Here is a 72089-nt window from a genome sequence, read left to right on the forward strand (position 1 = left end):
TCGGCCTCGACCGTGGAGGGAATTGGAGCAGAGTAGGACATCAAGATTGGGAAGGAAATCCCAACAGGGATCAAGTGTACATGGATAATTGGAGGGGAATCCCTACTGCTAATAGATACAGTTGTCTAGAGATGGTAGACTGACTGGCAACGACTACAGGGACCCTGAATGAGTATAGGGAGGGTCAAGACAAGTTTAGTCCGATTGACAATCTGATTGTCCATCATAACAAAAATATACTATCTGAGAAAAGGGGTAATGATGGTGCAGACAATTCTATCACGGACTGCCCATTAAATAAGGGGATAGACGAAAATAACACTACCAAGATCATAACAGCCCACGTAGGTGCAGACAGTAAGGCCTATCAGCCTATGGCCATAAGCGATGTGATGCAGGATTCTGGAGAGTGTCTAGAGCCCGTATTACAGGATAATGGTACACCTGATTATATTTCAATAGATCCATTGTGCGTAAGGGCTGAACAAAGGGGAAATCTTGCCCTTTTATACTGGAACGTAGCGGGTCTGTCAAACAAAATTAAGGACCCTACATTCCTGGCATTCATAGATAATTTTAATGTGATTTGTTTACAGGAGTGTTGGGATCAGTGTGAGACACATATAAATGGTTATCGCACCTTTTTTTCCCACAGCCAAGCAGGCTAGTAGGGGCAGGAGTTCAGGCGGACTTTGTACCTTCATATCAAATATGGTAAATATAACGGTTAAAAAGTTAAACACAGGGGGGAACTATTATCAGCTACTTTTACTCAAGATAGGAGGAAATCAGCAAGTTCTCCTGATCAATTTTTATAGCAATATTCCAAAGGCTGAATTAATTAAGGCGGTGGAGGATTTAAATAATATCCTTCACAACCAACCAGAATCTGGGCAAACAGAGAGGTGTGTTATATTGACGGGTGACTACAATTGTCACCTATGCCCCCACTGTGACTCTGGCACGTGTGGGCTGGTTAACCTTAAGGGAGATCCCTCTACTCACTTTGAGCATACCATGATTGGGAACTTACTTAATAATTTACTACACGTGGGATTTAGGATTGGCAACCGAGTTTTGTAACCCACAGGTTGCCTTTCACCCTACCTTTAATGGTCGAGGCTTCAGATCAGTGATCGATTTTACACTAGTTACCACAAGTTATCATCGCAGTGTTCTGCGTTTTAATACTGAGGACATTGCAATGAGCGATCATTTTCCGAATAGCTCAACTTTCAATTTTGGCCAGAGTTGTACCCGGAACATCGATGTGGCTGAAAACTTATATCGCCATGGGATCACCCTGGCCAGAGTTAATGGTTATTCAATAAAATGGAACAGGGTGGATCCGGCTAATTTCCTGCATACCTTAATAACAGATCACTTAAATGATTTTATGACCTGTCTTTCTGAGAATTCTAACCCATCCTTGGTCATAACAGCTTCCCAAAAGATTACAGGACAAATCTGTAGTAAACTAACAGGCACGTAAGGGAAGGTGATAGAAATAAAGCCGAAGGCTGGTTTGACGCCGAATGCAGTAAAGCGCACTCCTCTTTAAAGTCAATTCTCAAAAAAACACCCAAAAATCTCCAAGAAATAAGGTCTGCTAGAGTACTTTATACAGCTGCAGTAAAAAAGAAGAAAATGGAATTGAAAGAGGCTGTGTGGGAAGCCCTCCAAAAGGCGTGTTCTCTGAGAGACAACACTGCCTTTTGGAGGGCCGTGAATGCCCCTTTTTTTTGTAGAAAGGAAATCGGACTCGATAGAGATTGCCATAGAGGAAACTGCATGGGTAAATTACTTTACTGACCTGTATAAGAAGGATGACTCAGTCAGTCGTCTAGGTCATTTGATAAACGCGGAGTTTAACACTCTGGGACTGTTTCCCTTGGACATTGTTTTTTCCTTACCCGAAGTGGAACTAGCAATCTCAGAAAGTTCTACTAGCAAAGCTCCAGGATCGGACGGAGTTCTGATAGATGTTTATAAGGCTAACACCTCCTTATGGGCTTCCCTCCTGACCAATGTGCTAAATAGTTGCAATAACAACGGATTTCCAGCAACCTGGCAGGAAGCGATTGTAGTGCCAATATTTAAAAAGGGAGATCGAAACGACCCCAAATGTTATAGGCCTATATCGCTACTAGACTCCCTGATGAAAGTTGCGGGTAGAATTATATTAAATAGACTACAGACATGGGCTAAGGAAGCAGGTATTCTCTCTAAATTCCAGTATGGCTTCAAGGCAGGTCTAGGTACTGTCGAACAAGGACTGAATTTGGCCATAACGGGAAAGTATGTGGTTGCCAAAAAGGGCCACCTATTCATGACCTTTGTTGACCTGAGCTCAGCATTTGACTGCTTGAGCCACGAAGTTATGTGGGATACCCTAGCAGACCTTGGCATTGACCTTAATATTCTTAATTTTGTTAAAAAATTGTACAGAGGGGCATGGGGCAAAGGTTTGATTTGGGAAAAAGGGGGAATGTACAACTAAATTTCCAATAATGAAAGGTGTTCATCAGGGTTGCATCCTGGCACCCTTTCTATTTAATTTATATATCAACAGTGTTGCAGCTTTTTTAACTGAACAAGACCTGGATTATCCCCAAATAGAAGGTGTTGCAGTGCCCATACTGTTGTACGCAGATTATGCGGTTATAATGTAGTGTAGTTCCTATTATCCCAATAGGCTCTGCGCATTGGAATAATACCTTCAATAGTATAGGCCTAGACCAGACGTTAACTAGGTCTTCTATTGTCGATATTAGACTTAAAGTTTTGGGTTTGCCAGCTAGCTCAGAGTTCACTAGAAACTTTCTCGAATAGGCAAGGAGGAGTTGAACCTCCCTGGATAGACAAGAAGGGATTTAGTTTCTGACAACCATAGAACATGACAACTTTGCTCTCCCCTAATCAAGAGTGTATCTCTAGAGTCGTGTGAAACAAAAGACAACTTATTTTACTCAGTCAGTACGTGCATTCTTAGTCTCACCAGATTGTAGAGAAAAGGAAGAGACGGGTGTGTTCAATAAAAGATGGTATTTATTGATCAGTCTCTTTTCTCATACAAGAGAAATGGATCGATATTATCGCAATACTTATGGTTAAGTAAAGTGCATACAATAAAAGCAGAAGTATAAAATAATACTGTAAAAACATTTATATGGTTTCTAAGCCATAAGGTGGTTTAAAATTGATAAAATAGATACATACATATATACATTTGACTAATCGTACTCAACTGGTGTTTCTAACTACGCCTACCCCGGTGTACCTGACCTAAGCCTAATACGTGGGCGGGAATAGAAAGTAGCAGTTTAAGTTAAGTTTGTTTTGCCAAGTGACTGACTCAAGAATTCTCTGCGAGGGGTTATTCAGTTCTGTACCTGGAATTTAGGATGAATGAGGGATGGTATCTCTCGTCTCTGGTCTCGATATTCCAGGCTGCCTGCGAGGGCTACCCGGAAGCGCCGGAGCTGGATTTCTCGGCAGGAGAAAGCAGCGTCTCGTTCTCAGCGCGTCAGGAAGGCGGGGCTGCGCCAGCGGGGTCTGCTCTGCTCTGGGCTTCGGCAAGTCTGGCTGCTCCGATCTTGTCACCACCGCGTGTGTTTGCTTAAGGCAATACCGGTAATATTTATACCTGTAAGGTGCCGAGATTGACGTAAGGATGGACATAGATACGTCAATAAGGATGTCATACGACTTGGTCGTTAGCACATTCTTTTGCTGAAGTTCTCGATGAAATCAAAACAATGGCCGCAGGGTTTTTCCCAGGGTGTCATAGGTTTGATTTGTTTTGAGAACTCCGTATGCCTTATCAGGGGCTGGAGGAATATCGCTTGTCTAATTAGATGGCAAGCGTTATGACATAATCAGATAACACGTTCCTGTGCCGTGGTGTGGCTTAATCAGATAACGGTTTCTGCATCATGGGATGGCTGCTAGTTAACTTGTTTAACCAGAACAGGGTCAGGAATAGGGGGATCGATACAGAACCTATAGGAATACATCACACCCACTCCACGCTAACTATGGCCATATTTACGAATCTAGGCATAGTAAAACATACTGTAGAGTATTGTGTATACCATACCACCCCAAAATACATATTATGCATTTCGAATTTATCTAATATACGAAAAAATAGTCACATGTATTATATGCACTCAAGCTGTAGAATAATGCCAAAGTAATCAAGCATATGTATACATTATTACTAATCGAATATGAGAATTACACATGAAATGGCTCTTAAGACAGAAGAAAAAGTTCGAGACCATTCCATCACAGAATAAAATAATTATGAACATACCAGCGGGCAGCTAATGTCTATAAAGTATCTAAAAAATAGAAATGTTAGTTCTCTAAGAATAGTTCTTACTTTAAGCAGAAGATAAGTGTCCCGAAAAATCGTAAAAATATATTGGGGCTGCTGAAAAAATTGCTGTCCGTGAACTGGAGGGAAAATTGTTCATTGTATTTTATCATTAAAGTTGAAGGCCAAATTCAGGGTGTTGGGAACGCCGTGTGCTAGCTTGCTCAAAAGTCTCTATTTCTGCTCTGGTGAGAACATCATATCATTTAGACTGTCGAAAAAGCTGTCAACAGCTTCCTGGGAGAGTTCCACTAACTCGGAAAAAGTTGTAACCATGCATTCATGTGCATGATTGTCTCCATTGACGTTTTGATTAGTATTGCTGACAGAAGGTCGTACCTGATCGATGCTGCTTTCCTCTTGAACTTCACTACCCCTTAATCGTAGCGGTGAAGTCTCCACGAATGCCGTCATCAGAATTGGCAGCCGTTGAGGGCAGCACTAAGTATGAGCCGTTATCGGACCCAACAATGTTTCTGCATCCATAGGCGCATCCGATTGTAGCGTCAGACAGGTGTCCAACACGCATTCTTCTCCGCACAGCATGCACCTTAATACAGGTAAAACACATCGATGCCACATTGGTCGAAATGAAAGAAACCAAGTCATGTTCAGGTCTCTAAGCCGGGTTAGTCCCAGGATTTTTGATATCCGGTCCCGGTATCCAATGGCTCGGATTGTTTCTTCCCTTGTCGCAGGTGTTTTGTCTGTGACACGGTTTGCCATAACGAAATATAAGGACTAAGAATAGAATTCCTGCAATTAGTCCCAAAATGAGGGGAAGTCCGCCAAAAATCAAATGGACGAAGTCTGGAAAAATACCCAGTATGGCTTTGAATGGTGTTAATGCCATCGAAAATACTGTCTTAAATACTTTTGAGACTCCACTGGTATCAGAAATATTTAAGATTTCATTCAGGATTTCTGCGAAATGTATGGGGGAATTAGTTAATAACAATGAGTGAATCTCTGCAGTCGTCCTTGCGACTAGGAGATCATACGTTTCTTTTGATGATGTGAGCCTGGTTGGCGTCTGAAGAAGCACTGTTTTCATTCTGCTTAAAGTGTCTATTCTAATAGAAGTAATTTTCAAGTTGGGCCATGCCCTTGCCTCCCTGTCTGGAAAGGAGCTGGGGAACAATAAGCGTCCACAGCACTTGACCTTCGCAGTCGTAGTTATGAGATAAGGAGTCCCGGGCATAAGACTACAGCATCTGCGGTCCACAATTAGAATGTAACTCCCATTATAGAGTCTTTGAAAAAATGGTTCTATCTCTGTTGCAGGTGTGCCTAGCTGGTGACATGAAAGGTTATTCGAGTTCCCTTCACAGGCTCCATGTAAACTAATTCCATTACACAGAAGTGTACCGCTTAGTGACATTGCACAATTATTGCCACTAAGAAACACTTTCTGTCCTTTATTACTGACACATGCATGTGAATAGGGCAAGTTCCATGTTGTCTTAATGTACCCTTTTCCCAATTTTTCGTACATGCCAGCCTGTATATATTTTTGGCAGTATTGAAACCTGAAGGTTGATATTGGAATATTAATTATCCCATGTATTATCCATTCACTGACAGGTCGTTCTGACATTGTCACTGGTAATCTCTCGAGTTTCTCAATGCTCAGGATTGTATAATCAGCACCCTTTTGTGCCATACTGATTTGTTTATCAGTAAGGTTAAAGATATTGAATAGTGACGTTGTGTTGATTAAACGCCAAGGCACATAGCCTGAACGCAGATTTTGTAACGTCCAGCCAAGCTGTACAATAGAACGCAATTGAGACTGACCGTGTTGTAACAACAGTAAGTCTTGCGATAAAATGTCGATTGCTGAAGACACAATGCTGTCCAAAGAAAAAATTCTGGAGGACAGAGTCATTAACCCATTGTCCACTACAGAAAGTGATTTTTCCAAATTAATACGGTCAATTTCCCGTATTCTTTCTGCTGTCTCAATTTGAGTCACCTTCCAGGCCTCGTTGTAAGCTGCATATACAGAGGCTGCAATGAAACGTTTCTGACGCTGTTTGCGCGGTCCCATAATGAAATCACGCAAGTCAGCACCATCAGTAAGTAAAGTTAGGTGTTGCTTAATTTCTGTCAGTGTGGAAGTTTGTAGCCATTGAAGGCATAATTTGCCCACACTGTAGGTGGTTATTATCCCTGGGTGTTGTCTTTGGGAATATCTAGGGTCTGGCCTGGTCAACGTGAACCCCTGTGTTTTGTTCAGGAATCTATCTTGACAGTTATTAGTATCTGTGGGCCAGATCAACCATTGTTTCCAATCAGGATGTGTTCTGTTTTGGTTTAATACATAGTTTACGTCTATCTCTTCATCTGTAGAGCTATTGCTGTCCATTGTTGGCTTTGGAATAGATGGTTTTTTTAAGTCTTTGATTTTGGCTAAGCCAAGACAGGTGGTTTGTTGAACAGTGTCATTCAAAAATATAATTTGTTCTGGGATCATGCAGGCTCTAAACAATGATTCTATACCTTGTACTTGCCATTCTTTTGTACCCCAAACACTTTTTACTTCAACATTTTTGTCCCAATAATCAAAACCAAAAGTATTCATTTGTTCAAAAAATGAGTCTGAATATATCAATTTCGTGTTTGTTAGCATGATCTTTGTCCCTGTCTTATTTGACAATTTGAAATAAAATGTTTCAGCATTACTTGTGTTGAACCCTGAAAAGTATGAATATTTGTCGTAAAAGGTTCTTGAGCTTCCTTTTGGAGGGGTTGCACAATGTTCCCATTGATTATAATTTAAAACATTTCTAGGTTGTGCTGATTTATGTAGAAAATGGTTACCATAGTGGTTGTAACAGTACATACTATCATAATTAGTCGAACCCTGCAAATAATCATGTTTGGTAAATTTAGCAGACATCACTAAGTCAGACATCATATCATTTATGTTTTCAAAGTCCCAATCATCAGCAAATGAGCTTGGTTTTACAAAGTCACTTAACGAGATCTTGATTTGGTGTGGATATTTCAGGATTTCAACCGGACCATACATTTCGTAGTCAGTATTGTCCCATGCTACCCCACCTGGTATAGGATTGGCTGTGAAGTTGACTGAAGAAAGTTCTCTTTTCTCGACGTGTGAAGATGTGTGTGGCTTGAGGATCAAGTTGATTTTCTGACTTGCTGTGTCCATTTTAGCATATTTTCCCTCAATGAAGCGTCCCAAAGTTAGTACCATGATGAGCCAAAGTATGAGGATAGATGCACCAAAGCCCACCCAAAATTCAATCCATGGAGAAATTAGATATGTTTCTTTCAGTTGTTTCAAAAGTTCTTTAGCTTTGTCTTTAAAGGTTTTTGTTGATGGCTGTGTTTTTGATTCACTGAGGTCTTCAGAGGAATCATCGAAGTTTATGAAGTAGCCGGATGCAGTTCTGTCAATTGTTCCAATTGTTTCAGGATTACTATTTCTTGCATATTCGTTTGTTACTTCATTGTAGGTCGGTGTGTCTCTACTAAATGTTTTTATTTGGGTTTTTAGAGGTCTGAGTTCCAATGCATTGTTGCATAGTCCTTGTTGTTGTTCTGTAGGCGTTTCGAATGTGATTAGCCTCTTAGTTTGGACCTCTGTATTTGTAGCAAACCTTGGTGTTCTGCTACTTATCGGGAGTCCACTTGGCCTACTGTTTGTTATCGGCCACATGATTGTGGTTTTACCAGGTCGATGGATACAACTCGGTTCTCCTTTTTACCAGCAAGCGGCGGTAGTACAACTGATCTTGTCCCGTTGATAGACAAGACAGGAACTGCTTTTCTGTAAGAAGGCCCAAATTCCTTCTTTACCGCGATCTTTTCTCTGACTAGATCCCCGACTTTTGGAATCCAGACAGGTCTTGCTGGGACAGGTGGTGGTTCTTCAGTGGTTGTTGGCTGCTGTTTCAACTTTATGTTGCTCAGGTCTTTTCTTGTTTTGTTTAAGTCCTGTAAAATAGCCAAACGATCTTTGATATCAAAGCTTTTTTCCTTCACCACTGAAGTCTGACTGTCAAGATCTAAGACTAACATCCTAGTTCCAAACAATAATTCGTACGGACTGAATCCCTTCAGAGAATTTCTTGGCAAGTTATTTAGACTACGTTGGACACTTATTAGATGTTTGACCCACCCAGCTCCCGAACCTAATACCTTTGCTGTTATAGATTGCTTTATGTCACGGTTTTTTCTTTCTACAATTCCGTTCCCCTCAGGGTGAAATGGACAAGAGTACCGCAATGTAACGCCCATGCTGACCATGGCCTCCTTATAAGCTCTAGAGCTAAAAGCAGGACCCTGGTCCGAATGCAGCATGCCAATTGCGTATGTGCCGATAAAGACTCGCAAATCTTTTATAACAGTTCTGGCGTCAGCCGTTCGCTGGGGCCACATCCATATGAATCTCGTGCATGAATCCACTGCGACCAAGATATATTTATAGTTACCATCCCTTTGTAAGGGACCACAGTGGTCCAGGTAAACACAGGCTAATGGTTTATCTGAGATTAGAAGGGGCGTCTGTGCTGGTCGTCTCACCGTTGATACTTTCATTTTTTGACATATGTCACATTCTAGAACATAGTTCCTTGTTTGTCTTCTCATTTGTGGCCACCAGTATCTCTGTTTTAATAACGATACTGTGGCTGAGACGCCAGCATGTACAGAAGCAAGTCCTTCGTGTGCCGCTATGATGAGTCCTGACCTATGTTCCATGTTTGGAATTGCCCTATCCCCCACTCCAGGGATTCGAGCAAAAGGAACATTGTTTGCATCAGTTATGTATGAGTATTTTACTGGAAAGCCTTTCGGGAGTGTTTCTATCGAATCCTTTTCTGTAGCGCTGACAGCCTGTAATATTTCGCTGTCTATTTTTGTTTTTGACCGTGTGATGGCAGCTACGGAAGCCGTTTGCACAGCTGCCTTCGCGGCCTCGTCAGCCAATGAATTCCCTGCAACGTGAACGCCATCACGTTGATGACTCAGTGTATGTATCACGTGAGTCTTTGGTAGTTCTTTTTGTAAAAGAACTACTTGTTCCCAGAGCATTTTATGCTTGATCGTGCCTCCTTTTGCATCCTTAAAACCATTCTGAAGCCAGATCTGCAAGTTTTCATTGTAAGACTGAACGCAATAATACGAATCGCACACTGTGAGTGTGGGGAATTCTCGATCGGTATTTTCAAGCGCCATCTTGAATGCCAGTAGTTCAGCTCGCTGAGCTGTACAATCTCCCAGAGATTGTGTTTTGGTGATGGCTGGTTTAAATTTCCCTTCGTGCCAGCGACCTTTAACAATCGCGCACGCAGCACTGTAAGCTTGTTTACCCCCCACTGCGGGTTGTGCTGATCCGTCTGTATATATGTGGAAAAGTAAATTTTGCCATGTTCTGTGTCCCTACGTGTCATCCATCATATGTTATCTGTGCATGATTAATATGCATATGTATTCCCTATGTTCGATTAATGACGCAATTACAGTTGTGTCCATCTCTAGTATGTCAGTTTCCAGTTCTCGTGAATACTACGAATATCAGGCCTATGTAAAGCTACGTTGCCACGTTTCTCAGTGTGCACGTTATTCCATTGTAAAGTCCCCGTTTCTAGGCCTCAAAAGGGCCTGGACACCAGATTCAGCTCCTGTCTCCTGAAGCCTCGCTGAGGAGCGATACAGCCCCCACCTGTATCCTCGACCCTTCACTTACTTCCTGCCTCACAGTGCCCGGCTCAGCCTAGCTCTGCCTCTGAGTCTGCCAAGAGTATGTTATGATTCCAGTTATCAGTTCAGTCCTCCTTCTCTGCATTCCTAAGCTACTGAACTGCATCAATAGTTTCCGTCATTGTTTAGCCTCTACGTCTCCATGTTAGAGAAATACTGTATTTAATGCTCATTTAATATTCTTCATCACGCACTACATGTAGAATAATGCATGCTCCAGTCTTAGAGTCTGTTCGCCTTTACCCCGATAACTTTTGGATTCTATCAACATGTTCTCTAAACATCAGATACTAGATAGTGCTTAGGTACATGTCGCCCTGACTCTCCAGACTTCAGTCTCTGCTCCTAGCACAGAGTTCGTAGCCCCCAGCTTCTCCTAGTAACACGTCATTGCCAGTTTGCGCGCACCATTAGGTCAGAGGTCCCGGCTCCTTAGGTAGCCCCCTCCATGTTTCCGCCCCATTCATGACATATTCTGTTACGTTTGCATCACATGTCTATGTATACGCCTCTGTTACACCTACTTTCACCCTTATCTTTCGCGACTGCTATTGACCACACCCACTGCTCCGCCTATCGTATGTATTGTAATGCAACTATTTTAGTATATATATTCGTGTATTGTTATTAAATCTTACGCCGATTCCGATCCTGCCCCCGGCAGCGCTGCCATCCTATTCCTGTGCAGGTTGTCCTGTTCCTGTCCTTTATGCTGTAATAAACCTGCAAACTCCTACTACCTCGAATCTTGACTCTTATTTATTGAGCTATCTGTTATTCATTTATTCATCCAAAAATAGAGGTATTATTTATTTATTTACCACATAATGGCGCCCGAAAAGGGACTTGCCCTTTCCCCACGCGTCGGTGAAGCCACGCCGACCCCCTGACCCTCTGCAGTCGTGACGGAACTCTTCTGCGCACCGGCAGATATTTCTGCTTCAAGTATCCCTCAGGCCCACGGAGGAGACGGAGGAGGCGGTCCAGCATCCAGACGAGACGGTGGAGGAACGCGGCGAGTCCCGACCAGAGCCCAAGCCGAGAGTCCAAGGTCCGAGGTATCCGGAGGCCCACCCGTAACAGAAGTCCGAAGTTCGTCCGTCCGGCGTCGAAGCAGTCCAGTCCAGTCCGAGGCCTTCCGTTCTTGCTGCCCGGTGAGTACCATTACTGGGGTAGTATCTAGACAGGGTCAATCTGATTGACTCTGGTCCGTGGGTTGGTGGTACACAGACCCACAAACGAAGTGTCCACTTCGGTGGATGCGGGTCCTGACGTGTCTCTGTATGAGACCGGTAAGTTTCGTACTGTTTCAGCAGTGCATCTAGTTTCTGTTCTAGTCAGTTCTGTTCTCGAGAAAATTCATGTATTCTGTTTTCCGTATTCCAGGTAGTATTCTGTTCGAACTGTTATTCTGAATGTTATTCATGTATTTTAATGTCGTGGTATGAATGCGAAGTGATTATCGTGTTTTATTGTGTATTGTGTTGTGTCTAGATTCTAGTTCAGTCATGCCGCTCTTTTCAAAACTGCGTCAGTTAAAAACCAGAAAAGGTCTGCTAGAAGCAGCAGTTCCTGTCCCGCCTAGGGACAGTCCAGGTCATTTTATGTATCAGAAGCATGGCATAAGCGCCATATTGTATCTAGATTTATGGGTAGAGTATACCAAACAGTTAGAGGAAAAGTATAGATGGCCCGTATCGGGTACATGGGATGCCGAGTGCATCATGCGAGTAGAAGAAGCATTATGGAAAAAGAAAGCCAGACAGTCACAGAAAGATGCCATTGAGTTATGGCGCAAAGAATCTCATAAAAGAACCGAAAAAGAAATCAGAAAGTCAGAATTAAGTAGAGAATCCTTAGAACGAGCCCAAGAAAGGGAATTAATCGAGATTGGTGAACGAGTCAAAACCGAACAGTCAGACAGACAGAGGCATGCTCTTATTAAGGGTATGTATCCTCTTCTTGCCGAGGGCTTGCCAAAAGCGACCCCGGAGGCATTCAGTAATTTCCCGCCACCACTAGTTCCGACCAAGCTACGTCACAAACCGACCGCAGCTGATATTTTCATTTCGTCCTATTTGGACGACACAGTCCCAGAATATGCAAATCCTGTTCCTGCTCCGCCAGTCCCTGTAAATCAGGCACTTCCCGCTCCTCCAGACACCGGAGTACCTGTTACGGTACCCCCGGTCCAGCCCGCCATACAAGTCCAGCCTGCATTTCCATTTCCCACTCTGCCAGGACGAAGAGCATCAGTAGACGACTCTAGTTTAGGGGCCGCAGGGGGAGGTCCTCCTCAAACCCCGCCGCCACACAAGCGTTTAACGTTAGCCGAATTACATGCACAAGCGTCACAGCGTACGCCCAGATATCAGTCTGTTGCAGAAATAAGAAAAGCCCTTACCGAATGTGGCTATGATCCAGTCCCAGGCGAGGATAATATGGTTTTATATTCATTACGCGTAAGAAAGGTGACCGAGTATCTAGTCACCCTACCAGATATGAAAGAAGATCTAGACAGAATATATCGTTTCATCCGTACAGGGAATGATCCAGAAAGTATTAGTGATGTCATGTGCCAAAGAAAAGTTGAAGTCCAGCTCATGATATTAAAGTTTCTGATTAATTGTCTAATAAGGGAACAAGATTATCCGACCAAAGATCGAGCCGAAATGAAAATCCTGACAAGGTGGAGTGATAATATAGCCGAGGGTAAGCACAAGACTATCAGTAGTATAGAGAGTATGTACAAGAAAATCCGTAAAGAAATAATAAGGGTACACGAACAACGTAAAGAAGCACAAGTAAGCGAGAAAGAAAATGACTCTTCTACAGAAGAGGTAGAGGACGAGAATCCCGACAGAATAGCGTATGTAGGAAAATCTAGATTTCCAGATCGCCATTTACGCCTAGAACACAAGTCAACTTTCCATCATCCAGCACCAGAACAAGGTTCTCTGGAACAAGTATTTCAAGCTACCGATCACATTCTGAAATCACGAATCGGTTATAGTGAGTTAAGTTCTATGCATGAACAAGAACTAGTCCGATCAGCAGTCCGATGGATTACTGATTCTACCACTTTTCCAGACGAAATAGTGGCACAAATGTTTCTGAAAATGCCCCCAGCCGAGCAACGACTGGCGGGTATGTATATGATCCAGCACCTCATTACATTGTATGAGGGTCAACATTCTGATCCAGGTCCGTTACACGATGTCCTGAACGAGTTACTCCAGTATAAATGGAAAGGTTTAGGTACCGATTTAATTAGTATCATTCTAGAACAGCGCCACAAATATAGAACGTTTCTGAACCCACATTTTGTTCATGTCTCACCTCCAGAAAGTAAACCCTTTTACATAGACAGACAGAATCCGTTACGAGAAGTACATCCAATTAAGACAGACGGTGGTGAAATGCAACAAGTGTTTGTTTACACCCCTATCACAAAGATGGAACTCTTAGAGATGAAAAAGTTAATTCCCTGTCATGATAAAGATCCAGCAGGGTTCCACCGAGAATTAAAAGACATGCTCCGTATGGGAGAATACACGTATCCAGATATTATTAAAATGTTAAAGGTCCTGTTGCCCGCAGGGGTATATGAGAAACTCAAGGAAAAAGAATGGGAGGTGGGAGAGAAAAAGATCGATTGGGCAGTTCTAGAAGCTGAAGACAAGGCACGAGTACCAGGTACCGGTCTTGGAGATAAATGTAAAGAATTACCAGAACTGTTAATACAAGTTTTGCCTAGGTTATTGACAACTAGAAAAGAAGACTGGGATGCAATCTCAGCCTGTAAACAGAAACAAGACGCAGATATTAGTGATTATTATTCCAGATTTGAGAAATGTTTTACCATAAACAGTGGCCTCAAGACGAGTAGCGAGTCATACCCTCATCTTTTTGTTACTAAACTAGTCGAGAATTCAAGTCCACAAATTAAAAATCGAGTTTTGAAAGTCGAAAGTACCTGGCAAGCTAATACCCCGTCCCAAATGTTACAGATGCTTCAATATCACCAGAATAGAATCAGAGAAGAGCAAGAACATGAAAGGAAACGTATGAAAGACACGAAAATGAAAGTACTAGTTGCACAATCTGTTCCTCAAGATAGTCAGAAGAGGGGTCCAAATCAAGCCAGTCATCCTGCAGCTCCCGTTAAAGGAAACTGCAATTATTGTAAACAGCCAGGTCATTTTATAAACGAGTGTGCAGTTCTGAAACACAACATAGCTACCGGTAAGACTAAAGAAAGACCACGTCCGCCGAGACAAGAGCAAGTTTCACAGACTCCTCAGTCACAGATTGCACCACAGACAGTTACAGCTCCGCAGCCTATTGCTGCAACACAGCATGTTACACAGCAGATGTACCAGTATGCACAGTCTGAGTATCCAGAGTATCAGCCATATTCATGAAACAGCCTAGAAGGGAGGTAGGCTTGCCTCTCATCGAGATACCTGTAGATCAAGAAGGTCCCTATGTTCATAGTCAAGTATTAGGGAAAGACAGAACGTTTTTGATTGATACAGGGGCAAGTAGGACCACCATCAGTCACGCCGAAGTTCCAGGGGCTCCGCTCTCAGGCTCTAGAAATGTTTCCCTTGGATTTTCAGGAAAACCTATTGTAAATGAAATATCAAAGCCAGTTACTCTAGAAGTAGGTCCATTGTCCCGCACTACTGATCTGTTACTTACTAAGTCATGTCCAGAGAATCTATTAGGCATTAAAACACTGAAAGAGTTAGGTGCAGTTATATGCTGTTCCCCAGAGGGAATACGATTGTTCCTACGTGACTTCAAGGGTCACTATGTATTACGAGATTTTGATCCCAGATTGTCCAATGTTCCGCAGCATCTATGGGCGCAAGGTCCAACTGATGTTGGCTTTATGCAAATCACACCCCATCGTGTGACTCTCAAGCCAGGTGTAGTCCTGCCACGTATCAGACAGTACAGATTGCCACCTGAGGCTGTAGCAGCCTTATCCAAAATTATTGACGAGCTCATGGCTCAAGGAGTAGTTGTAGAAACTGACTCCAATGTATGTAATTCTCCGATCATTCCAGTTATGAAACGTACTGATCCAAATGCACCTCCAGTATATCGATTAGTGATTATCTCCGAGAGCTTAATAAATGTATTATTCCCCAGTATCCAGTTGTCCCAGATATCTCTTCCCTATTGACAGTCATTGATTCCGAAGCTTCATTTTTCACTGTCATAGACCTCAAGAACGCGTTCTTCAGTGTTCCCATTCATCCAGACAGCCAGTTCCTTTTCGGTTTTTGTTTAAATGGAAGGAGCTATATGTTCACACGAGCTCCTCAAGGTTTCACAGAAAGTCCTAGCATTTACAGTCAAGCACTCAAGAGACAACTAGACAACATTCACATGCCAACTGACACTGCCCTGCTCCAGTATGTCGATGATCTCCTGATCACAGCCCGTTCTGAACGTGCTTGCGAGCGAGCATCCCTTACAGTCTTGTATTTCCTAGCCGAGATGGGACACAAGGTGTCCCCTTCTAAGCTTCAATTCTGTGTCCAGCAAGTGGTCTACTTAGGACACTTACTGTCCAAGAGGGGTAGGCAGTTGACACCTGACCGTATCCAGTTAATAGCGAGTCTTCCTCAGCCAAGGACCCAGAAGGAGGTACGTGCTTTTATCGGCCTTACTTCTTATTGCAGACAATGGATTCCTCAGTATGCATTTCTAGCCAAGCCACTGATACAGTTAACGACACAGGAGGCAGCCGTATCGACTGTCCTCCCTTGGACATCTGAACATACACTTAGTTTCAATGAGTTAAAGAAAGCCCTATGTCAAGCTCCAGTTCTAGCAACACCGAACTACAGTAAGTCTTTTACACTTTTCGTCACAGAACGCGAAGGTACAGCATTATCTGTTCTCACACAAGATCAAGCAGGACAATACAAGCCCAGTGCTTATTTTTCGAGCACATTAGATCCTGTAGCCCAGGCTCTGCCTGCGTGCCTTAAGTCAGTTGCAGCCACAGCACTAGCTATCAGACAAAGTGATTCCATAGTATTAGGACACTCCCTGACAGTACAAGTTCCACACTCCGTGGAAGTTCTTTTAAACCGAACACAAACTCAGCACTTGACAATTGCACGTTTAACAGGTTATGAATTGACACTGTTCCAGCCACACATAGAAATCAAACGCTGCAACGTTTTAAATCCTGCTACATTGTTACCATCAGTTACTTCGAATTCTGCCACACACGACTGTGTGGAAATAGTTAACATCATGACAAAGCCAAGACAAGATCTGATAGATATTCCATTACCAGATCCAGACCTGACACTTTATGTGGATGGTTCATGCATGAGAACTAGTACAGGAGAACTAGTCGCCGCGTATGCAGTGACTACTGACACTGAAGTTATTGAAACACACCGTATTGACACCCTGTCTGCTCAAGCAGCGGAGCTAGTTGCTCTGACTCAAGCCTGCATACACGCCAAGAACCTGAAAGTTAATGTTTACACAGATTCACGTTACGCATTTGGAGTCGTACACGACTTCGGAGTGCTCTGGCAGGAGAGAGGTTTCATGACTTCTCATGGAACCAAGATTCAGCATGGTCTCCTTATCCAGGCTCTGTTAGATGCCATACATTTACCGACATCCATTGCTATCATGAAATGCAAAGCACATACGAAAGTTACTGACACTATTTCTCAAGGTAATGATCTAGCAGATCGCACAGCCAAGCTTACAGCTCAGACTCCAGACATTCCAGTTAATAAGACACCCACCGACACCTACTCCAGATCCGACTACATGCATGACAGTTAAAGACCCTACTCAAGATGTCATAGATATCCAGTTACATGCTACTCCCGATGAAATCAAGAAATGGTCCGAACAAGGAGGGGTCCAGACAGATCAGGGATGGTTAACAAAGGGTAGAGCCACATGGTTTCTCCCCGACTCTATGGTTCAAGTCATTATTAATACCGCACATAGTCCAGCACATTTAGGAGAAAAAGCTATGTTAGACAGTATCCAGAATATTTGGTTCAACAAGCATTTACGAGCTGCAGCCAAGCAGAAAGTCCGTACCTGTATGATATGTTGCCAGTTTAATCCAGGTAAAAGTGTCCCGGTGGAACAAGGTGGATTCCAGCCCCCTGACCACCCTTTTGAAGTCCTCCAGATGGATTACATTCAGATGGAGCGATGTCGAGGTTTCAAGTATGTCCTTGTAGTTGTATGCGCTTTGTCTAGGTGGACGGAGGCATATCCAGTCCCAGATTACACAGCCGCGACCACTGCCAAGCAGTTGGTTCGTGAGTTCTTCCCCCGTTACGGACTCCCTAGAGTCGTATATTCTGACAACGGCCAGCCATTCTCATCTGAACTCATGAAACATGTGTCCCTTTTGTTAGGGTACCAGTGGAAGTTCCATTGTGTACGCCATCCTGAAGCAGCCGGTCTCGTAGAGAGACATAATCAGACCCTGAAAATTCGAATTGCAAAAGTTTGTCAAGAGAAAGGTGTGGACTGGCTCGTAGCCCTGCCAGTCGCTTTGTTTTATATGCGCATGGTCGCACATTCCAGATCAGGTCTGTCCCCGTACGAGGTCGTATTCGGCCGCCCCCCTAATATGTGGGGCACTCCTAGACCCCGAAGTATTACCGATGTTTCAAGTAATATGCTGACAGATTACCTAGCTTCCTTGATGTCTGCCCTCAACTCTTGTCGTTCACAGGTTGCCGCCGCATTTCCAGACAATACCGAGGTGGCACCGCATGAAATCGTTCCCGGATCCATGGTCCTAGTGCGAAATTTCGATCGCTCAAGTCCACTGGAGCCTCGCTGGAAGGAGCCCCGACAGGTCCTCCTGGCCACCCGTACAGCCGTGAAGTTGGAGGGACGCAAAGGCTGGGTGCATCTTTCGCATATTAAAAACTTTTATGGATTCAAGCCAGTCTCAAAGAACATTTCCCAGGATTCAAAGGACTGCCAAAGTACTATTCTTAAGGACTGTCCCGCAAAAGACAATGATACTGAACCCTCCCTGTTAGAGAAAACTCCGCAACAGGAGTATAAACTCAAGTTAAGGTCTAGTAAAATAAGTCAGACAGTTTGATTGTCTAAGTCCTCCCCTAGGTGAAACGGTTAGACCGGTTTCTGACATGTATAAAATAGACCCCCATAGTGAGAGAGTTAGTCAAAACTCAATCCGATGTATCGTTTTTCTATGTTTCATATTATTTCTCAGTATTATGATTTCCTGCACCAGTTATGCATTTTACCTGTATTTTCCCGTTTCTCATGTAAATAAGTCTGCCAATGCTACAGTAGAGCACACGTTTAGTGATCTGCCTCCTCATGAACTCTCTTACCGCCTCGCTATGCGTAACAACTCTTTCATCCGCATGTTACATTATTCACACCAGACCAGCAATGCCACTAATTGTTGGGTGTGTGGTCGACTTCCCCCTTTCCAGACCCCGAAGGGAGTTCTGCCACTCTTTCCTTATCCATTTTCACATAATGGTTCGTGTGGAGCATGGTCCACGTTAACGTCATCCTCAACAGATATGTCTTTTCTTAACAGTACATGTTTCCCAGACAAGCAAGGTCTTCCCCACAGAACAGGGTTAGATCTAGAAAATGAAGTTTACAATTTAGGTAATTATTCTTCGAATTTCATGGTCCTGAATGTTCAGTCTGATTCCACTCCAGACTTACCTGCTATTTCAGTACTACCAGTCAAAGGCGAATTATGTGTCCGAAATAATGGTTCCGTACATGTAGGCCATAGTGATTGTACTACTATTGTCAAGTATAGTGACAGTGGGAAATCTATTTTTAAAGCTTCACGTCATTCTTATTTTATTTGTGGTCAGACCGCATATGTTCGTCTGCCCCTCGATTGGGAGGGAACCTGTTACATTGCCTTCCTACTGCCACCTGTTTTCCTAGCCCCATCTGATTATCATAGAAACACACATCTAGTACACATTAGACATAGAAGGGAGATCGAGTCCCCTATTGTCGATTATACTGAAACTGCTCTAGAACAATATACAGATTTCAATAGAGGTTTCTTCTTCTTTATAGGACCTATCCAGAATAGTAAGCTAATCCGTAGGTTGACCAGAACCCTTGAAGTAGTAGTTAATGAGACTGCCTCTGCTCTAGGTAACTTAACCGAAGAGCAATCTGCTATGAGATTTGTCGTTTTACAGAATCGTCTCGTCCTTGACGTCATATTGGCCGATAGGGGCGGGGCCTGTAGAGTCATCGGATCTAGTTGCTGCATTTTCATTCCAAATAACGCACCGTCTGTTTATTCAGCTATAACCAGACTCCATAAAATTGCCCATCTGTTACACCAAGATCCAGGCACCTGGACATGGTCCGGTTGGTTCTGGAATATAATTTCCGCATGGGGATGGAAAGTCTTGTCCTTTCTAGGTATTGCAGTAGCGATCATATTCAGCTGCTGCCTCTGTATACAATGTGGCCCTGCGATTTGCGGCATTTGTGCTACCTCTTGTATTCCTAGTCCCAAGCCCCATTCTAAATCCCGTTCCAGGATAATTCGAGACGAGCAAATGATACTGTATGAAATGATAGATGGTATCATGAATATTGATGTTTCCTGATGGAAACGTAGTGACAAGGAGGGAATGTGGAAAAGTACATTTTGCCATGTTCTGTGTCCCTACGTGTCATCCATCATATGTTATCTGTGCATGATTAATATGCATATGTATTCCCTATGTTCGATTAATGACGCAATTACAGTTGTGTCCATCTCTAGTATGTCAGTTTCCAGTTCTCGTGAATACTACGAATATCAGGCCTATGTAAAGCTACGTTGCCACGTTTCTCAGTGTGCACGTTATTCCATTGTAAAGTCCCCGTTTCTAGGCCTCAAAAGGGCCTGGACACCAGATTCAGCTCCTGTCTCCTGAAGCCTCGCTGAGGAGCGATACAGCCCCCACCTGTATCCTCGACCCTTCACTTACTTCCTGCCTCACAGTGCCCGGCTCAGCCTAGCTCTGCCTCTGAGTCTGCCAAGAGTATGTTATGATTCCAGTTATCAGTTCAGTCCTCCTTCTCTGCATTCCTAAGCTACTGAACTGCATCAATAGTTTCCGTCATTGTTTAGCCTCTACGTCTCCATGTTAGAGAAATACTGTATTTAATGCTCATTTAATATTCTTCATCACGCACTACATGTAGAATAATGCATGCTCCAGTCTTAGAGTCTGTTCGCCTTTACCCCGATAACTTTTGGATTCTATCAACATGTTCTCTAAACATCAGATACTAGATAGTGCTTAGGTACATGTCGCCCTGACTCTCCAGACTTCAGTCTCTGCTCCTAGCACAGAGTTCGTAGCCCCCAGCTTCTCCTAGTAACACGTCATTGCCAGTTTGCGCGCACCATTAGGTCAGAGGTCCCGGCTCCTTAGGTAGCCCCCTCCATGTTTCCGCCCCATTCATGACATATTCTGTTACGTTTGCATCACATGTCTATGTATACGCCTCTGTTACACCTACTTTCACCCTTATCTTTCGCGACTGCTATTGACCACACCCACTGCTCTGCCTATCGTATGTATTGTAATGCAACTATTTTAGTATATATATTCGTGTATTGTTATTAAATGTTACGCCGATTCCGATCCTGCCCCCGGCAGCGCTGCCATCCTATTCCTGTGCAGGTTGTCCTGTTCCTGTCCTTTATGCTGTAATAAACCTGCAAACTCCTACTACCTCGAATCTTGACTCTTATTTATTGAGCTATCTGTTATTCATTTATTCATCCAAAAATAGAGGTATTATTTATTTATTTACCACATATATTATACAGCCGTAATGATCTAGAGGCAGAATTTCGGTCGGCGGAGGACATTCGAATTCATATTGGAGAAATTCTTGTGTTTTTAAGTTAGGATCAAATTCGTATGCCACGTCTGTTGCAGCAAGAGAATTAGCCCATTGTATCCATCTTGGATGGAGCGCTTTAGCATTCGGAATGCTTGCTTTTGTTACAGCCTCTAGGGCTGGTATCGGTGTCACGATTATTATTCGTTTACCTTGTGCCAGGGCTCGTTCTTTTGCTATAGCTGTCTGTGTTGCAGTTAGAATTTTTTCCGTTGGGCTAAATTTCATTTCAGCTTTAGTGTACAAGTGTGATTTGAATGCAATTGGTACCTTTTCTCCCTCATTAGAGGTCAGGTATGTGAATCCGCATCTTCCTGGGATGACTCGAATCACAAGATTGCGTGTGTTATCACGTGTTTCTAATTTTGTTTTAATGAACATGTCTGTTTGTAAGGATCTCAGAATTTCTGTGTGTATTTTTTATGAATTGGGATATGATTTGAGAAGGCAGGCATAATTATTTCTTCGCCATGAGGGCAGTCCCTGACAAATTCTGGTGGCCAGTCTTTTTCAGCTAGAAGGATGTCATAGCCCTTGGAGAGATTATCCCAAAATAGTCCCCTTATTTTTCTAGTCTTATCCCCCTCTATACGTAATGTTATTTCATATATTTTGTGAGGTTTGCTAACTCTGGTGTCGCAGTTTCCACTTGAAGGTATTCATTCGTGTCCACTGTCTCCAGATGATTCATAAGGACTTTGCGAGCTATGCTCACTTCTGCTGCGCTGTCTAGCATTGTCTGAGCCCACTCTCCGTTTTTCAGCTGTGTCCTCAGTATTCTCGGCATTGTTGAATACTTTAATACTGGCTACCTTCTTTTTTGGAAATTGTAATTTCTTATTTGGATGAGCAGGTTCCTTGTCTTTGGACTTGACGTGCCCTTCCCTGGGTTCCGATCGTCCTCTTCTTTCCGATTTCTGCGAGGAAGTCTGAAAAGATTGAGAGGGACGTGTATCAAAATCTTGATATCTATCCGGTTTCTTTATATTATCCCTATTTCTAAGGTTGTATTTTTTCCCAGAGGGCTCACTTTGGGGAGACCTGTGTGATTTTTCTCTCCGCCGAGGAGACCTTCCTCTGGACTGGAATCTCTTTTCTTTCGGATTGGATTGTTTGTTTCCATCCCAGTTCTTCTTTTGTGATGTTAAATTATTTTTAATAAATATTTTTTCAGGACTTTCAATCAGTTGGGGTTTTACTGGTATTTCATCTAAACTATCTCTACCTAGTTCCTCATAGGATTTTTCTATGATTCTGGCAATTTCAGCTGGTTGGTCTGCTATATCTGTTTCTTTTAACCTCTGGCGGATCGCCACGTTTGCTGCTTCTCCCTTTATATTGGCCAGTAATATAGCCGAGACCTGCTTGAAGTCTTTCAGTAATTTCATACCAAGAGTTAAAGCGGGTTCTGGACCGTATTCGTCTTGAATTTGTTTTAGCACATCTGGTATTACCGAGATGGATGGAACACCATGCGTTTTTGTGTAGATGGAAGCAAAGACTGTACCCCAAGTGTCACAGTCCTCCACGTGTGGTGCGATTCCCATTGGAAGACAGATAGTCAGAATCCTGTGTTTATCCACAGGAGTGGTGTCTGGAAACACCGCCTCTATTTGGGTGATTTTTTGTGCTAACCAGAACGGTATTTGTTCCCTTTTAGCTGGTACCTTACCTAGGCAGGACTGTATGTTCTGTGGTGTAATTTTATTTGTGTTCCCCTGATGAGGGGTCAGCTGTGGAATTTTGATTGCTGGTTGGATTGTTGAAGTCCGCATTACATATTGGACTAATTGTCTATGTATTTTTATTAATTGTTTTAGTTGTATTAAAAGATTTGCTGCAGACATTCCATCGATGTCTGGATGTGGTGTGTATCCGGCTAGGACCGGCCACGTTGCTCCTGGTCTACCTAATGGACCGAGCCTGGTGATGTGATTGTTGTGTTTTAGGGCGCCATTAAACAAGAGCAGGTGCTCTTGAAATTTAAGTGGTACTTCCACCTCCTCGAAAGGAGTGTATTCTTCAGGAGGTTCCTCTGTTTTGTAATGGTGGAAGACCTTTGTTACAGCGTTTGCTGCTGGAAAGTTTATCCATGAATAGAATACCTCTGTCTGCCGATATTCGTGTGCCTCTATTACGAATATGACTGTGCCACCTCTAGGTGTCAGTCCATTTTCTATAAGTTTTAAAGTTATAGATTTCCTTATGTTGACCGCGATGAGTATTAAATCCGGGTCTGCTTCTTGCATAGTATTATCAGCTGCTACGAGTTCAGCTGCTAATCTAGCTGTCTCTCTTTCTTCATCACTGTCTACCATTTTACCGACAGGAAGGTTTTACCGTTTGTTTGCAGATCAGGTTTCTTATGGAAACAGAGATTAGATGCACAATATTTTGGAACAGTGTATCCTTCAACGTTGACTAAACCAAGGACCATACATAGGAGTTTCCTCCTGCGAGGTTTGGCGGATATGACCTTTCACCCACTCCAGACGTCTTTGGAGTATTATGGGAAAAAAGGGGTCTGAGTGAAAAAGCACGACTGAGTTACTCTAATGTCTTGCGTTAGTTTTATCGCCTTTCCAAACGTTTGGGCGCCATGTAGTGTAGTTCCTATTATCCCAATAGGCTCTGCGCATTGGAATAATACCTTCAATAGTATAGGCCTAGACCAGACGTTAACTAGGTCTTCTATTGTCGATATTAGACTTAAAGTTTTGGGTTTGCCAGCTAGCTCAGAGTTCACTAGAAACTTTCTCGAATAGGCAAGGAGGAGTTGAACCTCCCTGGATAGACAAGAAGGGATTTAGTTTCTGACAACCATAGAACATGACAACTTTGCTCTCCCCTAATCAAGAGTGTATCTCTAGAGTTGTGTGAAACAAAAGACAACTTATTTTACTCAGTCAGTATGTGCATTCTTAGTCTCACCAGATTGTAGAGAAAAGGAAGAGACGGGCGTGTTCAATAAAAGATGGTATTTATTGATCAGTCTCTTTTCTCATACAAGAGAAATGGATCGATATTATCGCAATACTTATGGTTAAGTAAAGTGCATACAATAAAAGCAGAAGTATAAAATAATACTGTAAAAACATTTATATGGTTTCTAAGCCATAAGGTGGTTTAAAATTGATAAAATAGATACATACATATATACATTTGACTAATCGTACTCAACTGGTGTTTCTAACTACGCCTACCCCGGTGTACCTGACCTAAGCCTAATACGTGGGCGGGAATAGAAAGTAGCAGTTTAAGTTAAGTTTGTTTTGCCAAGTGACTGACTCAAGAATTCTCTGCGAGGGGTTATTCAGTTCTGTACCTGGAATTTAGGATGAATGAGGGATGGTATATCTCGTCTCTGGTCTCGATATTCCAGGCTGCCTGCGAGGGCTACCCGGAAGCGCCGGAGCTGGATTTCTCGGCAGGAGAAAGCAGCGTCTCGTTCTCAGCGCGTCAGGAAGGCGGGGCTGCGCCAGCGGGGTCTGCTCTGCTCTGGGCTTCGGCAAGTCTGGCTGCTCCGATCTTGTCACCACCGCGTGTGTTTGCTTAAGGCAATACCGGTAATATTTATACCTGTAAGGTGCCGAGATTGACGTAAGGATGGACATAGATACGTCAATAAGGATGTCATACGACTTGGTCGTTAGCACATTCTTTTGCTGAAGTTCTCGATGAAATCAAAACAATGGCCGCAGGGTTTTTCCCAGGGTGTCATAGGTTTGATTTGTTTTGAGAACTCCGTATGCCTTATCAGGGGCTGGAGGAATATCGCTTGTCTAATTAGATGGCAAGCGTTATGACATAATCAGATAACACGTTCCTGTGCCGTGGTGTGGCTTAATCAGATAACGGTTTCTGCATCATGGGATGGCTGCTAGTTAACTTGTTTAACCAGAACAGGGTCAGGAATAGGGGGATCGATACAGAACCTATAGGAATACATCACAATAATGACGAGGACCCAAGTAGGCATTCAGAAGGCGTTAACTAGATTCTCAGAATACATGGGATCTAGGGGCCTAAAGATCAATATTGGGAAAACATTCACCATGTGCTGCTCATCTAAAATAAATGTATCCTGTAACACCTTTTTAGAACAGTCAAAGATAGGATTAACTAGCACTTTTTCATACTTAGGGATCGTTTTTAATAAAAAAGGCACATGGACTACAGCAGTAACCACAAGAAAGCTGGCATTCTCCCGCGCTATTGGCGCAGTTAAACAGTTCGCTAATAAGCTGGGGGGCAGACCGGTACGTATCTTGCTTGATATTTATAAGGCTAAATGCGTGTCGACTGCAATATACGGGGCTGGCATCTGGGGGGTCGTAGATTGCCAGGAAATCCAAACAAGTGAAAATGCTTTCCTGCGATACTTGTTAGCTGTCCCAAAATCTACTTCTATCCATGTTTGTCATAAGGAGCTTGCCTTGGCCTACATTTCAGATTTAGTCAAGGTAAGCCCGGTACTGTTATGGCACAAGGTGTGGACTTCTGCTGCAACTGAGTTTAATAGGGCCACCATTTAGGACTGTGTTAAATATCAGGGGGCAAAATACATCTACTGGCTTTCTTACGTAAAGGCTTTTTTAATAGATATAGGCCACCCTGAGTTCTACAACTCTCCATCTTCACTGTCCTCCATTACTAGAAAAGCACTCAAGGATCTTTGCCTTGCGCTCTTGGAAGATCAACGTTGGCAACCAGAGAGGAAGAAGGTATCTGTCATTGAGCACCATCTTCTATTACAGGGTCCTGGTATCCAGATGTATCTGTCCTCTAACCAGTCCAGTTATAGTAGGATGTTATTAGCACGATTGAGAACAGGCACTTTTTTTAGGCTGATTACCTTTCCAGGTATGCACGACTGGTCGAAAAACTAAATGCGATGTTCATGTGACGATTCCTCTTTACAATCAACAATACATTGTATTTTATTTTGTAAATTTTATTCTTGGAACAGGAAGAGATACTTGTTACCCTTGTTAAAGGTCTGGGGCCTGAGACAGTGTAGACCCGCTTTTTTCAAGATCCAATTACTGCAAGATGAAATGTCTATAACTGCGGTCTCATTGTTTCTAAAAAGCATTATTAGATGTAGATCTACCATGCTGTAAGCCCCTACTTCAAATGAACTGTGTTGGGGACAGTATTATTCTATCATTTTATTATTGGATTTTATTGCTTCCATGCATTTCAATGTGCTTTTAATGTGCTTTTATGATTTCTTATTAAATTCGAATAAAGCTATCTTTGACTTGACTTGACACTCACTGACACTCTCACTGACACTCATTGACACTCTCACTGACACTCTCACTGACACTGACACTCTCACTGACACTCTCACTGACACACTCACTGACACACTCACTGACACTCTCACTGACACTCTCATTGACACTGACTCTGACACTCTCACTCACACTCTCACTCACACTCACTGACACTCTCACTGACACTGACACTCTCACTGACACTCACAGTGAAACTGACACTCTCACTGACACTCTCACTGACACTCACACTGACACTCACTGACACTCTCACTGACACTCTCACTGACACTCACTGACAGTCAATGACACTCTCACTAACACTCTCACTGACACTGACACTCCCACTGACACTCTCACTGACACTCACTGACACTCTCACTGACACTCTTACTGACACTGACAGTCTCACTGACACTCTCACTGACACTCTCTCTGACACTCTCACTGACACTCTCACTGACACTCAAGGACACTCACTGACACTCTCATTGACACTCACTGACACTCTCACTGCCTCTCTCACTGACACTCTCACTGACACTCTCACTGACACTCTCACTGACACTGACACTCTCACTGACACTTTCTCTGACACACTCAATGACACTCTCACTGACACTGACACTCTCAATGACACTCACTGACAGACTCACTGACACACTCACTGACACTCTCACTGACACTCTCACTGACACTGACACTCTCACTGAGACTGACACTCTCACTGACACTCTCACTGACACTCTCACTGACACTCAATGACACTCTCACTGACACTCTCACGGACACTGACACTCTCACTGACACTCTCACTGACACTCTCATTGACACTCAATGACACTCTCACTGACACTCTCACTGACACTGACACTCTCACTCTCACTCACACACACGCTCACTGACACTGACACTCTCACTGACACTCTCACTGACACTCACTGACACTGACACTCTCACTGACACTCTTACTGACACTGACACTCTCACTCACACTCTCACTCACACACTCACTGACACTGACACTCTCATTGACACTCTCACTGACACCCCCACTGACACTCTCACGGACACTGACACTCTCACTGACACTCTCACTGACACTCTCACTGACACTCACTCTGACACTCTCACTGACACTGACACTCTCACTGACAAACTCACTGACACTCTCACTGACACTGACACTCTCACTGACACTCACTGACACACACTGAAACTGACACTCTCACTGACACTCTCACTGACACTGACACTCTCACTGAAACTCTCACTGACACTCACTGACACTCTCACTGACACTCACTGACACTCTCAATGAAACTCACTGACACTCTCATTGACACTCTCACTGACACTCTCACTGACACTGACACTCTCACTGACACACTCACTGACACACTCACTGACACTATCACTGACACTCTCACTGACACTGACTCTGACACTCTCACTGACACTATCACTGACACTCTCACTGACACTGACTCTGACACTCTCACACTGTCACTCACACTCACTGACACTCTCACTGACACTCTCACTGACACTCACACTGACACTCACACTGACACTCTCAAAGATGCTGACACTCTCACTGACACTGACACTCTCACTGACAATCTCACTGACACTCTCACTGACACTCTCACTGACACTGACTCTGACACTCTCACACTGTCACTCACACTCACTGACACTCTCACTGACACTCTCACTGACACTCACACTGACACTCACACTGACACTCTCAAAGATGCTGACACTCTCACTGACACTGACACTCTCACTGACAATCTCACTGACACTCTCACTGACACTCTCACTGACACTGACACTCTCACTGACACTGACACTCTCACTGACAATCTCATCAACACTCTCACTGACACTCTCACTGACACTCTCACTGACACTCACTGACACTCTCACTGACACTGACAGTCTCACTGACACTGACACTCTCACTGACACTCTCTCTGACACTCTCACTGACACTCAAGGACACTCACTGACACTCTCACTGACACTCACTGACATTCTCACTGACACTCTCACTGACACTCTCACTGACACTGACACTCTCACTGACACTTTCTCTGACACACTCACTGTGACTCTCACTAACACTGACACTCTCAATGACATTCACTGACACACTCACTGACACACTCACTGACACACTCACTGACACTCTCACTGACACTCTCACTGACACTCTCACTGAGACTGACACTCTCACTGAGACTGACACTCTCACTGACACTCTCACTGACACTCTCACTGACAGTCAATGACACTCTCACTGACACTCTCACTGACACTGACACTCTCACTGACACTTTTACTGACACTCAATGACACCCTCACTGACACTGACACTCTCACTGACACTCTCACTGACACTCTCACTGACACTGACACTCTCACTGACACTCTCACTGACACTCTCACTGACACTGACACTCTCACTGACACTCTCACTGACACTCTTACTGACACTGATACTCTCACTCACACTCTCACTCACACTCACTGACACTCCCACTGACACTGACACTCTCACTGACACACACACTGAAACTGACACTCTCACTGACACACTCACTGACACTGACACTCTCACTGAAACTATCACTGACACTCACTGACACTCTCACTGACACTCTCACTGACACTCAAGGTCAGAGACACTTTGTTGCCGCCATTCCGGGTCGCCTGCCACATTGGAGATAACGCCGACTTGGGGTTCATCATCGGACCGGACATCGGGACTGCGAGGACCAGGTTGCTTAGCGGCAGAGTCACCGGCCGCACCTGGGTCCTCTTCCCGCCCCGCCTCCCAGCACTTGATAGCGCCTCGCGGCCCCTGCTACGCGGGAGCCGCTCGAGGTCAGAGACACTTTGTTGCCGCCATTCTGGGTCGCCTGCCACATTGGAGATAACCCTGACTTGGGGCTCAGCATCGGACCGTACATCGGAACTGCGAGGACCAGGTTGCTCAGCGGCATAGTCACCGGCCGCACCTGGGTCCTCTTCCCACCCCGCCTCCCAGCACTTGATAGCGCCCCACGGCCCCCGCTACGCGGGAGCCGCTCGAGGTCAGAGACACTTTGTTGCCACCATTCCGGGTCGCCTGCTACATTGGAGATAACGCCAACTTGGGGCTCATCATCGGACCGGACATAGGGACTGCGAGGACCAGGTTGCTTAGCGGCAGAGTCACCGGCCGCACCTGCGTCCTCTTCCCGCCTCGCCTCCCTATTTAATCACGCTAAAACACGCGCACGCGGGACGTGCGCGGGCGTGTGCCCGGCGAAGCCCGGGCCAAGGGCGGGCCCGTTTAAGCCCGTTCAAGACCGATCAAAACCGGACCGGGCACCCCCTCTTTCCCCTGCTATAGTGTGAACTGTATGTGTGTCCTTGTATTAATATATTATATTTTAGAGTAGATCTGTTTGTGGATACATATATTGTTCGCATTTTAATATGACTACACGAGGAAGTAGGAGTAAAACTGTGGCGGGGGCTCAGTTAACAGGCTCTCTAGACAACTTTATAACAAGGGCTAAATCAGTCATAGATCAAGGAATTAGCCTAATGGAACGTAGAGTGTTTCAAGATTTAGCGCTTGCAAAAAGATCATCTATGGGGCACTTTGCGTCGGCTCGTACTCCTGCGCCTGTCAAAGGAACAGGTTTGATAGATGTACACGTGGATGTGCATAATCTATCAATGAGGGTAGATCAGTCAAATTCCCGACCTCTACTAGACCCATTGTCAATTTCGGCATTAGAGAAGACCCCTGAGCTAAATTTGAACTGCACGCTGGGGGAAATAAATACCAGGCAGTCGAGGGAGAGGATGGAGGGCCAAATACCTAAAAAGAAATGTGCCAATAGGACCATTAAGGGGGCAAAAAACTTAAAATTGCTAAAACCAGGGGTACCTGTGAAACATCTAACAAGCAGGGGGAGGTGCCTGAACAAGCGCCACAGAATCGGTGCGAACGATTGCAAAAAGATTATGTAAATGTGGTTTTGGACACTAGTAGTATTGAGGTAGCAGTTAGCATAGATGGGGAAAGCAAGGACGAACCTGAAGGTCAACTTTTAGCAAGAATGGGGAAGTTACTTAAATCTTTTCTAGCACCACTAGAAACCAGATTAATGCATATTGAAAAGCAGCATGCTGAACTTGACAAATTCACTAGGAATTCACCAAGCAACGGGGAAAAAAGGTAGCATGCAATATACCTCCAAATACTGGACAAACAGGCTTACCAACTAAAAAGGCCCCGATATTAGTGCAAAAAGTAAACTCTAACCCTACAATTGTATCGGAGAAGACATCTGTCGATAGACCCGCAGGCCCAACTCAGCAACCTAGGCAAGAGGAGATTTTACGCAAGGCCCCTGCCCCGCACCCTAAAGGGAATTGGACAAGGGCTGGTACAGAGGGTAGATTTGCTGTTAATTTGCCCCCAGAGGCGAGCCCTTCTGTAGTCGTCTTGACTGGGGTCCCGGAACTGGAAGAATCCATTGAGGAGCCAAGTTGGTCATTAAAGAATAAAGTTTCTAACTTGTACAATACTAACCGACCCTTACCACCTCACATGTTAAGTAATATTTTAATGGTACGTAGGGTGCCATGGGTAGGGCACGATAGGAAGACAACTCAAGGGGACTGTGTGTTGGTTAACTTTGAGGATCCACGTATGGTCTAATATATCTGCTCATGGAGAACACAAAATAGTAGTAGAGGTATAGAAACTAGACAGCTTTGATATTTTTATCCACAAAGGAACCATTTCGGCCTCGACTGTGGAGGGAATTTGAGCAGAGTAGGACATCAAGATTGGGGAGGAAATCCCAACAGGGATCAAGTGTACATGGATAATTGGAGGGGAATCCCTACTGCTAATAGGTACAGTTGTCTAGAGATGGTAGACTGACTGGCAACGACTACAGGGACCCTGAATGAGTAGGTCAAGACAAGTTTAATACGATTGACAATCTGATTGTCCATCATAACAAAAATATACTATCTGAGGAAAGGGGTAATGATGGTGCAGACAATTCTATCACGGACTGCCCATTAAAGAAGGGGATAGACGAAAATAACACTACCAAGATCATAACTGCCCACGTAGGTGCAGACAGTAAGGCCTATCAGCCTATGGCCATAAGCGATGTGATGGAGGATTCTGGAGAGCGTCTAGAGCCCGTATTAAAGGATAATGGTACACCTGATTATATTTCAATAGATCCATTGTGTGTAAGGGCTGAACCAAGGGGAAATCTTGCCCTTTTATCCTGGAACGTAGCGGGTCTGTCAAACAAAATTAAGGACCCTACATTCCTGGCATTCATAGATAATTTTAATGTGATTTGTTTACAGGAGTGTTGGGATCAGTGTGAGACACTTATAAATGGTTATCGCACCTTTTTTTCCCACAGCCAAGCAGGCTAGTAGGGGCAGGAGTTCAGGCGGACTTTGTACCTTCATATCAAATATGGTAAATATAACGGTTAAAAAGTTAAACACAGGGGGGAACTATTATCAGCTACTTTTACTCAAGGTAGGAGGAAATCAGCAAGTTCTCCTGATCAATTTTTATAACAATTTTCCAAAGGCTGAATTAATTAAGGCGGTGGAGGATTTAAATAATATCCTTCACAACCAACCGGAATCTGGGCAAACAGAGAGGTGTATTATATTGACGGGTGACTACAATTGTCACCTATGCCCCCACTGTGACTCTGGCACGTGTGGGCTGGTTAACCTTAAGGGAGATCCCTCTACTCACTTTGAGCATACCATGATTGGGAACTTACTTAATAATTTACTACACGAGTGGGATTTAGGATTGGCAAACGAGTTTTGTAACCCACAGGTTGCCTTTCACCCTACCTTTAATGGTCGGGGCTTCAGATCAGTGATCGATTTTACACTAGTTACCACAAGTTATCATCGCAGTGTTCTGCGTTTTAATACTGAGGACATTGCAATGAGTGATCATTTTCCGAATAGCTCAACTTTCAATTTTGGCCAGAGTTGTACCCGGAACATCGATGTGGCTGAAAACTTATATCGCCATGGGATCACCCTGGCCAGAGTTAATGGTTATTCAATAAAATAGAACAGGGTGGATCCGGATAATTTCCTGCATACCTTAATAACAGATCACTTAAATGATTTTATGACCTGTCTTTCTGAGAATTCTAACCCATCCTTGGTCATAACAGCTTTCCAAAAGATTACAGGACAAATCTGTAGTAAACTAACAGGCACGATAAGGGAAGGTGATAGAAATAAAGTCGAAGGCTGGTTTGACGCCGAATGCAGTAAAGCGCACTCCTCTTTAAAGTCAATTCTCAAAAAAACACCCAAAAATCTCCAAGAAATAAGGTCTGCTAGAGTACTTTATAAAGCTGCAGTAAAAAAGAGTAAAATGGAATTGAAAGAGGCTGCGTGGGAAGCCCTCGAAAAGGCGTGTTCTCTGAGAGACAGCACTGCCTTTTGGAGGGCCGTGAATGCCCCTTTTTTTTGTAGAAAGGAAATCGGACTCGATAGAGATTGCCATAGAGGAAACTGCATGGGTAAATTACTTTACTGACCTGTATAAGAAGGATGACTCAGTCAGTCGTCTAGGTCAATTGATAAACGCGGAGTTTAACACTCTGGGACTGTTTCCCTTGGACATTGTTTTTTCCTTACCCGAAGTGGAACTAGCAATCTCAGAAAGTTCTACTAGCAAAGCTCCAGGACCGGACGGAGTCCTGATAGATGTTTATAAGGCTAACACCTCCTTATGGGCTCCCCTCCTGACCAATGTGCTAAATAGTTGCAATAACAACGGATTTCCATCAACCTGGCAGGAAGCGATTGTAGTGCCAATATTTAAAAAGGGAGATCGAAACGACCCCAAATGTTATAGGCCTATATCGCTACTAGACTCCCTGATGAAAGTTGCGGGTAGAATTATATTAAATAGACTACAGACTTGGGCTAAGGAAGCAGGTATTCTCTCTAAATTCCAGTATGGCTTCAAGGCAGGTCTAGGTACTGTCGAACAAGGACTGAATTTGGCCATGGTAACGGAAAAGTATGTGGTGGTCAAAAAGGGCAACCTATTCATGACCTTTGTTGACCTGAGCTCAGCATTTGACTGCTTGAGCCACGAAGTTATGTGGGATACCCTAGCAGACCTTGGCATTGACCTTAATATTCTTAATTTTGTTAAAAAAATTGTACAGAGGGGCAGAGGCAAATGTTTGATTTGGGAAAAAGGGGGAATGTACAACTAAATTTCCAATAATGAAAGGTGTTCGTCAGGGTTGCATCCTGGCACCCTTTCTATTTAATTTATATATCAACAGTGTTGCAGCTTTTTTAACTGAACAAGACCTGGATTATCCCCAAATAGAAGGTGTTGCAGTGCCCATACTGTTGTACGCAGATGATGCGGTTATAATGACGAGAACCCAAGTAGGCCTTCAGAAGGCGTTAACTAGATTCTCAGAATACATGGGATCTAGGGGCCTAAAGATCAATATTTGGAAAACATTCACCATGTGCTGCTCATCTAAAATAAATGTATCCTGTAACACCTTTTTAGAACAGTCAAAGATAGGATTAACTAGCACTTTTTCATACTTAGGGATCGTTTTTAATAAAAAAGGCACATGGACTACAGCAGTAACCACAAAAAAGCTAGCATTCTCCTGCGCTATTGGAGCAATTAAACAGTTCGCTAATAAGCTGGGGGGCAGACCGGTACGTATCTTGCTTGATATTTATAAGGCTAAATGCGTGTCGACTGCAATATACGGGGCTGGCATCTGGGGGGTCGTAGATTGCCAGGAAATCCAAACAAGTGAAAATGCTTTCCTGCTATACTTGTTAGCTGTCCCAAAATCTACTTCTATCCATGTTTGTCATAAGGAGCTTGCCTTGGCCTACATTTCAGATTTAGTCAAGGTAAGCCCGGTACTGTTATGGCACAAGGTGTGGACTTCTGCTGCATCTGAGTTTAATAGGGCCACCATTCAGGACTGTGTTAAACATCAGGGGGCAAAATACATCTACTGGCTTTCTTACGTAAACCAATCACAAATAAACAATTGTCCTCCAAGGATTCGTTTAAACCAATTTACGTAATTAATCTTGTCACAAAAAGTGATCAATTATTTACTCAAAGCAAGGTTGATACAGTTTTCTTACTGTCTTTTATTTTATCACAAAAAAACTTCTTTTATTTTCTTTTTTCAAATATATTAGTATCAAAGGTTTATAATTTCAGACATGGCAACATAAAAATACTACAATTCATTGATTTTCAGTAGTATATATAACGCCTTAAGCTTTCTACATGGATGAGCTGAAATACCATGTACACAACAACTTATATCGTAATCATATAAATTCATATAACATAAATGGCATTGATACAAGCAAAGCGGCGTATGTTGCCATGTCTGAAATTATAAACCTTTGATACTAATATATTTGAAAAAAAGAATATAAAAGAAGTTTTTTTGTGATAAAATAAAAGACAGTAAGAAAACTGTATCAACCTTGCTTTGAGTAAATAATTGATCACTTTTTGTGACAAGATTAATTACGTAAATTGGTTTAAACGAATCCTTGGAGGACAATTGTTTATTTGTGATTGATTATACCCAGTCCTCACGGGACTATTGGGTGGCTCTTTCTTACGTAAAGGCTTTTTTAATAGATATAGGCCACCCTGAGTTCTACAACTCTCCATCTTCAATGTCCTCCATTACTAGAAAAGCACTCAAGGATCTTTGCCTTGCGCTCTTGGAAGATCAACGTTGGCATCCAGAGGGGAAGAAGATCTCTGTCATTGAGCACCATCTTCTATTACAGGGTCCTGGTATCCAGATTTATCTGTCCTCTAACCAGTCCAGTTATAGTAGGATGTTATTAACACGATTGAGAACAGGCACTTTTTTGAGGCTGATTACCTTTCCAGGTATGCATGACTGGTCGAAAAACTAAATGCCATGTCCATGTGACGATTCCACTTTACAATCAACAATACATTGTATTTTATTTTGTAAATTTCATTCTTGGGACAGGAAGAGATACCTGTTACCCTTGTTAAAGGTCTGGGGCCTGAGACAGTGTAGACCCGCTTTTTTCAAGATCCAATTATTGCAAGATGAAATGTCTATAACTGCGGTCTCATTGTTTCTAAAAAGCATTATTAGATGTAGATCTACCATGCTGTAAGCCCCTACTTCAAATGAACTGTGTTGGGGACAGTATTATTGTTGGAATTCTTGAAGTAACACAAGACACAGGAGTATTCAAGAATAGTGCTGTTTAATGGCCATCCACTCTCCTCACTAAGTTATACGCCAACATTCTACAAGGAGCTTCAGGGTGGAAGATTCCAACAAGGGGCAGGGAAGAGGGGTGGACGGAACATACCAAATAGGGTAATTGTAACACATCTCCCTTCCTATATTTAAACATTTGTAAGGGAAGGAAAAATAGTGTGGGTTAATGGTAAGCTGAGCATACTAGCAGAGAACCAATTTGCTTAGCAGATCAATTTAAGACTGTACTTTTACAATATTATCATAACTCCACCATTCACCATTTTCAAACTGTACCACATTTTTCAACACTTTTACAATTTTACAGGTAGAGTGAAATTTGCTGGGGGCAGTTCCTGACTTGACACATCTTCTGGCTTGCACCATGTCCCCCACCTCCCATTTTTTGAACTTCACTCCATGTTTTTGATCATACCATTGTTTGTACTTGGATTGATGTTGTTTGACCTTCTCTCCAGCTTCCTCCCAATCAACTTCCTTAACTTCACCACCTTTTAACCAACAGGGATTTAACTTGGTGCCTGGCTCCCTTCCGCGTAGAGACACAAAGGGAGAGACCCCCGTTACTCTGTTGGGTGATGTGTGATAGGCCCACAGACATTCCCTCAAAGAGTTTTCAACATCAAGTCCATTGATAGTAGCTAATTTAATATTTTCTTTAATTACTCTATTAGCTCTCTCCACCATTCCATTTGCTTTCGGACAATAAAGAGCTGTGGTTTCATGCTTTATACCCAACAAATTAAAAAAATCCAGCATCTCCTGAGAGGTGAATTGTACCCCATTGTCAGTTATTAGTGTGGAAGGGATACCTTCTTCGCTGAACACATCTTTTAGAAATTTGATCACTGATTTGGTGTTGATGTTATGTACAAACGTTTGCTTAATCCAGTGCGAAGTATAATCGATCAGGACCAACATGAATTTTCTCTGCAGAACTTGATTCTGCATTGGCCCAATGATGTCCATTGCCAACTTGCTCCATGGCTTGGTTGGAACGCTTACTGGAGACAATGGAGATTTGCATATTACTTTTGTCTTATCACTTTTTTCACACGCTCCACAATCTTTTACTACTTCTTCCGTCATGGCATCCATTTTAGGAAACCAGAAATTTGTTCTTACTCTTGCCTTAGTGGCACTGCGTCCAAGGTGGCCTTCATGTGCCAAATCAATGACTCTCTTTCTTAGTTCTTTAGGAGGTATCACTCTATTATTTCGATAAATTTTCCCTCCTATAGGACATTTTGATTCTCGATCTAACCCCAAAGGGCCTGAATAATCGCCTGCAAGCTCTTCATGAGTATGCTGGAAACCATTATTTGTTGATAAATAATGAAAAAAGTAAAGTGATGTGCATGTCAGGAAGGAAGAAACCTAAATTTTCCAACTTTCCATGGACAGTAGGGGGCCAAAAACTGGAAACTGTGAATTCTTATTCCTTCCTTGGTAAAATTGTGTTGAGTAATTTAAGTGAGAAAGCTCATATGGCCAATAATTCGCGGAAAGCTGTTTCGCAGGGAAAGAGTTTGGTATCCTTGTATAAAGCTACTGGTAGAAGGCATTTCTCTATTCTATTAGATGTATTTAGTGCAAAAGTTCCTGCCTCCCTTCTTTACGGAATAGAGTTAATTGACCTAAAAAATTGGAGCGTCTTAAACTACGCGGAAGGAAAAAATTTACGCAGTTTATTATCTGTTAGCACAGCGAACTCAACTCCGGCCATAAGACAGGAACTCGGTTTACGAAGCAGCTGGGTCCAGGGACTAGCTGGCATCGTACGCTGGGTTTCCAGTCTGGCAAGGAGTGAGCCTAACACCTTAAGACATCTTTTAAAAAGAGAGCTGTTGGGAAACTTCAATAATTTCTCATCGATTGTAAAAAAAATTAGATTCGCTGTGGGTCAATTGCAATTGGATAAGGATGTTTTATTTTCTTTATCTCCTTATCAGTTAAAATCTCTTCTGAAATCCTCTACGTGGGAATTAGGTTTCAGACTTGATAGAGATTCGCGGATGGTGAAAAAAGGCTGTACGCCGGTAATTGAGTCCTGTCTTTTGAGGAAAGCTCAACCCTATATTCAATGGAATATTCCTCATGGCGTTAGACGCCTAATGTTCTTAGTAAGACAGGATTTGCTTCCGTTAAAATCTCTCCATTCCAAATGGTATGGCCTGTCACCGATTTGTGATTTTTGTCAGATGTATGCTCAAGATTTGCCCCATGTCATCTTCGTTTGTCCAGCTTTGATGCCTTTTAGGCGAAGATGGTTAAAACCAATTTGCCTCCAACTTAACATTTTGTCTGCTACTGCTTTTTGGGCGGCTTTGATCTCCCCGCCAAATGAAATGTTTTGTTTTAAACTGTACAAGTTTTTTAAGTGTTTCTTGGATTTGTATTAATGCAGTGTTCCTGATGTTTTAACTATCTTTGAAAATTTCTTGCTTTTCTGTATGTATATTTTATGTCTTTTATGTGGACCTCGTAAAGAGTTCCGTTAACATAATAAACTAAACTTGAAACTTGAACTATAGTACTCAGTTCATCTCTGACTTCCCAAAAATCTTCCACTCCTGCCTCTACGTCTTTCTTCTTGTTTGGCCATCCATTCCTGATAATCTCCTTTAAGATACTGAGCTCATTGTCCTTCTTCATACCATCTTCCCACTCCATTTCTGTGATGGCAGGAAAATCCATCATCATAATAGGACTGTCCAAAGCTTCCTCTGTAACCTCTTCTTCTGGAAGGGGTGATCTAGATAGAAAATCAGCAATGATATTTTCCTTGCCCGGCACATGTTCAATCTTGAAATTGAAATGTTCTAGCCCCAGTATCCATCTACTGATGCGTGGGGTGCAGTTCTCCAATCCTTTCACAGAAAAAATATATGTGAGGGGCTTGTGATCTGTACGTATAGTAAATCTTAAACCCCATAGAAAAAACTTAAAATGTCTGACTGCCCAGAAACACGCCAAAGCTTCTCGTTCGATTACTGAATAGTTCTTTTCTGGTGGGGAGAGACTTCTAGATGCATAGGCAATAATCTTTTCATCAGTTCCATTTTTCTGAACAAGAGTAGCATCTAGTCCATAGTTTGATGCATCAGTGGTCTTCCTGGTAGCATCAAAAGTTCCAAGAGCAGGGGAGTTGACTAAATCTTCCTTCAAAGCATTAGCAACTGCCTCCTGTTCCTCGTTCCACACAAACTCCTTGTTTTTTCTTAACATCTCTCTCATGGATTCACACTTAGTAGCAAAATTTTCCACATATTTTGACATGTATTCCATGAGTCCCAAAAATGACTTTAACTCCTCTTTGTTTCTTGGGTTAGGAGCTTCTTTAACTGCCCGGATCAAACTGCTCTTTGGTCTAAATCCTTTTTCTGAAATTGTATGGCCCAAATATTCCACTTGTTGGACTTTTATTTTACACTTTTCTTTCTTGACTGTTAATCCAGCATCTGTGAGTCTTTGGAAAACTTGCCTCAACACACCATCATGTTCCTCTGAATTTTTTCCATAAACTAATATGTCATCTTGGAAACACATTGTGCGTTCCACACCCTCCAGAATTTTTTGCATGGCTCTTTGGAAAATTGCAGCAGCCGATGCAAGGCCGAAAGGCATTCTTTTGAACATGAAGGCACCAAAAGGTGTAATAAATGCCGTGAGTGGCCTTGAATCTGGATGTAATTCGATCTGTTGGTATGCCATGGATAGATCTATTACACTGAAATACTTCGCAGGGCCCATGGTGCTTAGCATTTCATTTATCACTGGCAAAGGATGTCTCTCTACCCAAATACAATCATTTAAACTGCGTAAGTCCACACAGAGGCGGATGCCCTCTCCATTGGGTTTGGCTGCCAAAACAATTGGAGCCAACCATTCGGAACAGTCTATGGGTTGAATTATATTCATATCACATAACTTTCGCAACTCATTTTCCAAAGGTTCTCTCAATTTATAAGGCACAGTACGCAGACCATGTACTACAGGTTTAGCATTTTGTTTTAATTTAATCCTATGCTGGAAATTGTGTAAACATCCCAGTTCCTCTTTAAACAGTTGTTTGAAATCATCATAAATCTTTTCTGCTCCTGGAAACTTCTCTGTGAGTAACACTTGTTCTGCACTATTAGGATCCAATTAGATTCCCAATTCTTTTTGATGAACCCATCCCAAAAGATTGGAACCTGACGTCACCACATATACAGTACCATAGGTTTTCCTATCCTTGAATTGTATCTTCACATCTTTCATGCCCAAAAGGGGAATATTACCCTTGTTATAACCTGAGGGGGAAATATCTGGGGACCTAAGCTCACTGATCTTATTCTTGCCAGTGGACATATAATCATCCTTATTTATTAAAGTGAACGGAGAACAGGAATCTGCAAACATTTCAACCAAATCATCATTAATTAGTACATCACATTTAGGGTAAATAGAATTTACAGTGTCATTGACATCTTTCACTTGCAAGGTAAATTTCTCTACTTTTTGTTCAATGCATTTCACTTCTCTACTAGTGGCCCTCTCTGTATTCTTATCATATTCCCTGACATGCAACTCTCCATCACGACACACTCTGGCAAAATGCCCCCTTCTATTGCATTTCTTACATGTGACGTACTTGGCGGGGCATTGAAAATAGGTGGCAAAATGGTTGTTGCTACCACAACGGTAACACTTGGGACCCTTCTCTTTATAATCTATCTTGGTGTTAACATTTTCCTTAACCCTCATCTTATACACATCATACCTGTCTTCTTGATTATCAATGGTAGCTACCGTCTCCCCATCAGGCTTCATTTCCTTCACACACCTAGCTGTGTGTTCCACTGACTTGGCAATTTCTACAGCTTCTCTGAGCCCTGGATTTTTTGCCAACAGTTTCTCCTGGATGCGCGGATTATTTGTGCATCTCACAAGTTGGTCTCTTATTAAAGAGTCTGTGAGATCACCAAATTCTCATAACTGCGTAAGCCCCCACAAAACTGCAATATAATTTTGTACTGACTCCTGTTTTCCTTGACATCTTTTGAAAAATTTGTGACGTTCTAAAACCACATTGATCCTGTCCCCAAAATGTTTTTCTAATTTCTCCAAAGTTTGCACATACACATCTATTTCTCCAACAGCATTACCATCTTGCTCAGGCACGGGTAAAGATTCATATACTTTACGCCCTTGTACACCTAAATTGTGCAGTAAAATATGTTGTTTTCTTACTGAATTGAACCTTTGACCACCTATAGCTATCGGATATGATTCAAAAAGTTTTGCCCATTCCTTCCAGCTAATTTCAGGTTCCCCTATATCATTAAGAAAAGGCGGGGGTTGGTTCATGCTTGCTGCTGCCATTTGAGACCCTGGAACAATAACTCAAAAGATATAATAATGAAAATTTCTGTGCAGCACAGCTTAATGTGATAATACTCAGCTTTCAGGTTGGAATGAGGATGTTAAAAGAATATAAAACACCATACATTTTGAATGCTTGAATATAAAACACTGTGTAAATATGTAAAAATATGAGGAACAAAATTATTAGATCTGAACAGTAACACTGGAGATATAAAGTTACTTGAGGAAATGGAGACTTCTAAATCCGAATGTTTTTTTTTCTCCTTTTTTTCTTATAATAATAATCTGTGGCTGGTCCTTGAATATTGTAAATATTACTTGAAGTTCACTTTCTCCTGAGCGCTTTGCCTTGAAGAGGAACGTTTCAAGACAAGACCGGCCCTTGGTTGTTGGTGCGCCGGCTCAAATCGGAAGCGAAATGAATTTGGTCTCAGAAACAAGTAAAGAGGAATTGCGGCCCTGAATATATGGTGCGCAGTAGTTTTCTCAGTCAGAACTACACGATTCCAGGCAGTGGGTTCCTCACGTACCAAAAAAGAAATCGTGCGCAGGCGCCGACCACAAACACTGCTCCTCACGACATCAGAGTCTTGTCAGGCTAAGAAGATTTTACATGGAAAGATCAGCGCAGTCGCCAACCCGGAACACAGCCAGATGAAGACACTGGAAACCCTCCTCCACAGAATGCGACACTTGCCGATCATCAATCACGGACCATGACGACCGGACAACACTCCGGCTTCTCCTCAAACACAAGAGCACCCGGAACATCCACATTGGAGAAGGTAAGTGAAAACTTGCAAAATGATCCACAAAACTTAAGAACTGTCGCGCACACAGCAGGGACTTTCTCCACACAATGGATTTCACAGGAGTTACATTAAATGTCCTACGCAAACCGGAATACAGGAATTTAAATTATATCCTGATTCCACTGACTGTACACTTTATACAGTTAATGAACATGGATCAAATTGCCTCACACCATCTGGTTCCAAACGCCAATACTTGCGAGAATGTCTTCCTTGCACGTATGGAGAGAGTACTCAAAGGGGAGATGGCCACCTCTGCCCCCTGCACAGTTCAGTCGCCAGTGTTGGAATTCTTGAAGTAACACAGGACACAGGAGTATTCAAGAATAGTGCTGTTTAATGGCCATCCACTCTCCTCACTAAGTTATACTCCAACATTCTACAAGGAGCTTCAGGGTGGAAGATTCCAACAAGGGGCAGGGAAGAGGGGTGGACGGAACATACCAAATAGGCTAATTGTAACAATTATTCTATCATTTTATTATTGGATTTTATTGCATCTATGCATTTTAATGTGCTTTTATGATTTCTTATTAAATTCGAATAAAGCTATCTTTGACTTGACTTCACTTGACACTCACTGACACTCTCACTGACACTCTCACTGACACTCTCACTGACACACTCACTGACACACTCATTGACACTGACTCTGACACTCTCACGGACACTCTCACTGACACTGACACTCTCATTGACACTCTCACTGACACTGACACTCTTACTGACACTCTCACTGACACTCTCACTGATGCTGACACTCACACTGACACTCTCGCTGACACTCTCACTGACACTGACACTCTCATTGACACTCTCACGGACACTGACACTCTTCCTGACACTCTCACTGACACTGACACTCTCACTGACACTCTCACTGACACTGACACTCTCACTGACAATCTCATTGAAACTCTCACTGACACTCTCACTGACACTGACACTCTCACTGACTCTCACTGACACTCTCACTGACACTCTCACTGACACTGACACTCTCACTGACACTCACTGACACTCTCACTGACACTCTCATTGACACTCTCACTGACACTCTAGGACACTCACTGACACTCTCACTGACACTCTCACTGACACTTTCACTGACACTCACTGACACACTCAATGACACTCTCACTGACACTCTCACTGACACTGACACTCTCACTGACACTGACACTCTCACTGACACTCACTGACACTCAATGACACTCACTGACACTCTCACTGAAACTCTCACTGAAACTCTCACTGACACTCTCACTGACACTCTCACTGACACTCTCACTGACACTCTCACTGACACTCCCACTGACACTCTCACTGACAATCGCATTGACACTCTCACTGACACTGACACTCTCACTGACACTCTCACAGACACTGACACTCTCACTGACACTGACACTCTCACTGACACTCTCACTGACACTCTCACTGATACTCACTGATACTCACTGACACTCTCACTGACACTCACTGACACTCTCACTGACACTGACACTCACTGACACTGACACTCTCACTGACACTGACGCTCTCACTGACAATCTCATCGACACTCTCACTGACACTCTCACTGACACTGACACTCTCACTGACACTCACTGACACTCTCTCACTGACACTGTCACTGACAATGACACTCTCACTGACACTCACTGACACTCACTAACACTCTCACTGACACTCACTGACACTCACTGACACTCTCACTGACACTCTCACTGACACTTTCACTGACACTCTCACTGACACTGACACTCTCACTGACACTTTCTCTGACACACTCACTGACACTCTCACTGACACTGACAATCTCACTGACACACTCACTGACACACTCACTGACACTCTCACTGACAATGACACTCTCACTGACAAGGACACTCTCACTGACACTGACACTCTCACTGACACTCAATGACACTCTCACTGACACTCTCACTACACTCACTCTGACACTCACTGACACTGACACTCTCACTGAGACTCTCACTGACACTCTCACTGACACTCTCACTGACACTCTTACTGACACTGACATTCTCACTCACACTCACTGACACTCTCACTGACACTCTCACTTACACTCACAATGAAACTGACACTCTCACTGACACTGACACTCTCACTGAAACTCTCACTGACACTCACTGACACTCTCACTGACACTCTCACTGACACTTACTGACACTCACTGACACTCTCACTGACACTCTCACTGACACTTTAACTGACACTCTCACTGACACTCTCACTGACACACTCACTGACACACTCACTGACACTCTCACTGACACTCTCACTGACACTGACACTCTCACTCTCACTCACACTCACTGACACTCTCACTGACACTCTTACCTTACTGACACTGACACTCACACTGACACTCTCACTGACACTCACACTGACACTGACACTCTCACTGACACTCTCACTGACACTCTCACTGACACTCTCACTGACACTGACACTCTCACTGATACTCACTGAAACTCACTGACACTCACTGACACTCACTGCCTCTCACTTACACTCTTACTGACACTGACACGCTCACTCACACTCTCACTCACACTCACTGACACTCACTTACACTCACACTGAAACTGACACTCTCACTGACACTGACACTCTCACTGAAACTCACACTGACACTCACTGACACTCTCACTGACACTCTCACTGACACCCACTGACACTCTCACTGACACTCTCACTGACACTCTCACTGACACTCTCACTGACACTTTCGCTGACACTGACACTCTCACTGACACACTCACTGACACACTCACTGACACTCTCACTGACACTCACTGACACTGACTCTGACACTCTCACTCACACTCACTCACTGACACTCTCACTGACACTCTTACTGACACTGACACTCTCACTGACACTGACACTCTCACTGACACTCTCACTGACACTCACACTGACACTGACACTCTCACTGACACTCACACTGATACTGACACTCTCACTGACACTCTCACTGACCCTGACACTCACTGACACTCTCACTAACACACTCACTGAAACTCACTGACACTCTCACTGACACTTCCAATGACACTGTCACTGACACTGACACTCTCACTGACACACTCACTGACACATTCACTGACACTCTCATACACACTCTCACTGACACTGACACTCTCACTGACACTCACTGACACACTCACTGACACTCTCACTGACACTGACACTCTCACTGACACGGACACTCTCACTGACACTGACACTCTCACTGACACTCAATGACACTCTCACTGACACTCTCACTACACTCACTCTTGACACTCTCTGACACTCACTGACACTGACATTCTCACTCACACTCTCACTCACACTCACTGACACTCTCACTGACACTCACTGACACACTCACTGACACACTCACTGACACTCTCACTGACACTCACTGACACTCACTGACACTCTCACTCTCACTCACACTCACTGACACTCTCACTGACACTCTTACCTTACTGACAATGACACTCACACTGACACTCTCACTGACACTCACACTGACAGGAACAGTTCAGCAACCCCTCTTCTGCTTGCCCAGTACTAGATACGGACACAAGCTGTTACTGGACCTTCCACCCTCCTGAGTGGTAAACAGTGTCTGTTGATCAAATTGATCACTTGTCTTACCTCCCTCCTTTTTGATAAAAACTCTCACTGACACTCTCACTGAAACTCACACTGACACTGACACTCTCACTGACACTCTCACTGACACTGACACTCTCACTGACACTCACTGAAACTCACTGACACTCACTGACACTCACTGCCTCTCACTTACTCTCTTACTGACACTGATACTCTCACTCACACTCTCACTCACACTCACTGACACCCTCACTGACACTCACTTACACTCACACTGAAACTGACACTCTCACTGACACTCTCACTGACACTGACACTCTCACTGACACACTCACTGACACATTCACTGACACTCTCATACACACTCTCACTGACACTGACACTCTCACTGACACTCACTGACACACTCACTGACACTCTCACTGACACTGACACTCTCACTGACACGGACACTCTCACTGACACTGACACTCTCACTGACACTCAATGACACTCTCACTGACACTCTCACTACACTCACTCTTGACACTCTCTGACACTCACTGACACTGACACTCTCACTGAGACTCTCACTGAGACTCTCACTGACACTCTCACTGACACTCTTACTGACACTGACATTCTCACTCACACTCTCACTCACACTCACTGACACTCACAATGAAACTGACACTCTCACTGACACTGACACTCTACCTGAAACTCTCACTGACACTCACTGACACTCTCACTGACACTCTCACTGACACTCACTGACACTCTCACTGACACTCTCACTGACACTCTCACTGACACTCTCACTGACACTTTCACTGAGACTCTCACTGACACTCACTGACACACTCACTGACACACTCACTGACACTCTCACTGACACTCACTGACACTCTCACTCTCACTCACACTCACTGACACTCTCACTGACACTCTTACCTTACTGACAATGACACTCACACTGACACTCTCACTGACACTCACACTGACAGGAACAGTTCAGCAACCCCTCTTCTGCTTGCCCAGTACTAGATACGGACACAAGCTGTTACTGGACCTTCCACCCTCCTGAGTGGTAAACAGTGTCTGTTGATCAAATTGATCACTTGTCTTACCTCCCTCCTTTTTGATAAAAACTCTCACTGACACTCTCACTGAAACTCACACTGACACTCTCACTGACACTCTCACTGACACTGACACTCTCACTGACACTCACTGAAACTCACTGACACTCACTGACACTCACTGCCTCACTTACTCTCTTACTGACACTGACACTCTCACTCACACTCTCACTCACACTCACTGACACCCTCACTGACACTCACTTACACTCACACTGAAACTGACACTCTCACTGACACTGACACTCTCACTGAAACTCACACTGACACACACTGACACTCTCACTGACACTCTCACTGACACTCTCACTGACACTTTCGCTGACACTTTCGCTGACACTCTCACTGACACACTCACTGACACTCTCACTGACACTCACTGACACTGACTGACACTCTCACTCACACTCACTCACTGACACTCTCACTGACACTCTTACTGACACTGACACTCTCACTGACACTGACACTCTCACTGATACTGACACTCTCACTGACACTCTCACTGACACTCTCACTGACACTGACACTCACTGACACTCTCACTAACACACTCACTGAAACTCACTGACACTCACTGACACACTCACTGACACTCTCACTGACACTTCTAATGACACTCTCACTGACACTGACACTCTCACTGACACACTCACTGACACACTCACTGACACTCTCATACACACTCTCACTGACACTGACACTCTCACTCACACTCACTGACACTCTCACTGAAACGGACACTCTCACTGACACTCTCACTGACACTGACACTCTCACAGACACTCACTGACACTCTCACTGACACTCACTGACACTCACTGACTCTCTCACTGACATTCACTGACACTCTCACTGACACTCACACTGAAACGGACACTCTCACTGACACTCTCACTGACACTCTCACTGACACTCACTGACACTCTCACTGACACTCACTGACACTCACTGACACTCACTGACTCTCTCACTGACACTCACTGACTCTCTCACTGACATTCACTGACACACTCACTGACACTCTCACTCACACTCTCACTCGCACTCACACTCACTTACACTCTCACTGACACTGACACTCTCACTGACACTCTCACTGACACACTGACACACACTGAAACTGACACTCTCACTGACACTCTCACTGACACTCTCACTGACACTCTCACTGACACTCTCACTGACACTCTCACTGACACTGACACTCTCACTGACACTCACTGACACTCACGGACACTTTCACTGACACTCTCACTGACACTCTCACTGACACTCTCACTGACACTCTCACTGACACTCACTGACACACTCACTGACACACTCACTGACACACTCACACACTCTCACTGACACTGACACTCACTGATACTCTCACTCACACTCTCACTGACATTGACACTCTCACTGACACTGACATTCTCACTGACACACTAACTGACACTCTCACTGCCACTCTCACTGACACTCTCACTGACACTGACACTCTCACTGACACTCTCACTGACACACTCACTGACACTCACTGACACTCTCACTGACACTCACTGACACTCTCACTGACACTCTCACTGACACTCTCACTGACACTCACTGACACTGACACTCTCACCGACACTCACTGACACACTCACTGACACTCTCACTGACACTGACACACTCACTGACACTCTCACTGACACTGACACTCTCACTGACACTCTCACTGACACTGACACTCTCACTGACACTCTCATCAACATTCTCACTGACACTCACTGACACTCTCACTGACACTCTCATCAACATTCTCACTGACACTCACTGACACTCTCACTGACACTCACTGACACTCGCTGAGACTCTCACTGACACTCTCACTGACACTTTCACTGACACTCTCACCAACACTCTCACTGACACTCTCACCAACACTCTCACTGACACTCTCACTGACACTCACTGACACTCGCTGAGTTTCTCACTGACACTCTCACTGACACTTTCACTGTCACTCTCACCGACACTCTCACCGACACTCTCACTGACACTCTCACCGACACTCTCACTGACACTCTCACTGTGGGGGGGTGGTGTGTGTGGGGTTGTGGGGGGTGGGGTTGTATGTGTATGGGGTTGTGTGTCTGTGGGGGGTTGTGTGTGTGAGGTTGTGTGTGTGGGGTTGTGCATGTGGGGTTGTGTGTGTGTGGTGTGGGGTTGCATGTGTGCAGGTTTGTGTGTGGAGGGTTGTATGTGGGGTTCTGTGCGTATGAGGGTTGTGTGTGTTAGGGATCTTGTGTGTGTGGGGTTGTCTGTGTGTGGGGTTGTGTGTGTGGCGGGGTTGGTTGTGTGTGTGTGTGGTTGTGTGTGTGTGGTTGTGTGTGTGTGGTTGCGTGTGTGTGGGTTTGTGTGTGTGGGGGGATTGTGTGTGTGGGGTTGTGTGTGTGTGAGGTTGTGTGTGTGTGTGGCGCTGTGTGTGTTAGGGGTTGTGTGTGTGGGGTGGTGTGTTTGTGTGTGAGGGGGAGTTTGTGTGTGGGGGTTGTGTGTGTGTAGGGTGGTGTGTGTGGTGTGTGGTTGTGTGTGGTGTGTGGGGTTGTGTGTGGTGTGTGGGGTGTGTGTGTTGTGTAGGGTGTGGTGGAGTTGTATGTGTGTGTGGGGTTGTGTGTGGGGAGTAGCATGTGTGTGGGGTTGTGTGTGTGTGTGGTTGTGTGGGTTCTGTGTGGTTGTTTGGGGTTGTGGTGTGTGTGTGGGGTTGTGGAGTGTGTGTGGGGTTGTGTGTGGGATTGTGTGTGTGGGGGGGGAGGTTTTGTGGTTTTGGGGGGTTGTTTGTGTGAGGTTGTGTGTGTGGGTGTTTGTGGGGGGGTGTTTGTGGGGTTTTGTGTGTGGGGGTTGTGGTTGTATGTGTCTGGGGGTTGTGGTTGTGTGTGTGGGGGGTTGTGTGTTTGTGTGTCGGGTTGTTTGTATGTGGGGTTGTGTGTGTTTGTGTGGGTGGGTGGTTGTGTGTGGTGTGTGGGGTTGTGTGCGGTGTGTGGGGTTGTGTGTGGGGGGGGGTAGTGTGGTTGTGTGTGGTTGTGGGGTTTTGTGTGGGGGGTTGTGTTGTGTATGTGTGGGGGGTTTTGTGTGGCGGGTTTGTTTGTGGGGTTGTGTGTGTGGGGGGTTGTGTGTGTTGTGGTTGTGTGTGGGGGGTTGTATGTGTGGGTGTGTGTGGGGGATTGTTTTTGTGGGGTTGTGTGTGGGGGGTTGTGGTTGTGTGTGCGGGGGTTGTGGTTGTGTGTGGGGGGGTATGTGTGGGGGTTGTGTGTATGTGGGGCTGTGTGTATGGAGTTGTGTGTGTGAGGTTGTGTGTGTGGGGGGTTGTGTGTGTGGAAGGGGTTGTGTTTGGGGGTTGTGTGTGGGGTTGTGTGTGGGGGTTTGTGTGTGGGGTAACAGAATGGGATGGGAGGGGAGGTAAGGCAGTGAATGGGATGGAAGGGAAGGGGGAGTGACAGAAGGGTAGAGGATTAAAGAGGCAAAGAAGAAAGTAATGGAAATAAAAGGGGGACATGGACGGAGAGGGGTAGTTGGAGGCTGGGGTAAAGGAAAAGAAAGGATGGGTTGGGGAATGGAATGGAAAGGAAAGGAATGAGAGGAAGAAGGCGGAGAAGAGAAAGGAGGAGAAAGGCAGGGAAAGGAAGGGAGAATGGAGGGGAGAGGGCAAATGAGAGAGAGGGAGGTGAGGGGAAGGGTAATGAGGGGAAGGGATGGGTGAGGGGAAAGGGGAGGGAATGGTGAAGAGGAAGGGAAGTGAAGGAAGGAAGAATAAGGAAAGAAGGATGGGTAAGTGGAAGGGGAGCAGAAAAGGAGCAGAGGTGATGGTTACAGATTGGAAGGGAAAGAGGCTGTGAATGGGAGGGAATGGAGGGGAAGAGAAGGGAAGGGGAGGAGTGGAGATGGAAAAGGAGATAAGAGAGTGCAGGATGGGACCGGAATGGATTAAATGGGAAGGGGAGGGGAGTGACAGAAGGGGAGAGGATTAAAGAGTGATGGAGAAAAAGGGAACCTAAAAGAAAGGGGGAGAAGGGTATAGGAGAGGGGAGATATTAATGGAAGGCAGAGAAGGAAAAACGGGAAAGAGAAAGGAAGAGGGTAGGGAAGTTTCAAGCCAGTTTCAAGCCAGTATCAAGTCAGTATCAAGCCAGTATCAAGCCAGTATCAAGTCAGTATCAAGCCAGTATCAAACCAGTATCAAGCCAGTTTAAAGTTTGGATTCAAGTTCGGTTTCAGTTTGGTTTCAAGTTCGGTTTCCATTTGGTTTCTATACTCACCTCCCTGTCACCCAGCCCGTCCAGTTCTTTTTGGAGCCTGTGAGGCCCCGGCCCCCTCGGCCTCTTGGGGGCCTCGGCTCCCGCCGCCAGCAGTGGTCCTCTCCGTCCGGTGCTCATGAGTGCAATGCCGCGGCTGCCTGGTTACCAGTCTTGTATACCACGGACAAGTCACAATAGACATTCAACCTGTCATCATGCATCACAGGCTCTTTTTATTTTTTTATTTATGCGTTTTTATATAGCGCGGACTTTACCCGAAGGCGTCAGAGCGCTTCACAATAGGAACAGAAAATTAGAAGTGAACAAATTACAAAAGCAGACGATAAGTTACATGTGGTAAAAGTGACAATTGTGAGCAAAAACAAAATATATGAGGTAGTAAACAGTGCATTACAGGAGGAAAGAGTGACACGTGTGCAGGTTACAAGAGAAAACAAAGTACAATTAGAGGTAATATAGTGCAATATATGCTAGACACAGAGGCACAAGGCAGAGGCACATCGCCCATGGGCGATGACAAGTGTTGCAGTTTTAGGGGGGGGGGAGCAGCCGAGACACGGTTTTAATTCAATTACCTAAAAAAAAGTAAAGATCTATTTAGTCACAAAAGGATCCTGCGATGAACCTCAAAGACGATCTAATCCTGCCCGACCTTCTCCCCCCTCAGGGGCCTCTCCTTGTCTCTGCTCCGGCGGAGGCCTCCCCTCTGCACTTAGCCTCGACCTCGTGACATCACAGGGGAGGGAGGGCCTGGAACGTCACAGGTGTTCCATCCATAAGATTCCCCTGCTGTTGCTAGCCTCGACCTCGTGACGTCACAGTGGAGGGCCTGGCGCGTCACAGGTGTTCCATCCACAGGATTCCCCTGCTGGTGCTAGCCTCGACCTCGTGACGTCACAGTGGAGGGCCTAGCGCGCCACAGGTGTTCCATTCACAGGATTCCCCAGCTGGTACTAGTGTTGATCTCTTGACATCACAGGGGAGGGCCTGGCACGTCACAGGTGTTCCAATCACAGGATTCCTGTTGGACACGGCCTCGTGGCGTGGGCCTACCCCTCCCACCTGGCGGGCCCCGGACGACATCGGGCCGCCGTCAAGCTGCTGTCGACCCCCCTGACACGAACATTCCCGAACCCGCAAGGAGGGCCGCCCCCTGGCAACCTACGGCTCTCCCTCTCCCTGGCCCCCGGCGGGCCCTGCTCGCCAACGCCGCCGGTCCAGCAACCATGCCTGGCCCCATCTCTGGCCCGACTCCATCTTGGGCCCATCACGTCCCGAGCACGTGGCCCCCGCCACCCTGGCCAGCGAAGCCCCGACATCGGGGCACCAAGATCCTCCCAGGTGGTCGAGTGGCCACTTGACAGATCCGAAAGGCGGGAAGTTTCGATGGCCCTCCAGCCGTCCCCGGACGCCTGGTATCGATCGCCCTCCAGCCTCCCTGGGCGCTGGCTCCACCCCCCTGCTGGGTGTCTGGACACCTTCATCCCGGCCCCTCTGACCCCCAGGCGCGAGGGTCCGGACATCAAAGGACTCCAGTCCTATATCTGGGCCAGCCCTGGATCAGGACAGGAGTTGTATCTGGAGTCGAAGCCCTGCTGACCTCGTCGCGGCTGAGCCTGATCCAAACTCTTGCACCTGGAACTATCTTTGAGGCCCTGCTGACGCTGTCGCGGCCTGACCAAGCTGAACCACCTTCGAGGCCCTGCTGACGCTGTCGCGGCCTGTCCACGCTGAACTACCTTTGAGGCCCTGCTGACGCTGTCGCGGCCTGACCAAGCTGAACCACCTTCGAGGCCCTGCTGACGCTGTCGCGGCCTGTCCACGCTGAACTACCTTTGAGGCCCTGCTGACGCTGTCGCGGCCTGACCAAGCTGAACCACCTTCGAGGCCCTGCTGACGCTGTCGCGGCCTGACCACGCCGAACCACCTTCGAGGCCCTGCTGACGCTGTCGCGGCCTGTCCAAGCTGAAATATCTCCGAGGCCCTGCTGACGCTGTCGCGGCCTGAACCCTTGAACTATCCACGCACCAGTGGGTGCCAAGACTGTCCCGCTACCCCCTTTTCCCCCAAGATCAAGACATTACGGATCCCTCGATCCTTGCCGCTATCCTGCCAAGAACTTGCTTTGAGTACTTATATAAAGATTCTTGTGAACCTCCTCCCTGTGTAGTGTCTATCTGTAAGTAGTGTGATTACCCTGCTGTTACGATTGTAGGAGAGGAGCCTCGCCAAGGAGGCCTCCCTACGGTGCTCGGCCTATTCCATACAGAGAGGTGGGTCTCGGGGCGGACAGTCAGACACCTTCTGTCTCCCCTGGGGTCGCCTTTCCAACATTGGTGGCAAGCGACGGGATCCGAGCCCACGCAAATCGTACAGCGAGTAACACGTCACTACTGACAGAGACCCACAGCCACGATGACTACTAAGGAAGCCGGAACGACCGCAGAATTCCAGAAAGACCTGTTAGAGGAGTATACCCATAAAGAACTTAAACAATTTTGCAAAGACTTGGGTATCGCTACCACTGGACTAAGTACAAAGGACGATTTCAAAGAAGCGCTGCAAACCTGGGTGGAGACCAGAGAGACCCCACCCCAACCGAACGATGACATTGTCCAAGAAGTACCCGTGAGTACCGTCATAGCCCCCGTAGAGGAAAGAACCGCCAACAGGGACCCGGCCCTCTCCCACGAAGATGCCCGGGAGCGAGAGAGGAGTCGGCTCCATGAACTAGAGCTCGCCCGACTCCGGCTGGACGGAGAACTCCAATTAGCAGAAAAAAAAATGGCCCTTGAACAACGGCGATTGGAAGGAGATCTGGAAGAGAGGCGGCGGCAAAGAGAATTGGAAGAAAAAAAACTCGCATACGAACACGAGCGTGGCCTCAAAGAACTCGAAATCAAAGCCAACCTCGAAGGAACTGGCGCCACGGTAGCCCGGAACCCCTCACCGCCTGCCGACCCAAAGGTCCACATCCCGAAGGATATCGTGAAGGAATACTACAAGAATGACGATATCCAGCAATGGTTCAAGGCATACGAAGTTGCCATGACCGCGCACCGCATTCCGCGATCCGACTGGGGTGCCGGCTTATGGGGGAGGTTCGTCAGCGAAGGAAGAGACACCCTGCTGGAGCTGGCCGACGACGTAATGTCCTCCTATGACCACATGAAGGACGCCCTGCTTGTCCGGTATGGCCTCACCCCCGAGATGTACCGGCAGAGATTCCGAGACTGCAAGAAAATCCCCGGTACCACGTGGGTCGAGTACGTGAACTTTTATAGCAGGGCCCTGGAAGGATGGATAAAGGGCAGCAAAGTGTCCACCTACGAGCAGCTGTTCAACCTCATCGTTTGGGAGCACCTCTCCAACAACTGCTTTGTCGAGCTCCGACAGCATCTACTCGACAGCAAGCTAACCGAGCCCCGGAAACTCGCCGTCGAGGCAGATCGATGGGTGAGCACCCGGGTCCCCCGAACACCGATAGGAGAAACCGGTCAGGGCGGCCGGGGGCACCCCCGCCAGCGGGGAGGCGGAGGAGGACAGAACCAGAGCCGAAGTTTCCCGCCAGCCTCGGGCCGGGGGCCCCCTCCCGGGTCCCCCCCGAGTAACACTTCGCCGTCCCTGAGGAGGGACCCCCCAGCACGGCCGGGGCCCCACCCGAACATTACTTGCCACAGATGCCAGCGGACCGGTCACTATGCCAGTGACCCCCTCTGCCCCATGAACCAGCGTCCCGGCACCACTGGGCCTCCGACCCGCCAGTTCGCTGCTGCAGCTCTGGGAGGAGAGGGAGAAGAAGACGTAGAGGTCTACGAGGAAGAACAAATCGAGTATGAACCAGCCGCCATGGCCCTAGCCTGCCTGGGCAATAGAGACATGGTCCCCCAGGCCCCGCTACCGAGCAACACTCGAAAATACCGTCAGTGGGTCCACATCAATGGACGACGGACCGAAGCCCTCCGAGACACGGGAGCCAGTGTGACCGCCGTCCGCTGCCACTTGGTGACCCCCGAACAGATCATCCCGAACGTACGCTGCCCCGTGAGGGCCGCCGACAACTCCGAAACTCTATGCCAGATGGCCCGAATTCCCTTCGAGTGGGGGGGAGTGTCGGGCACCCTCAAGGTGACCGTCCGGGACGACGCCCCCGTGGACTGCCTCCTGGGGAACGACCTCGAGAGCTCTCCCTGGGCCCAAGTCGAGCAGAGAGAGCACCTAGGAATGATGGGACTACCAGAGTGGGTCTGTGCGACGACCCGATCTATGGCGGCCCGAGCCCCGGCAGCGACCGAGGCCGCCCCGACCGAAGAGCCGGAGTGGCCCGAGCCACCACCCTCGGCCATCCATGAAGAATGCGACTCCGAGACCAGGCCCTCGGAGCCCGAAAACCACCACGAGCTCAGCGACATCCCCGAACTCGCCCAATGGCGCCAAGAGGGTGGTCCCACCCGAGAACAGTTTCGGCAGGAGCAAAAGACCTGCCCTTCCCTCGAGGGGACCCGCCAACAAGCCGCTGCCCAAGCTACCGGGGACACCTCAGGGTCCCACTGGGTCTACTGGGACCACGACCTCCTATATAGTGAACAGAAAATTGCCGAGCTGGGGGCCAGCCGAGTGCTAGTGGTTCCCCTGCGATTCAGAGACTTCCTTTTGAACCTGGCGCACGATGTGCCCCTCGCAGGGCACCTGGGGCAGGACAAAACTTACAGCCGCCTGGTGACCCATTTCTACTGGCCCAAAATGCGCACTGATGTACACAACCACTGCCGCACCTGCCAGACATGCCAAGCCAGCGGAAAGAGCGGGGGAAGGTGAAGGCCCCGCTCCAACCTTTTCCAGTAGTGACCACCCCCTTCGAGCGAGTGGGAATAGACATTGTGGGGCCCCTGGACCCTCAAACCTCGCAAGGGCATCGCTTCATACTTGTCCTAGTGGACCACGCCACCCGCTATCCGGAGGCCATCCCCCTCAGAACCATCACCGCTCCCGTGGTGGGGCGAGCCTTAATGGGGATCTTCTCCCGAGTAGGATTCCCCCGGGAGGTCGTGAGCGATCGAGGCACGAACTTTATATCTAAATATATGCGGTCCCTGTGGCAACAGTGCGGGGTCACATACAAGTTCACCACCCCGTATCATCCCCAAGGGAATGGACTTGTGGAGCGGTTCAACCGGACACTCAAGGGGATGATACAGGGCCTAGAGGAGCCACTACGACGCAGATGGGACGTCCTGCTGCCCTGCCTCCTGTTTGCCTATCGGGAGGTACCACAGAAATCCCTGGGGTTCAGCCCCTTTGAACTCTTGTACGGACACCCTGTCCGAGGTCCGCTCAGCCTGGTCAAAGAGGGCTGGGAAACTACCGTTCAAGGCGCACCCCCGGATGTCTACCGATACCTCCTGACCCTCCGAAACCAGACTCGGAAGTTCCGGACCCTTGCAGAGGCCAACCTGGAGGCCAGTCAGGAGGACATGAAACGCTGGTACGACCAGCACTCCTCCTCCATCGAGTTCGAGCCGGGCCAGCGGGTCTGGGTCATGTCCCCGGTCGAACCCTGTGCCCTCCAGGACAAATGGTCGGGGCCCTTCAAGGTGATCGAGCGCAAGAGCCCCGTCACTTACCTCGTGGACATGGAGTCTCCCCGGAACCCCCTCCGGGTTCTGCACGCCAACCGGCTCAAACCTCATTTTGCCCGCACAGAACTGAGCCTGCTACTCGCTACCGACGATGGGACCGAAGACGACTCCGAGTCCTTGCCCGACCTCCTAAAGTGCACTGAGAAGGATGGCTCCGTCGAAGGGATCTCTCTCTCCCCCGACCTGACCCCCGCGCAGCATCGAGACTGTCAGGAACTGTTGGGACAATTCACAGATCTGTTCTCCCTCACCCCCGGGGTTACCCAATGGTGTGTCCACGATGTCGACACCGGGGACAGTCAGCCAGTACGACACCGGGCCTACCGGGTCCCCGACCGAGTTCGGGCCTGCATCCAGAAGGAAGTCACCAAGATGCTGGCCCTGGGGGTAGTCGAACCCTCCGACAGTCCCTGGGCCAGCCCAGTGGTCCTGGTCCCCAAGGCCGCCGCCCCTGGCACCCCGCCAGAACTCCGGTTTTGCGTCGACTACCGGGGGCTGAATGCTGTTACGAGAACCGATGCACATCCCATCCCCCGGGCCGATGAACTGATCGACCGCCTGGGGGCCGCCAAGTACCTCAGTACCTTCGACCTCACCGCCGGGTATTGGCAGATCGGCCTCACCCCTAGCGCCCAGGAGCGCTCAGCCTTCTCCACACCCGACGGCCACTTCCAGTTCAAGGTGATGCCCTTCGGCATGAAAAACGCCCCGGCCACCTTCCAGAGACTAGTAAACAAAGTACTGGCGGGGCTAGAAGAGTTCAGTGCCGCCTACCTAGACGACATTACGGTCTACAGCCTCCACTGGGCTGAGCACCTGAAACACCTTTGGGAAGTCCTGACCGCCCTCCGCCGGGCAGGGCTAACTGTGAAGGCCAGCAAATGCCAGATAGGCCAAGGGTCCGTGACCTATCTGGGACACCAAGTGGGGAGCGGCCAAGTGGCTCCCCTCCAACCCAAGATCGACGCCATCCTAGCCTGGGAACCCCCGGCCAACCAGACCGCCGTCCGAGCCTTCCTGGGGCTCACGGGGTACTATCGGCGTTTTATCAAGAACTATGGGAGCATTGTGGGGCCCCTCACGGAACTGACCTCGAAGAACCGGCCACAGAAAGTGCAGTGGACACCCGCGTGTCAGGTGGCCTTCGAGACCTTGAAAACAGCCATGTGTACCGCCCCTGTGCTCCAGGCCCCCGACTACAGCCGAGAGTTTGTGGTCCAGACCGACGCCTCGGAACACGGCATCGGGGCGGTCCTATCTCAGATGGACCCCGAGGGAATTGACCATCCAGTCGCCTTCATCAGCCGGCGACTGCTGGCCAGAGAACAACGATGGAGCACCATCGAGAGGGAGGCCTTCGCCGTCGTGTGGGCCCTCAAGAAACTCAGGCCATACCTCTTCGGCACCCACTTCCGGGTGCAGACAGACCACCGGCCCCTACGGTGGCTGATGCACATGCGTGGCGAAAACCCGAAGCTGCTGCGATGGTCCATCTCCCTCCAAGGGATGGACTTCACTGTGGAGCATCGCCCTGGCAACGACCACGCCAACGCTGATGGCCTGTCCCGATTCTTCCGCCTCGACGAAGAGAGTCCCCAGGACGATGGGTGACTCCCTGGCAACCTACGGCTCTCCCTCTCCCTGGCCCCCGGCGGGCCCTGCTCGCCAACGCCGCCGGTCCAGCAACCATGCCTGGCCCCATCTCTGGCCCGACTCCATCTTGGGCCCATCACGTCCCGAGCACGTGGCCGCCGCCACCCTGGCCCCGGCCCCAGCGAAGCCCCGACATCGGGGCACCAAGATCCTCCCAGGTAGTCGAGTGGCCACTTGACAGATCCGAAAGGCGGGAAGTTTCGATGGCCCTCCAGCCGTCCCCGGACGCCTGGTATCGATCGCCCTCCAGCCTCCCTGGGCGCTGGCTCCACCCCCCTGCTGGGTGTCTGGACACCTTCATCCCGGCCCCTCTGACCCCCAGGCGCGAGGGTCCGGACATCAAAGGACTCCAGTCCTATATCTGGGCCAGCCCTGGATCAGGACGGGAGTTGTATCTGGAGTCAAAGCCCTGCTGACCTCGTCGCGGCTGAGCCTGATCCAAACTCTTGCACCTGGAACTATCTTTGAGGCCCTGCTGACGCTGTCGCGGCCTGACCAAGCTGAACCACCTTCGAGGCCCTGCTGACGCTGTCGCGGCCTGTCCACGCTGAACTACCTTTGAGGCCCTGCTGACGCTGTCGCGGCCTGACCAAGCTGAACCACCTTCGAGGCCCTGCTGACGCTGTCGCGGCCTGTCCACGCTGAACTACCTTTGAGGCCCTGCTGACGCTGTCGCGGCCTGACCAAGCTGAACCACCTTCGAGGCCCTGCTGACGCTGTCGCGGCCTGACCACGCCGAACCACCTTCGAGGCCCTGCTGACGCTGTCGCGGCCTGTCCAAGCTGAAATATCTCCGAGGCCCTGCTGACGCTGTTGCGGCCTGAACCCTTGAACTATCCACGCACCAGTGGGTGCCAAGACTGTCCCGCTACCCCCTTTTCCCCCAAGATCAAGACATTACGGATCCCTCGATCCTTGCCGCTATCCTGCCAAGAACTTGCTTTGAGTACTTATATAAAGATTCTTGTGAACCTCCTCCCTGTGTAGTGTCTATCTGTAAGTAGTGTGATTACCCTGCTGTTACGATTGTAGGAGAGGAGCCTCGCCAAGGAGGCCTCCCTACGGTGCTCGGCCTATTCCATACATAGAGGTGGGTCTCGGGGAGGACAGTCAGACACCTTCTGTCTCCCCTGGGGTCGCCTTTCCAACAATTCCCCTCTGCTTTTAGCCTGGACCTCGTGACATCACAGTGCAGGTCCTGGCACGTCACAGGTGTTCCATCCACAGGATTCCCCTGCTGGTGCTAGCCTGGACCTCGTGACATCACAGTGCAGGGCCTGGCACGTCACAGGTGTTCCACTTCCATCCACAGGATTCTGCTGCTGGGAAGGCGGGCCCTAAGGCTGTCACAACTTGCACACACACACATCCATACAAGCACGTGCGAAGACTCTCTCACACAGGGGGGTCATACGCTACAATTTATTATGAACTTTAACAAGAGAGCCCAATTAGGGTCACTCTTCATTGGTCACAGTGAGATAACTTCAAACCAATCACACCGGGGAGCAGTTGTTGCGTCCCTGCTGATAGATGGGTCACCCCTCGTGGACGGTATATCATTCACAGCAGGAGCTCTCATTCTTCACCAGGCTCGTGACAGGGGTCTCACTTGTGTGAATTTCTAGAACAATCTTTACTGTGTGTTGCTCCGGGGTGCTTCTACTTGTGAGTCTTATCATAGCTGCCAAGTTTCTGCGGCCGTTGTGTGAAGTGCGGTTCCAGTCCAGGTTTTTCCCTCTGAATTATGGGACATGTAGTCCTGTTTTTATAATGAAATAAACAAGACTACAAGTCCCAGAATTCAAGGAAAAAACGTGGACTGGAGCAGCACACCACGGATGGACCTGAAAAACTTGGCAGCTCTGCAAAAAACCTGTGCTCAGGTCAGGAGAGCAACTAGACCCAATCTTTTTTGGGGGGGCGGGGGGGGGGGGAGGGGTGGGTGGGGGGGTAGGGGGGGTAAGGGAAGGGGGGGCTCACACTTCCAGCAAGTGGTGCGGGCCAAGAATTTCAGGCAATGCGTGCAGAGCCACCTTGATAGCCAATATGAGGGAAAGAAGTGACACATTTAGCAGTTTAGGAACATTGGACAAACCCAATCTGATTATGATTGAAAGATTGGAGTCCATGTTTATCCCTATATTCCTCCCAAGGGTTGAGTTATGGGGGGGATTAGCTACTAAGGCCAAATTGTTCATAGCAGTGTTTGATCCTTTTGCTGCACATACATATTTTGATTTGTGACATGTTAATTTATTTTTAGAAATGAGGTTCTCTACTTGGCAGAGGTAGGTACCTTTGTCCAAATTGGGACCGTTGCTTCTAGTCAGGGTAAGGGGGATACACACTTAAGATAACCCCTGCTCACCTCCTGGGTAGCTAGGCACGACAGACAACCCAAAGGCAAGCGTTTTCAGCATTGATGAATTCTTCTATGGTTAGGAAGGTTAAAGGTGATTAATTGTAGTTGCTTTCATGTTTTGTTTTCTGGTGAACTGGACTGTGCTGCTAGAATTGTGGTTGAGCAGTGGGAAGGCAAGGAGGAAGACTGACACAGGTGAGTGGGAATTATTTCAGGTGTGTCCTGCAGACCGCCAGGGTCAGGGGTGTGAAGGCCTTTTTAGTGTGTTGCGAAGGAACCAAGATGTCTTTAGATACTACCACTTCAGGTATTGCGGTTGAAGGAACCTTTCTGCTCTGAACTCTTCTAGAGGGGCGTTGCTTGTGACTTACAGGCCCCTTGTCAGGTTTACAGGCCACTCAGCAGCTCTCTCTATTCAGATTTCCTTTCTTGTGTTCTGGGCTCTTGGCTGCTGTCCACTCTCCAAGCTGCAGCTCACCTCCCCAGGTCAAAGGGCAGGTCTCCTTGAAGCAAGAAAGTCCTCAGGTATCGCTTGAGCCAGCTTTCTTCACGACCTTCTTCAGAAGAAAATAACATAAAACTTCCTCATTGTTTACCATTTACAGGCTGAAGAGCAGCTATTACCGCATGTGTGCATGGAAATAATGTATGTTTATACCAGTGACTATACACTGAGCCACACATGTGCACTTGTTTAGTATCCACAAAACATCAGATTTACACCTGCAGAGTGGAAAGACCATAAAGGTAGCCATATTAATTTAGGAAAACATAATATTGCCTGAACATGCTATTGGGATGGGAATATTCCCTGTGAGGTACAAGTCAGGAGTTTGTTCTGCTTTCCTGCTTTGCTCGCCACAGGAGTGGTTGGGAGCCTACGCCTACCTGGGGGAACATTAATTGCAAGTCCGGCCGCAGCGGAGGTGAGAGGCGCAGGCGAGCGGGACTGCGAGGACCAGCAGTCCATCTGTCATCGCCAGCTGGTTCCTCTTCCCGCCGCGCCTCGCGCCCCCTCCCAGTGCCACGCCCCCCTGCCTGGAAGTGCTCTTTACTCCTCGCGGCCCCCGCTTCGCGGGAGCCGCTCGAGTCAGGAGTTTGTTCTGCTTTCCTGCTTTGCTCGCCACAGGAGTGGTTGGGAGCCTACGCCTACCTGGGGGAACATTAATTGCAAGTCCGGCCGCAGCGGAGGTGAGAGGCGCAGGCGAGCGGGACTGCGAGGACCAGCAGTCCATCTGTCATCGCCAGCTGGTTCCTCTTCCCGCCGCGCCTCGCGCCCCCTCCCAGTGCCACGCCCCATTGTCATACTTAGGAGAACCTCCTCACGCGCGCAGCGGGACGCGCGCGGGGCGGTCACCGGGGCGAAGACCGGGCAAAGAGCGGGCCGTTCTAGGCCGTTAGAGGTCGGTAGAGACCGGACCGGGCCCCCCCTCTAACGCCCCCGCTAAATTGCCCCATCAGTTACTCCAGTATGGCGTCCAGAGCCTTAAGGAGTAAGTCTGTACAACAAGGCGCAAGTACTTTGGAAACATTTTTCCCCAAGGCGAGCTCCCAAATTAGTAAGTGTTATTCTACCATGGACTCTCACCTTGAGATGGGTCCTGAAAGTGTGTTCTTGGACCACGGGGGATCTGCCTCAAATGATGTTAGTACACCCATCACTATGGACGTTACCCATATGTCATTATTGGACAGCATTGACCAGACTATTGAGTCGGTCCTTCAGCAGCTAAGAACTCCTGTAACGCAGAGGGATCGAAATTCCTCACGGCCATCTGGGACTTCTGACCATTCTGCTGTTCTGGACAACATGGGATCAAACACGCCTGAAGCGGGTCAGGTGGTCCTGTTAACAGACCCTGTAGATAGTGGGGTGGTACAGCCTTTAAAAAGGAAAAGGCCCAGGGAAATAAAGAGGGCAAAAAGGGCAAAAATTGATATAACTGAATCATCCCTCGAAGAAAGTACAGACATTTCGGTTTCCCCTGAGCTTATTCTATCTGGGTCTGGGCCGGATCTTGTGGCCTCGCCAGCTCCTGTGCTATCATCAGCAGCGGCGGGTCCATTTATCTTTGGTGGGGTATCCTCCAATAGTACAGATATAATAATTAATTCGCTCGCAGTTATTATTAAGAATCTGTTAACCCCCATCTCAGCTAGACTAGAGGCTATAGAGAATCTACTCCAGTCCCGGGAAAATAACCATACTAGAAAAAGCCCTGGTATGGCTACAAATGTTCCTATAGCTACCGGGGAACCACCTGGGAATAGTTCACTTCCCTCCACATTGCCCCAGGTCTCCAGTAGGGTATCGCTGAGTACAAATGGTGCGTCTGTTTCTCAGACGCGCACTTTGTTACCTCCAGCACCTAGGCCCCCTGTTCCGGCTCCCAGGAGATCCAAGTTACCCCCTGCGCCGCAATTCGCGCCGCAGTCAAGGGCGACAGTGGGTCCTATAAATGCCCCGAGTGATGGTCTTGCCCCCCCTCCTGATAGGCGCAGGGTGGTCAACCTGCCCCCAGAAGCTGTTCCATATACGGCAATCATGGTGGGAGTTCCTGAGCTAACTGGTGGTGTTCGGGAGACTCAAGACTCCCTACGCAATAAGGTTATAAGCTGGCTCAGCATCAATAGGCCGCTGCCCCCAAACTTGAAAGGTGAGGTTCTGATGGTAAGGAGGATTCCATGGATTGGTCCTACTATAAAGAACAGGGCAGGGGACTGTATCGTTCTAAGTTTCAAGAGCCCACACGTTGCAAACTATATCTGCAACTGGCTTGTAAGGCCTGATAAGTCCAAAATAGAACTTGTACCCCTCTCATATTTCTATCCTAGTGGTAGCAACATGGTGGGAGGGAGTGAGAAGGGGTGGACCAGGGTGGGCTTTGCTGTAGATGGCTCCCGCTACAGACCAAGACACTCCTTATCAACTGCCCAGGCAAATTTCATACATCATAACAGGTTTTCCTGTTTGGATCAGGTCGATTGACCACAAACCAGGGCAATCCTGTGTGGTCCTGGGAAGATGGTGGATGACGTGCAAGGACGTGTAGGATCGGGTATAGTCCCTACGACGGAACTAACCCGGCTGCATACCGCGAATGAGCGAGGGGCTGACACGGATAACAGTCTGTGCCAACTGGGACCCTCACCTAATACCGGGTCTGCCCATATTCTGCAAACAGGGGCATCGGAGCTGGCCGGGCCTGCCGCTATCGCGGTCTGCGGAAGTGGCTCCCTAGACACTGGTTTATCCATGGTCACTCCGCAACCTCTTATTGAAGCCCAGGGCAACCTGCCACCTGACCCAGGTTTGAGAATTCTCTCCTGGAATGTGGCAGGAATCGCAAACAAGGAAGGCTCTCCAGAATGGGATTGCCTGGTAGGAGGATGTGATATACTCCTCTTCCAGGAGACTTGGGCGAGGGCCACCCAGTCTAGGAGAGGGTTTGATGTATTCGAAATCCCTGCCAAATGGGCTGGGAGGGGGAGGCCATCAGGTGGCTTGGCAATCTGGATTGCGAGTCACACTGGGTGCCAGGCGGAGCAGGTTTACACGTGTTCGCAGGACATCCAGTGTGTGCGGCTCACATGGCCTGGTAAAACTCCGTGGGCCATTGTCAACGTCTACTCGCGACCAGTGGCCTCGCCAAACGAATCACCAACCCTAAATGATTTGGCCTCCTTCTTGGGCCAACTTCCGGGTGACCTCAAGGTGGTGCTTGGAGGAGACTTCAATTGCCACTTTGAACCTTTGGAAGGTCTACTGGATGGTGCCCTTACGGCCGAGGATGACCACTGGGGGGTTCCTCCCTCATCTTCTCCTCACCCTAAAGCCTGGTCCCCTCTAGCATTACAACTCATGTCCCTTACCCTGAATTGCGCACTGAGGGCGTGTAATGGTCGTACCCCTTCCGATGCCCCCTCAGTGTGTACTTTCAACAGGAGGGGCCATGAGTCGAGGCTAGATTACATCATGGTGGACATTACACTCTGGCCTAAAGTGCTTGACTTCAGGGTAATTAAGAGGTCTGATAGTGATCACAATGCCCTTTGCCTAAATATCCTGTGCCCCCTGCCTATGTCGGATTCATCCCCAGTTGGCCAAGGGGAAGATCCGGGGGATTTGTTCCTCACAACAAATAGGCGCCGGGTCAAGTGGGGAAAGTTGGTGAGCTCGGAAGAGTCCATTAAGAAATTATATGAGCTGGCACTCCCCTGCTTCATGGAGGTGGATGCTCTCCTGAATGAACTAAGAACCCCAGATTACTACGAGAAACTGGGAAACATACACCAGGATTTAGTGAGGGATTTGGCTGAGGTATTCCATCCGGAGGTCCTAACCAGAAAGAAAAGGACCCTTGTTCCCTCTTGGTACACCTCAGATTGCAGGGCAGCAAAATCTGAGCTCATTGCAGCAATAAAAGAGGGGTCAGATAAGGCCAATGTACGTGACCTTAGGAAGCACTATAAATCAGTGCTGGCGACTGCAAGGACCGAGTGGGACTGGAACCACTGGCAGGATCTTCATGATGCCCTAAAAGCTAGGGACTCCCGGAAATTCTGGGCCCTTGTAAACAATGGGACAGGGGAATTTAGTAAAGCGATCGAGCCCAATATAGCCCCCGCGGTCTGGGAGGCCCACTTTGGGGCTCTTTACCAAGATACTAGTTCCTGCCCGGACGCAGAGTTGCAACTGCCCTTGGGTACTCAGGATTTTGGAATGGAACTATCCCTGGGGGAAGTGGAGCTTGCCCTAGAACGCTTACCAGTGGGGAAGGCGCCAGGACTGGATAGGTTACCCGGGGATCTATTTAGGCATCACCCGGACATCTGGGGCCCATACCTTCTCATTCTCTTCAATGCCATTCTTGGAGGTATGGCGATCCCTGGGTCGTGGCTGGGGGCAGAGATTGTGCCCATCCATAAGAAGGGTTCTACTCTGCTCCCCGCCAACTACAGGCCTATAAGCCTTATAGATGTGCCCCAAAAGCTCTTTGCGCGCCTCATCTTAGACCATCTCCTAGACTGGGCCGAGGATAATGACATCATGAGCCCCCTCCAGGCTGGCTTCAGAAGAACACGTCGACCATGGACCAAATTTTTCGCCTCCTTCTGCTGTATTGGAAGACGGTCACGCTAGAGGGAGGTCGACTGTACATGGTCTTCGTGGACCTGAGGTCAGCCTTTGACCTGGTCCCCAGGGGGAAGTTATGGGAGGTTCTGCAGAAGCTAGGAGTTCCCCCCCACCTCCTCAGTATCATCATTAGGCTGCATGAGAACAACTTTGCGCAAGTGAGGTGTGGGAGGGATGGTAAGCCCTCGGGCAAATTCCCGGTCCGCCGAGGTGTCAGACAGGGCTGTGTTTTGGCTCCGACACTGTTCTGTCTGTACATTAACAGCGTCATTCAACATCTTGACGCTGTTGGGGACAATGATGCACCGGTTCTGGCAGGAAGGAGGGTCCCGGCAATTATGTTTGCCGACGATACCCTCCTTCTTTCCAAATCCCCTATGGGGATCCAGAGGATTGTGGACGGTTTTGGCCATTTCTGTCGACAACATGGGTTGGAGGTGAACACGGAAAAAACTAAGTTCATGATCTTCAACCCCCCCACCAAAACCAGACCCAATCCAAAACTGGGGGGAACTAGCCTTGAAAGGGTCTCGACCTTTATTTATCTGGGGGTATCACTCCAAGAAAATCTGACATGGGACTCCCAGGTAGCAAGATCTAGGTTGAAACTTTCCCAGCTATCGGGCGCACTCTTGAGGGTGTCCAATAAGTCCACCTTCAAGCCTGTTAGTCCGGCCTTGGAAACGTATAGGACCCAGGCGAAGGCAGCAGCCACCTACGGCAGTGAGCTGTGGGGACATAAAGCTGGGAAGGTCATGGCAGGGGTGGAAAATTGTTTTCTCAGACGCTTACTTGCTCTCCCGCAAGGCACACCACTCCTCCCCCTAAGACTCGACCTGGGCCTTCCGTCAATTGCAGAGGACCTACGGTCGAAACCTGTGAAGTTCTGGCACCGGATATGGACCACCGAGGAACTGTATCACTATAGGCAGGACCTTATACACGTCATGAGGCTGGATGTTAACGGCAAGATCCCTTGGCTGGCATTTATTAAGTCGGAACTGTCTAGCCTGAATTTGCCAGATTTATGGGATGATCCAGCTCAGGGCTGCCGAAAGATTTCGCGTAAAACCCTCGCACAGCTCTACAAGAACAAAAGCCTTGCTGATATGGACAATGCTTATGATAGTGGCACCTTGACGGGACGTTTTATAGTATCCAAAAATTCCTTTGTGTTTGAACCTTTTATGGATTTAATTTATCCTCTTTTGGCGAGGAAGCTGTTCCTGCAATGGAGGTTTGGCACGCTCCCTACTAAAGTTTTTACCTATAAATGGACGCTAGGGGGTGACAAGCTCTGCCCATGCTGTAAAGCTAATGATGAAGACGATCTGCACATAATGTTTTGTTGCCATGCCTACCGGAGCCCGAGGAGGCGCTGGTTAGCTCCTCTATGTCGGAACCTGGGCTTCAGGAAGTATTTACGGGCCTACAGGGTTATGAAAACTAACACCCTGGGCCACATTGTGTTTGCGGTTTCCAAATTCTTAATGGCAGCATGGATAATAAGGAAGAAAATGTCTGGTTAATTCATATTACCTTGTATTTTCTAACATTGCAGGTCCAGTAGGATTTTTATTGTATATATTGTGTTTTATCTATATGTATTTTTACTGCATCTTTTATGGCCCATGTGGCCGAAATAAAGAATTTTTGGAATTGGTACAAGTCATGATGCCCTATCCTGAAAACTTGACTGTGAGTAGCTGGTAATCCAGAAATTATTTAATTTTGGCCCTTGCCTTGTGGTAATGTAGTGCATAGAGGCCTATGCTGTCCCTTGATGTGATGAGGTCATGGACCTATCCTGTCACCTTGAGGGACATGTCAAGTATGCCCTCAATTTCCTGATATTGGACTACGAGCCTGACACAGGTTTAGCATGTAGATCCATGGCGCAGCATACCATGTTTTGTGTATACATAGTCATGATCAGGCCTTTTTATATGTCACTGGAGTAACCCTTGTGCTAACATTCCAAATATATGCTGTGTGTGTTTATGTTGTGTCTTGTATGGTACATGCAATATGTACACAAGGGTGCCCGTGTAATGGATGCCCCTGGATTCCACTTTGGAAGCCCCAAATCTGCTCCTGTGCACAAGATGGAGGTGAGATTGTTTGCCCAGACAGTGGAAGTGTTTTGCTGACATTCCTAAAGCTGGAGGGAAGAGACGAAGACAACAAAGTGGGGACAGAGGAGACAAGACATCTTCAGAAAGTCACTGAAGCCCGTTTGCTGAGAGGAGCTGCTGATTAGTCTTCCTGTAGCACTGCCACTTGGAAGGTGGTGGTGGTGAAGGGTGGGGCTGAAGTCTCCTTTTCAGTGGGGAAAGGATCTTTTAGGTGAGCCAGCATTTTGTATTTCCCATGATCACTGCATGGTTTGGTTGTTGATACCCCCTGGTATAGAAAGCTCACATCTCTTTGTGCCTCTGATGTGGTTACTCCTGGATGGAGACTACCGTACTACAGGGAGCGTCACTCTGCTCTGCAGCATACGCTGATGACTGCTGTGCACCCAGAGCTACAAAAACTGGGGGGGGGGGGGGGGGGGGGGATAGGCCCAAAGGACAAGAACCAGGTAGGGTTGTGTGTGTGGGGGGGTTGTGTGTGTGGGGGGGGTTGTGTGTGTGGAAGGGGTTGTGTGTGACTGCTGTGACAACATCACTGTGACTGCTAGCATGCCGCTGTGCCCCTGTCTAAATGGCTACCCATCTCGTGCTCAAGTGACCCAGAAGTGGGTCCAATGCCTGCCCTGTGACCCCCCACCACCAGTATCTGCATTTGTCAAAGAACTCCAGGCTACCAATTGAGCTACCCATCCTGTTAACAGCTTACCAAGATCAACTGCCTCTTCTGCAACCACCACGTCTCATCCCAGAAGTGGGAGAGATTGGAGACCCTTGTGTCAAAAGGACATGGAGGCTGTGTTGTGGTGAGACTGTGTCCAAGGAGACTGGATTGAAGGAGCTCAAACATTACTGAACTAGGGTGTCTGCGTCTGAGCCTTGAATAGTGTTACACAAAACTCTCGAAGCCAAGGGGGACATGTTGGGCGTAGTTTGCAGAGTTTTGAAAAACTCAGTAAGTTCCACGAGTGGTGGAGTGCAGTGCGATCTGCAGGTTGTGCTGGTATTTCTGCTACTCGGGTAAAAATTGTTCCCAAGCGGCAGCTCACGCTCGCAAACTTACTGTTTGCGATTGCGAACTTACTGTTCGCAATCGCAAGCAGGGAAAAAACTCCACTGCACATCGAAAGCGGAGTTTTCTGCACTCTGCGAGCTCCGCGGAGTGCAGAAAACCCCCCAAACCCCTTGTTAATTCTAAGCATCTTAAGCTGTATGACTGGGTCAGTTTGCATTGATCTGATAGGTAAGCTTGTTGCCCTGATTGTTCTAGTCTACCTCACTGAAAATGCTGTAATCCACCATTTCATAGCTCTGCTTGCAGCTCTGGTATATGCCTGTGTCATTTACAAATGGGGAAAAGGAATGCCACTAAAGGGGATGGGTAAGTGGGTTGGTAAAAAAAAAATGTGCAAAAACATGCTGGAGGCAATTGTGTGCTTGACCGCTCTGACAATCTGTTGGTTGAATGTGGGAGATACTCCCTCCAGCCCCAGCTGCCTTGCTTCCTCACCCCATGCAGCACAAACAAGCAAAAGCAAATCCAGGGGATGTTTAAGGAACATACTCTTCAGGCCCAGGAGCAACATACTGTGGGTAAAGCACACTCACTGTTAACAACCGCACTAGTACACCCCGATTCTGGTCAGCGACTACAATCAACACTTGAGGATGCTTTACCTTGCAGTAAACGCTTTGCCCCATTGGCCAAGATGACAAACGACCAGGATGTTGCTAATAATTTGGTGCGTTCTTCCACGGCACCTGATGTTTCTGTTCCCATCTCCCCTGACCAGACCTTCTATACAGCTTCTAGCTTAGATTTGGGTTTTTTTGGGTGGCCAATACTTGTTTTAAAAATAAATATATTTTATTAACTTTTCTGATAACAATTTACATCCATATCTGTGAATTATATAATTTTGCTAACGTTTACGTTTGTCACAACATTATATATATCTATTAACAATAAACGTGTTAAAAACTGTTAAAGGTTATTCACCACCCCCCTCCTTGCTTTTATCTTAGATTTGAAAACTGAGGTGGGGGGTCTAAAATCCATGATTACATTATTGACCAATTCTTTGAAACAGCTTCTAGCTCTTAGCAACAAGCATGAATTTATTGGGTAATTGATCTACCCGGAACCATCTCCAGACCATCTGCTGCTGTAACCAGATGGTGACTCCTGTGAATAAGGGTGTGAATCCCATATTCGATGATGTTCCCACTGCTAATCATGATCAGCAAATTCCCAGTCATGTGCCTTTGTGGCCGCTTAACTACAACGGGGTAACTTCCAATACCTCGAGTACTCAAAGCTTAGGCGCTCATACTGGGCACTTGACTCTGGATAGTTTTCCCTTTTCTTCTTCCTTTGAGGCCTATCTCGGTCATAAACCTAACAACTCCCTGTGCCCCACTAAAAGTAGACCTGCCAGTGCTGATTCCATCATGATGATCGGTGTTCCTAAGCCCGGCTTCTCCAATGAGTAGCTCGTGAGCTACTGGCTGCTCTCCAACCACCTGTAAGTAGCTCTCCTGTGTGCAGCCCAACTTACTAAATTAGACACTTTTGGTTAGTTGAATTAGTCGTGTTGACCAAAATTTTAAAGTGTCTATTCAACAGAAAAATACTTGTATTTTTAAACCTCATAATTTCGCAAATATATTTCAAGCTGATATTTCAGTGATAAATCAGGTGGCATTGGGGAGACGTAGTACTAATATTAATACCTTGGTGTCAGCTGCATTGCATCTACGGCTGTTATGTTTTATCCATGTAGAGCAGAGGTCTTCAAACATTTTCACTCTGAGCCCCACGTAAGCAAAATGTTTTGAGGTCAGGCCCCCCTTTAAAACATTATGGCAAGGATTGGGGGAGCGGAGGGACATGGCTCGTGCAAGGAGCTGGGCTTATGAGACGTTTTCAAGAATACTTTTTCTATAGCTTATGAACCGCACTAAATATGAGACTTATAAGACAGCAAATGCATCATACAAATGCAGACATTATCCCAAACAAACTGCTCCCCATAGTTGGGGTGTTGTGAGCCTCTCATACTCTTTGACCCCAAAGCAACTATACCTGCTGCACTAATGATAACCACCGTCCTGAGTAGCAGGCCATCTCCTCTGCATCTTTTACCTCTTCCCCACCATGATGGATCATCACCTTGGTCCTAATGATTGAAAGGAAAATAAGCTCCAATGCCCCTTTTTTAAAGGTAGACAGTCATACCCTCAAATTCCTGGGCCGCAGTCCTGATGCATCTGCTTCCTTAATGATAACCATTATTGTCTACTTACACACTTGGCAGCAGTACCAGCTTCACTAATGAATGTCCCTAAAAAACAAAACTCATATTGTCCCCTTCTTTGGGGTATATCTCTGAAGAAGCTGTCTCTGGCCATTTGTAACATAAAAATAAGTCCCCATACAGTGCTCCCTATTCTGGGCCTTCTCTGTGACAAAATCAATGAATCTCGCTCCTTTCCTCTGTCTCCTAGACCATTACTGTGAGGCCCCAGGGATCGAGAGGATTAGAGCTCTGCATTTGAATGCAACCCTGCTTGCCTTCTACCTGCCAGCCAATTGACTCAGCTTTCACAAAAAAACACCCCCTGAATGGTTACTAATGACTTTGAGGTGCCTCTGCCTGAAAGCGAAGGGTGTGGTGGTAGTGCAGATAGTTTTAAAAAAAACAGCCTTCTTACCAGCTATTAATTGATTGAGTCACTTAAAGCCAGGGCCACTGGAATTAGAGTTTCTGCATCAGCAGTGTTTTCCACATAATTATAGTTTTACTGCATTTGCTCCCTAATCTGCAGATTTGAACTAAAGAAACATGATTCTAGCTCAAACGGAACAAAAGTTATTAAAGCATGACAAAGTGTTCTGGAGAATTGGAAGGCCCTTTGCAAAGATTCACTGGTAGTCTTGTAGTTGCCTACTGCTGTATTTGGGTGTTAAACTGGTAATAATGAGGTGAAATATTTCCCCTGACAGCGTTACCTTGAGTTAAAATGACAAAATAATGTAGTAATGCTAACCACAAAATGTGGCGCATTGTGCCGCATAATTGACCTTTTCTTGCTGCATACTTTAGTCAAACATGCCGCATAATGAGGTCCTCTTCTGCTGAATAATTCCAGTGATTATTTACAACAAGGGGTGGTGATGGACAGAGTCTCTGAATTAAGCAGAGTACTCTCACCCAGTCAAGAGAT

The sequence above is a fragment of the Lissotriton helveticus genome, chromosome 7 (genome assembly GCF_964261635.1).
Source record: "Lissotriton helveticus chromosome 7, aLisHel1.1, whole genome shotgun sequence".
Taxonomy (NCBI): domain Eukaryota; kingdom Metazoa; phylum Chordata; class Amphibia; order Caudata; family Salamandridae; genus Lissotriton; species Lissotriton helveticus.